General features: G+C 33.2%; 1 protein-coding gene across 2 annotated transcripts; it reads right to left on the bottom strand.

The window, feature by feature from the left end:
- Positions 1-30,615: 30,615 nt before the first annotated feature.
- Positions 30,616-36,083, bottom strand: LOC103499274 (uncharacterized). Of its 2 annotated transcripts, none has more exons than XM_008462247.2 (5): positions 34,493-36,083; positions 33,616-34,358; positions 33,445-33,534; positions 31,203-31,976; positions 30,616-31,096 (listed from the first exon to the last, which is right to left on the bottom strand). In XM_008462247.2, exons 1-5 carry the CDS (start codon positions 34,599-34,601, stop codon positions 30,962-30,964), a joined length of 1,851 nt encoding a protein of 616 aa, XP_008460469.1. In that variant the 5' UTR covers positions 34,602-36,083; the 3' UTR covers positions 30,616-30,961. The 2 variants fall into 2 exon arrangements, with proteins under 2 accessions (XP_008460469.1, XP_008460470.1); XM_008462248.2 differs by having other exon boundaries at positions 33,625-34,358; positions 34,493-36,082.
- Positions 36,084-72,089: the final 36,006 nt, after the last annotated feature.

Here is a 72,089-nt window from a genome sequence, read left to right as displayed (position 1 = left end):
AATAAGTCATCAAGAACAACTTTATTAAATAGAATAATTTTAAACTACAAAGTACAAGTTTTAGGACATAAATTTCAACAATTTCATATAATTTTTAGTCACTCTTGTCATTCCATCAATCTAAGCCTCACTTTCCAAGACCTCGATTGGTTGCTCTACCTCAGTATATGTGTCATTATGATTCTTCTTTGGAATTTTCAACCAAGAGGGTGTTCTAGTTGTGTCAAACTTTTGGTCTGGGCATTTTATTCTTCCTTTTGCATGTTATCTTCCACCAAACTGTCTAACCATTTGTGATTTACTTCGTTGCCCGATGCATGTTCAACAAAACTTAGTAAACATAATAATAAAAACAAACATAGACGTGAAGTATAGATCCCTAACATATTTTTAGAGTTTAGTTTGTTTTAAAATGATGGATACCATGTCTTTAATTGTGCAATATCGAATTTGAGAACTATGAGTTAATTCCCACAAATGTGACTCGATCCTCAATATTCCTAATAGCTTCTTTCATCTTGGACTTCGACTTAGGTTTCGACTTGTGTTTCCTATATATTTTGAGGCCATCTTTATCCTTATTAACTTCTATTGGTAAGTTTGCTACAACATTCGCGTTGTGATCTGTAGTTGATCTACCATTATTTACCTCAATAGCCTTTGATGGGTGGGGTTCATAATTTTTTTTTGTCGAAATTAGTGTTCATGAGTACCTTCTCTTAATCCAAAAAAAGAAGAAGTAAATTTATATAACAAACATAATGAATTAAGCCATGATGTTTGAAAAGTTAATTACTAGTGTTTGCTTACCATTAGGGAGTCAAACACCTAGCTACGTATAATATGAGACTTAGGTGATTGTTCACACACCCACCAAACGTGCGTGGTATGGTGCCATTATTTGCTTTCTCTACACCATATTCAATTATGATTGATATAGACCCATATGCCTAAACCTATTCTGCATTTGAGAAATAAAATTAAAGTTCATTTATTTGGAAATTCACATAAAATCAAGTTATAGTAGATATTAGCATTCTAGTGCATGCGAAAATCCCACAATATTATATTTGCTTTTAGTGGACTTGCTCTTTTCTTTGGCATGTTGGATGTCCAATGCTATTTTTACTCCAATAGTCGTACGTCGAAACACAATCTTGCTTTCATTATAACCTTTGAAGGTGTCCCTAAGGCCCTGATCCAGAAAAGACATCCTGTCAGGGAAAGCGTTGTTGGGAAGTTGGTTGGGTAAGTTTTGAGACATCTTGTAAGGAAGGATGCGAAAGAAATCAGGTGACGCAAAGAGAAATGCATTAGCCAAAGGACTCTATCGCATGAAGATGAGTAACGCGATATGAATAGATGACGAGAAAGGCAATGCGTTGAGCAAGGCATTGGCATGATACTGCAAGAAGTATCGGTACCCAAGGGATTGAAGTGAGAAAGTAAACGTCTTGTCAAGGACATGAAAACTCACTGTGGGAAGAAACTACGATAGCTTCTTCGGGAAGAGAACAGGAACAATAGGGCAATTAATAGTTTGGCTTCCCAATGAGATAAGGTTTGCGTCTCAAACGAAAAGTAAAATCGCCGTTGATGAGTAGACTTCGTGTCAAGTTTGGATTGGTAGCATAACGCGGTGTGTGCTAAGATGACACGTGTAAAGCACCAAAGTGACCCTAGGATGTGAAAGGTCTCTATAAATAGGACGAAAAAACAAAGGAAATGACAGTTTTTCTTTAAAGAAAAGTGTAAATTTTCTTGATGAGGGAAAAAGGAGAAAGTTTCAAATGCAGAACAGGCGGATCCTCCAACCTCAAACAAAAAGAGAAACTTGAAAGCCGAGAAGGGAGAAGTCAAGGCTAAATATTTTATGTGAGTGGCACCTTGTTTTAAAAGCTGTTATTTGAGCATAGTTTCCAGTTATTCAAGAAATAGTTTGTGAGTGACAAAAATGATTTACATATGTATTGCGAGTAATGTTACAATGTTTTATTTTACGACCATTGTTCGAAAGAAATCAATGTGGTTTTATTACCCTTCTTTGAATGATCAAGTATGTTTTATGAATCCTATTTTTGCAATTGTTAAGATTCATTTTGTGAACATTTTCTTAAAGTAAGGTGAAAGGGGTAAATGTTTCCACAAACCCGAGTATTCTTTGAAAGATGGAAAAGCGTGTCTTATAAGTAGTGGTAAAGGTTTCGAATTTTATTTCTAAACCACTGGTTGATCCCTGTTCTAAGAAGTAGTGTTTATGCATGATGCATGTTGAGTATTCTCTCTGTGTGTTGATGATTACGAAATGTATTATTGACTGTATTGATCTATGCTATTAGTAAGCAGTGATATTGTATTGTATAGTTATGGCTTTATCTATCGAAAATTGTTGGACAGAATCCCATGTAACTTGTGTGATATTGGTGAAAGCGAATCCCAGGTTAGCAAGTGGAAAATTCCTAAGTTGGGGCGAGTTGTGGAAAAGATGTGGCGAGTCGCTGTTAGATATTTCAGGTAACTCACGCGATACTGGTGAGAGCTAATCTCAGGTCAATGAGGGGAGATTCCTAAGTCGCAAGACGAACTTATTGTAAAAAGATTCCAACATATGGAGTTGTAGTGCTCGCTGTAACAAATATGCTAATGAGCCGCTGGTGGAGTGTAAATCCCAGGTCTAAGAATGTGAATGTGACGAGATGTTATTGGATATCCTAGATAACCTGTATGATAGTTGTGAGAGCAAATCCCATGTCAGTGAGGGGAGATTCTTAGGTCTTAGAATGGACTTGTTGTGAAATGATTCCAACGTATGGCATTGTAGCGCTCTTTGTGAGAGTGATGCTGATGAGATGCTAGTGGAGTGTAACTTTCAAGTCTAAGAATGTAAATATGGTGAGATGTTGTTGGATATCACAGGTAACTTGCATGACTCTGGCGAGAGCGAATCCTAGGTCAACTAGGGGAGATTCTCAGGTCTCAAAATAACCTTGCAATTGTAATAATTGTATAGTTTTGTAACTCGTTGTGTGGTTATTGAATTGTGGTGTTTGCAATATGTGTTAATTGTCCCCGGCGACAAACTTCATGTGTTATGACTTATTGGTTATTTTATTGTGGATTCCTTATGACTTCCCTAAAAGGTTTTTTAAAATTCTGTCACTCACTAAGCCTGTTTGACTTATGTTTTAAATGTTTTCCCTCTAGAGGTTGTTAGGCGTTGAGGCCATTCAGAGGTTAGTTCTGAGGCTGTGTAGCCAAGCTAAGGAGAGAAGGCAGAGCATTTCTGTAGTCTTACATGACGTGCTAACCATGACATCTCATCATGTGTTCATGGAGTTGGTTGGTAAGGTTGCTGCTTCTTAACGCCCAAACCTCAACTATGTAAGGAAGAGAGGCATGAGAATCCCGAATAGTTAAGGCACGGTAAGGAAGCCCTAACGATTGTCATCAAGTCTGAGGTTTTAGGAGGAACGGGGTAAGGAAGAGAAAGAGAAGCTTCACACCTCTAAGCGCCTGCCTCAGGGAGGAAATTGAATAGGGAAAGAAGGAAAAAATGGATAGTAATTAAAGCAAAAGCCAAGTATCAGTGCCAAGAGAGTTCCACCATGTCTCTTCCACCGTAGCACGAAAGACTGCACCTTAGTGGAAGAAGGACAAAAGAAGACCAGAGGGTTTAGTTTGTACAAAGCAAAGTGTAATATGTAATCTGTAATTTGTAAGCCTTAAGTTAATAAAGGAAGGAGTTCAAGTTTTTCGCTATAAAAGAAGTGAAAGTCTTAAGGCTCAATTGGAAGAGCTTCGTTAAGAGACAAGAGAAAAGAGTTGTTTCGCTTACTAGGCGTTTAGCGCGCTATCTCGTGAGAAGTGCGTGATGAATTAGGCGGCACACCTTCCATTTGGTCGCAGGGCACGACATTCGAGCGGGGCGTTACAGTCCCAATCATCAACAATTTTAAGAATATTTCCATCTATTTTGGTTCTCGTTTTTTTTCCTAATCAAGATAGCTCAATAAGGTACACAAAAGCTAATTTTACCACATCTTCATCGTCACTCTCATGTTCCTTTTCTAGTTGGCTTACGTAAATAGTATCTTTATCATATGAACCGATCAAAACATTAAATTATTAATTAGATTTTATTTAACAATTGAGAGGAAATTTTAAGATTTTCCAGTTTTATCCATTTTAATAACATTTGAATAAAGTTAATTTAGTCTTTTTACAATGCATTAGGGTTTTATTGGGGGCTTATTTAAGTCTTGCCTTTAGGTTGTTTAGGGAGTTTTGTATAATTGACGTTTTAGAGTTTTCTCTATCAATAGAAATTCTTTGATAAACGAAAGAGCCTTATCACCACCTTTTGCACTTCTTTATTCAGGGTTGGATTCAAAGAACATTCAGGTAAGTTTGATCATCTTACTTGTGGAGTTCTTGAACTTGGAGTGAGGAATTGAGTAATCCAAATTTAACCCTTTCCCTTGAGTTGTTGTGAAATTATTTTGGGGGTTTTAGAATTTGATACCAGGGATTCATCAATTGGGTTCCTAATATTCAAATCCTAGGGTTTTCATATCATTTTGTATTCGAGCATAGACTCTAGATTGGTTATATTTTTAATTTCTTTATTGATTTATTCTAGATGAATTAGGGTTGTTGTTTTATTCTTGTTTGAAAAAGAAAATTGTTTGGAGGTTGAACTGAAATCCTAGTTTCAACTGGAATAAAAATTAAATTAAATTAGATTGCAAAAAAGGGGAATTGATTGTCAATTGAATAAAAAATAGAAGAATCGCCGAGTTACCATGGAATGTTAAAAAAAAAAAAATCACTCGCCAAGGGTGATCTGGAGAAGTTTTTAAAAATTGGAAGTAGGTTGGTCAAGTAAGCATGTCAAGCAGCATGTCAATTAATAAGTTGAACTTTCATAGTTTTGAACGGCTAAAATTTCATAAGAAAATTAATAGTATAAAGTCCATTTGTTTTATGATCTAAATTGGGTTTTCGATAAAAGTAGTGCCATATTAGTTTTTATTCTTCATTTTTTTTCTTTTTGTCATTGTTTTGTCTAGTAGTTCGCCTTTCTTTGGTCATCTTGCATAAATCTTGGATATTGAATATTTGATTCTTAATTCTAGATATCATAGTTCTTGTTGTTTCTTGTCTAGTTTATTTCTTGAACTTTAGGTTCTTAATTTCTAGTTTTCGTTTCTTTGCTGCGTTCAATTGATTCTTTGCTTGAATTTGGTACTTGACATTTTTTCTTGCTTGGTTTGTTATTGGCTTGCTTAATTTTCTGAACTTGGTTGCAAAATCCTGGCTAACACCTTAGTGAAAGAGTTCATATTTATGAGGGAGAGTTATAAATTGAGTATAAACACGAGTGGACTTCACCTATTGAGAGAAACACGTGAGAGAGTGATTTGCGAGGTCCACTTTTCTTTCAGTTGCTCTTGTTTTGCAACCATGGCGGACAATGGGGGTGCTTCACAAGGGTAGTTACAAAGATTCAATGAGGAAGTCATGTGATGTTTGGATACGTTAATCAATGTGAGGTTAAATAGATTCAAACAAAGGTTATAAGCTAGAGAAAGATCTGAAATAAGGAGACGGGTTATGGGAGTCCTGAAAGGGAAGAAGATTCAGGGCAAAATGAATCTAACTTATCCCTGTTATAAATGGCCTAGAAGAGTGGAGTTGTCATGCCCCATCCCAGAGAACCTCCTCACTAGGCTTGAGATGTGGGGCGAAGCCAACCGACATCGTTCTTCTTCTCATGACATCTGTCGATCCTATTCTACTTGTAATTCCTTCCTGCTTCTTTTAAAGTACTTAACTTAGACATAAAGTACGGAAAGAAAGGTCTAAACTTGGAAACGCTAAATTTAAATCTTTACAAAATATCTTTAGATGTACCCCACTAATGGTCAACCTGTTGAACAGTCTTATATAGACAGAACTAAGTTCAGGGTCTTGACCAGACAACACTATTACAACACTCAAATCAAAAGCCTTTTTCAAATCTATTACAAACAACATAGCTAAGCCTATTCTAATTTAAACACAACTCAATATGCATGAATGGAATGAGCCACACAAAACTCTATTCAACTTCTAGCAGACTAGGTCGAGCTCTAGCAGGCACCAGAACTGTGATCTCTACCTATAAGAAAAATAAAACAATGAAGGGTGAGCTATAAAGCCGTGTGGGTGAAAACTTTTAAAACAAAACATGTTAATAAAACCTTAAGCAAATAAATACATAAACTTAGTAAAGAAACTTTATCTTCTTAAACTTAGCTTTCAACTTTCTCTTTTCTTTCTTGCATACCTTGGATTTCGTGTATCTACGGGACAAAACTCTAGGCATGGAACTATATCTTGTGATGAAACTCTAGGTGCAGTAGCTATCATGAGATGAAACTCTATGTGCAGTAGCACCCTATTTCGCTATAGCTATCATGAGATGGAAAATCTAGGCATCCATAAATGCCCTCATCTCTTATCTAGTCTATGTAATAGAAACTATAGGCATCTACTGGATACCCTCATCACACAACCTCTGTGCACAAGATAATCTATCTCCCCCATAGGGTTGCTATTAGATCAAGACATCTCGGTATAGATTGGAACATATTTAGAAATCTCAAACTAAAACTTTAACTTTAATTAGCATGCTTATGACAAGCTCTTGCATTATGTAAGACTCAAATTTAGCTTTGCTTAAATAAATTCTTTTCTTAAATACTTTCAAAATTTAGTATTCAAACACATTTTCAAAAATCCCATGGTTAAAGAGATATTTCTTAGTTGGAATGCTAAAATTCAGCTCAACATGCTTTCTAATAAATTCATTTCTAAACTCGAAATTCATACTTTGTAAATAAATCATAAATCTAGTTATTCAAATGCTTAGACTCAAGCATGCTTAGAAATAAAAATCTGTAAATCAAGCTTAGAAATTTTTTAAAATTCATTTTTGTCACCAACAACTTTTAGCTAGGTTCTTGGTTTATAGATTTGCACTATTTCCTCTTGTCTGAAAAATAATAAGAAAATATCAAGTTACTTTGGTTCCATCAAAGGGAAACTTCTTCAACTTCTTTACCTTTTCCTTTTTCTACCTCACAAGAACTATTTTCTTTACTAACCTTCATTTCTTCAAACTCTTTTAGGTATTCTTAGCATGCTCAAGATCGGTTCTACAAGTTTGCCCTAGCTCAACATGAGCTGCCAACATATTTAGAGCCTAAAACAAAAAGCCTCAACTTAGCAAACTCGCTTTTAAGCTTCTTAAACAAGGATGAATAAACTTGGACTTACTTGGATCTACACCTTAGGCTTTAACTCTTCCTCCTTAGCTTAAACTTGTCAAAATGCCCAACTTCTTGAAATCCTCTTGACAGGAAACTCAATTGGAGCTTGATCAGACGACACCCTCGCTTGGCTCCAACACTTGCAAGAAAATGTCAACTCTTCTCTACTTCTTCTCTTTACCTTGCTCTTAAGGTGAGAAATAATGAGAAATGAGAGAAATGAGGGTCTTTTGTACATAAAAGAAACTTTGCATCCGAAACAATAAACCTTTATGCGATAGAAATTTTCGGAGATCTATCTATCATGCGTCCCTTTAATGATCTTGGTCAAGATCGACCTGAGATCCTCTGAGATCTGCACTTTTCTTGTCCATACACACTTGAAACCATGCCCGAGAATCCTAATATTTTTCTTTTCTCATTCCTGGCCAAACATGGGTACGAAATGGCCTAAGACACAACTCTAAAACCTTTTTGTCTTTCAACTCAATCGATAAGGGCTGATATGTTGTTGCCTTAGCATCGGGATTTGCTTCATGTTTTCCATCTCGCTTAGGATTACTCAAGACTACTTGAGATTTCTTACTTCAAAGCTCTTTTTCTTTCCTTTCGATCGAGTAGGATCGAGTTTGGACATCCTTGCCCCGAGACTTTTGACTTAGCCCGAGACTCTTGAGTAACTCTTAATTTATCTTTAAACCTTTAGTAAGCCGATGGGATAGAAGATACAAGTATTACAAGAGCGACATGACTCAAGAGGAATGAGAGGTTTTCATAATAGAAGACTGCAAGGTAGAAGAGAAAACAACCATGGAGATCAAGGTTTTGAAAACAATGAAGTTAAGTTTCCAAAATTTCATGGTACCTAATCCTAAGGACTTTTTCCAATGGGAACATGAGACAGAACATATCCTTCGTGGTAATGATCTCTATGAAGAGAAGAATGTAACTGTCTCCATAATACATTTTAAGGGGTATGCACAAACATATTGGGATAAGGTGTGTTCTAAGAGGAGAAGGCAACAGGAGGGTCCAGTGGAGACATGACTAGAATTGAGAAAGCTCATGAAGAGTTGGTTTGTGCCAACATTACTTGAAAGATTGTGCACAACAACTTCAAGCGTTACACCAAGGGAGCGAAAGTGTGAACACTTACTATGAAGAGTAGTTTTTACTACTTGAGGAGGTTAACATATGTGAGGAAGAGGAAACTGCCATGGATCGGTTCTACAATGGGCTTAATGAGAAAATTATTGATAAGCTTGCTGCTAGAGAAGAAATTTAACCTTGTGAGGACTTCGAAAAAATGGTGCACGTTGTCATCAAGATAAAAAGACTACTCTAAAGGAAATTGATAACTTGTAGAAATAAAAGTTATCATGGACTTTTATGTAAAATAATGAAGTCTTAGTGCATAAGAATATGAGACAATAAAAGGAAAAAGTAAGCGATTTGATTAACTTGTGGATCGCGTCTTGTAAAAAAATATAATCTTTGTTTTATTGCATTTTTAGTGTTTTATCACAAGATAATATGAAAAATGTGATAACGATCCTTTCACAAGAAGATGCGTATAACCAACACGGTGATAAGCAATCATGCTAGGCGATCTGATGCACTAGCACACAAAGGGTGTATGTGCAGCGTTGATGTAGCTTTTCAGAGGCATTAGTGACGCATGGAATGTCCTGTCAACATCAATCATCTCCTATAAATACAAGCCTCTACTACAGGCTTGCGTGTGGATTCTTGGCCGGAGAGAAAGCTCATATTGTCCATCCTTTTTTCCCTTGAGTTTTAGGTGAGAGCTTAGAACGAAAAGAGAGAGAGAGTTCCTTCCCCACCTTCTTCCCTCTCACAGATAGGCAAAATCCAGGGCTAAGTAGTATGAAAAATCATACTATAAGGCTTGATACATCTCTCTGTATTCCATTTTGTCTTTTTATTGTATTACTTTGTAATTTGTACACTATGGCCGAGAGGCCTAAAGTTATATTTATAATAGTAATGCATTTCTTCTATCATTCTTCCATTTTTCTTTTACTATTCATGTTCAATCAATTTGATTAGTTTGCGAGTAATGAAATGTGTTTTTAATATTAGAGAATCCTAGTGTATGCATTATGAGTTTTGTTGAGTTAAATGCGGATGTCAAAACATTGGGTATTAGAGAGAAAGACAATTATATTGATCGCAATTACCTGACAAGTGAAAACGCGCATTTAACTAAGCAAGTGGCGAGGAGATTGTAGCTATACAATCTTGTCGTCAAATTTATCCTTTGCATAAGTTGCAGAAATGCTTACATGTGTGGCAAAAAAGCCGAGAGGTTGTTCGCCTTAATCAAGGATAAATTACGAATAATGTAAACAAGATGATTAGATATAAATCATAGCTTAATTTTGAGTATTTGAATTTCGAAAGGCGAGCAAGTATGGCAAAGGCATCGAGAGGTCGCTCGCCCTAATTCGAAGTTAATATATGCTTTGTATCGCCTTGAACTATTAAAGCACAATTCATTGCGATCAGAAAATTAGACTTTCCTTCCTCACCTTGCCTAGAAATGAGTTTGCTTCTCATTACACTTCATCGCCATGCTTACCTTGCACCGTTAAAGCACCATAGGGTAAATAACTAGGATAAATAATACTATTCATACTTATACTTACAGATTATACCACATGATTTTAGTTGCGCGATAAGACATTTAGAAGCATTAGATTTTCTGTGTTCAACTTTGGACTTACTAGGAAATCTCTCTTCTCTTGCACTTGGGAGATAAAGAGGCAAACTTGTACTACATACATATCTTTAGAAGTTTTGCAACGCATGAGTAGGTTTGCTCCTTTTATCACATAACCTATTTCAGTTGCTTAATAGTCACTCAAGTAGAGCCTAAACAAGATATATCCTTGAGCAATTGCATATGCATATAAATTTAACAAGCAAAAATCTTCAAGGTACACTAAATCTAAGCTCATTTTTAATGTCACCACTAGTAAAAAGAAGTGTAATAATGTTGTATCAATGCATGAATATGATGCTTTGTCTAGTAAGTCATTAGATTGCAAGGACTCACATGTTTGTAATCTTCATACTGTTGTTAAACCACTTATTACTAGAGATGCATGTGTTAATGGCAGTGAGGAAGTAGCTGGTAGTGAACTTGAAACTGACGTACTTTCTAGTCTATTAGAGCCCAAAGTAATATTTGATCCTACTATTATACAATTGTTTCCAAGAGAATAAAAACTTGTTATGTGGAGTTGAAAGACAAAAGACATGAGTTTGAGACAAAAAAAAAATAGAAATATATGAAGAAGAAAAGTGCAAACATTGATGAGAGAAAAGCCAATAATGTGAGTTTGAAAATTTGTGAGGATGACAAAGAAGTTTGTTTTCTAACAAGTGAACCTCCACCAAGTTTGCCTAGTTTTTCCTTTGAATTATATTTTTGCAAGAAGTAAAAGTATTAAAGCGAAACTCCATGAGTGGCCTAAGTTCTTTTGATGGTCACAAACTGATTAGAGGCTTAAAGGACCAATATTCTTTCAAAACTAGGAGGAATACTAGATGGTATCTACCTTTGACATCTCATGACTTTAAAATTGCTTTACAAGATTTTGATTTGGATTCAAGAATGAATCCTTCAAAAGGAGAGGATGATATGAATCGGCCAAGCCCCAAATTTTTAATTAGATTTTATTTAATAATTGTGATGTAATTTTAATATTTTTCAGTTTTATCCTTTTTAATAACATTTAAGTCTAGCCTTTAGGTTGTTTAAAGAAGTTTTTTGATAATTGATGTTTTATGGTTCTTTTTCTATCAATAAAAATGCTCTGGTAGATGACAAAACCTCATCAACACCTTTTGCAATTATTTATTCAAAGTTTCTAAGAAGAACATTCAGGTAAGTTTTATCACCTTGCTAGTGCAGTTTTCGAACTTGAAGTCTTACCTTTCCTTGGGTTGTTGTCAAATTGTTTTGGGTTTTTAGAATTTGATATTAGGGGTTCACCAATTGGGTTCCTAATTTTCAATTACTAAAATTTTCATATAATTCTTTCTTGTTAGGATGCCCTAGGATTACCCTTTGATCGAAGAACATTATACAAATAACTAATTTCTCATTCCAAGTTCATGCACTCCACAAGTACGGTGATCAAAGTTACCTGGCTATTCTTCGCATGAAGCCTGAATCAAGAATTGCAAAAGGTGGCGATGAGTTTTTGTCATCTACAAGAGAATTTCTATTGATAGAAAAAGACGCTAAAACATCAATTATAAAAAACTCGCTTTAAACAACCTAAAGGCTAGGCTTAAATAACCTCCCAATAAAACCCTAATGCATTTTAAAAAGACTAAACTAACCATATTTAGATGATATTAAAAAAGATAACTGAAAAATATTAAAATTACATCACATTCATTAAATAAAATAATCTAACTAATAATTTGATGCTTGGTCGATTCATATCATTTATGCTTGAAAAACTTGTCTTGCAATCTATTATTTGCAACAAACCCGTTAAAAGCCCTTTTGAGACACCATAGACCAATTAAAATGATGGGATTACTTAATCATGTACATTAGTGAATTCGTCGATGTCATAACGTAAGCTTGAATTTTTTTTTTTGATAGGCATGATTTAATTAGAAAGAATAAAGAGACCAGTATGGCAAATTTGAGAAAATGAAGTTTACTGCATAAATATGGTATGACATCCTAAACATGTGTAGAAGCACTCCAAAGGATTTAAAAGAAATATAGAATTGATTTCACATAATTAGAGTTTGGTAGTTCTGAGATGTTTGTGAGATACAAATGAAAAACATAAAAAAGTCTCTAAGCCATGTGTGAAACTGCTCTAAATCACCCTACACAAATGTATAAGTCATATGGAATTGGGCAACTGAAGTTTGAAATGTGAGAGATATTTGTGAGATGTCTGCGAGATGTTTTTGAGATAATATAAAAATAGTTAAAAGACTTTCTCAACATTTGTAGAAGCACTCCAATGTACTTAAAAGAAGTATAGAATTGATTATGGATCACAGAATTAACATTTGGAAGGTATAAGATGTTTGCGAGATACAAATGAAAAACCTAAAAAAATCTCTTAGCCATGCGAGAAAGCACTTTAAGTCACCATAAACAAGTGATAGACTGATATACAATTGGGCATGTGAAGTTAGGAATGTGCCCGATGATTGTAAGATGTTTGCGAGATAATAAATAGATACAGAAAGATTAGTAAAAAACTATCTAAAATATGTGTAAAGCCTCCTAAAACTCTAATTTGGTGTTCCAAGTTTCAAGATTGGAAGTTTCGAGATGTTACAAGATATATTTGCAAAACTTCAAAACAATATAGAATCTACAAATCCAAAGTATTTGATTAGAATATTCTAAAGAGAGAGAAAAACAAAATATTCAAGATCAATCTAATAGTACATAATATTCTAGATCCAAATTTCAAACAGTACATGATAGGCAAAATCCAAAGTTTTCTCAAATTCACGACCAATTCTCCGATCCAAATCTAAAGAACACTCTAAAAGAAAAAAAAAAACATATTCCTCTGAATAATGAAACCAAAAAAAGAAAAAAAAACTCAACTATTCTATATTTAAGATAAAAAAAAAGTAAACAATAGAAATAATAAAAAAACACAAAAATCCAATATAGTAAACAACAAAACTAAACAATTGATTTGAACAAACAAAGGAAAAAATAGAGATAACTGTGTAAATAGCAAAATAGTAAATAATAAACTGAAAAATAGCAAATCCTGGAAATCTTTTAATTTATAGCATAATCGTCGGCGGCAGACTTTTTTGACTTTTATAGACCCAATTATACCCCTTTATATAGGACAATTTATTTCTTACGGATACAGTGTATTTGAATAGGTAAAAAAAGGTCGAATATCACATATCACGAATATAATGTATTTGTAAATAACATTCAGTTTTGGTAAATCTCAACTAAAATATTTTCTTGTTGAAGAAGATTGCACCAACATCCCCTAAAAATATAGCGGTAATTTCTACTAGATTTTCAGATTCTTACGATTTAAATCAATTAATTAACCATTTATTTCTAAATTCATAATAGATACGTTTAATAACTATTAGAATTCAAATTTGAGATAATACCCATAAAATAATAGCAAATATAAATTCAATAGATTTAGGTTGTTTATATTTCATAATATTTATCAAAAATTTATTAAATAATACATAATACATACTTTTAATAACAATTTGAATTTAGATTTTATATCATCCTCTAAAATCATCAATTTGAATTCGCATCTTATATAATATCACTAAAATAATGGCAAAGATAAATTTTAAATATCAATTTGAATTTAAATTTAAAATTCAAAATTGTTATTATTTAAAATTTCACAACTTTTATTCCAAAATATCTATCAAAATTTATTAAATAATATAGTACGCTAATTTTTAGTAACAATTTGAATTTAAAATTAATTAATTAATTTTTTTAACAAACTTGAGAGAAATGTGCGAATTTGAAATTGAAATTTTATTAGTTTTGATATTTTTTCATAACAACCATTTAGTTTGATATACGAAAATATTTTATTAGTTTTAATTTGTTTTGATAATTTCCAAATTTATTTATTTATTAACAAAAATATTAATAAATTCGATTTAATTCAACATATTTCATTAAGCTCCTAAATAAAAAAATATATTTTATTAACCCACTTGAAAAGATTTGTTTGAAAATATAAGAAAAGTATATATTTGAATATATTTAATTTGTTCCATTTGTTTTATTGTTTTTATTTGTTTTCTTTCTAAATTTAACAATATCGATTTATTTGTTAAATTGGTCAGGTTTGATTGCATTGATTTTCTATAGAGTTACAATGTATTTGTACATACTACACGACAATATTATTCTTTCCATATTAGTTCCACAATATTTAACAATTACATTGTAATTTATGCTTTTAAATAATGTGATAAACTATTCGTTCTATATCATGATCACATATTCAAATATTAGTATTTATTTGCTCATATAATCATACACTTTTCCAATCCAAAAAACTTAACATTAAGATGAATTTGTTACAAAACCAATAATAAGCCCGATTTCCTAAATAATAAGAATGATTTCCTAAATAGTGATTTAACTAATCAAACTTTATAATAACCAATAGAGTTAAGATTTTCCAGACATAGTGTATGTCAAGTATGAACAATGTTATAAACAACAGATTTGGGATACACACAAAAAGGTAAAAAATTTGGTCATCAAGATATAGTATCATTCCCCTAGGTAAAGGATAATCCATATATTCCAAATACAGTATATTTGAATAGCTCAAAAAATGAGATAGGATATTGGAAATAGCACGAAGATATTGTATTTTGCAAACAACATTCAAATTTGGTAAATCTTAAATAAATCTGCTATTTTATTGCTGGACAAGATTGCAACAACCTCCCCTTCAATAATGACAAATATATATACAAGATTTTCACCTTTGTTATATTTTAAACAATTTATTAAATAATACATAATATATATTTTTATTAACAAATTGAATTTAAATTTTAGATCCACCCCTAAAATATGTCAAATATAAATTCAAAATTTTTTGTTTTTTTATATTTTAAAAAATTTATTAAATAATACATAATATATATTTTTAATAACAATTTGAATTTAAATTTTAGAATTGTAATTATGCCTCAATAAAATTTTTGCAAATATTTGAATCTTCTTCTTTTAGGTTTTATTTGAGAAAAGAAAAGAAGGAGATTGAGATAGAGGGGGCAGCCAACGCAAAAGACAAACACAGTGAGAGGGAGAAAGTTTTTCTTGCAAACAAGAGAGGAGAAAAGCGTGGCCGATAGAGAGGAAGATGTCTGAGTTTTGACGTAATCGACGACGGGCTTTTTCTAGTAGCATTAGACGGCGTCAGACGTTGGTCATGGGTTTGCAGTGGGTTTCTCGATTCTGACATTTGTTGGAATTGAATTTCGTCGATTTTCATGGGTTTAGCCACAACCAAGAGGATAGAAGGATCGAGCGGCATTTCCGGTGAGTTTCACGGTGAGTTTTATCGTGGGTGTTCTGTCTTTCAGTCATAGTTCTTCTTGGGGTTTGCAGTGGGTTGTTTGATACATGAGTCTCCGGTTAGAGGAGCTGACAAGAAGAAAAATTCTTGATTTGCACCAAATGTATGAAGCCTTTGAAGGGTTTGAAGGGGATGAAGTTGGAAGTTAACTTCATTCGTTTTTGCCTGAACGCACACGATTTGAAGAAGATATAAAACGATTGCAGAAATTATGTGGAGCTTTGATGGTGATAGGTATTAATTATGTGTTGGGAGTTTGATTTTAATTATAAGGTATTTGTGGTGTCTTGAATAATTGTATTTTGGATTCAAAATTTTCACTTAGTAGGACATTTAAGACATTGTTCCAGCAAATTTTTTTCCATATTTTTCAATTTTTCTATTTTATCGACTTAAATAAAAAATTATCATTTATCCAAAATAAACCTTCATTTTGCTATTCTTCTTATCGCCCAAAAAACTTTTACAGAACCCAAACATAGAATGTTTTCTAAGTCATGAAGGACCAAGTTCCTTTCAAAGGTTGAAGTTTGAGTATGATGTAGTCTTTGAGGAAGTTTGAGTATGATGTAGTCTTTGAGTTTTAGTTGTCGTCTTAGTCTTCCAAATACACTTGTAATTTACCATGTGGGTTGCGTTTTCATTGTTGTTATCTCCACTTGGTTTATTGCTTAATCATCGCTGCCTCATCCTTCGAGGTTCATAGTTCGGAGCTTCGATGTTTACATTTTGTTCTCCCTGTTAAGATCTTTCACTTTGTTAGTAAAGAAAAGCTAATGAAGGTTCACCTTTTGTCCGATGGAGAGGAGGAGAAGTTTGCAGGCGGGAGAGTATTCTATTCAATTTTATGATTTTAGGGTTTTTACCTTAAAGCCAAATTGGACTTTCACCCATATTTTGTCCTAAAAGTCTATTCCAACCCGTCTTAAACCCCCATAACCCTTTCAAAATTGGATTATTTTTTGCAATTTCCTAAAAAAGAAGAGGTGAAGAGAGAAGATGACCTTAATTTCAGTAACAAATTAGGGGATGAGAAATGAGTTTTTGCAAAGCTTCAATTTTAGGTGATGCACGATTTGTCTAAATTTTGATCGCTCAATTAAGTTTTTTGGCTTTAAATTAGTCCTCTTTTTTCACTTTATATTTTATAGTCAATTTTCTAAAAGTGATATTGAGGAGCTATAAAAAGATATAATGGTTCTAGTTAAATTAAACTCTAATTATCTAATTATAAACGATAGAGACTAAATTCTGACTTTTTAAAATCATGAAAACTAAATTTTTAATTTAACGTATGTAGATTCTAGGCGGTGAAACTATTCCATTGACTTTTTGCACCTTTTTCACTCAGTAAACAACAAAAAAAAATAATCAGAATCATGACAAAATAAATGGATGGTATCGTTCGCTGGATCCATTGAATCCACTGATTTATGCAACATCTGTTGTCCCACAACCTCCTTTAAGGATACTCCCCTACTTCTGTGTCACGGTTCAGTTGCCAAGGCAAGCCTGGAAAGGCTCCCCCTTGGTTTCCTTTTCAAAGGCTTTTACTTCCATTAAAACTAGGTAATCGTGTATGACCTTCATGTCTTCCTATTCTTTGCTTTCCATGTCAATGTCAATTACTAAAAATCTTTCTTGTGTGCTGCTTTTTTTCGCCTCTTTCTCTTCTTAGAAGGATTGGCGAGATGGCCCACTTGGGTAGCTATGCTTTTCCTTCAGCCCTTTGGAAAGGTATAACAATGTGAAGATTGTGCGTCCAATATATTTCCTTATCCTCTCCCACATATGTCGAAATGGGTACCACGACGAATTCAAGCAAGTTCATTTTCATTTTCTTTAATACGGAGAATGGGATGCTGATAATTTGGATTGAGGCTTCCTTCTTTCCCGTCAGCCTGAGAATAAGGAATGGGCTTTCTTCAAAGCCTTTGATGTAAATTAAGGATTCAACTCTTTGAGAGCAAACCGATTTCTCCACTACTCTGAGAGTTATACTGGAGTAGGGGGTCGAGCTTTTCCTGTTGAGCATAAAATATGGACCTCAAGCACATGCAGAAAAAGAGGGTCGTGACGATTTTATCATCATCAAGGTCCTTGTGATAGAAGTCAAATTCAAGAGGAATTATCCTTTGATTCTAACCCCTACTCAAACTGGAAAAGTCACTTCTTTCGATCCATCAATTCAGAAATCAACCTTTCGTGTTGAGGAAGACGGAGCAGTGCTGATCGAAGAAGACTAATGATTACAGAAACAAGAACCTTAATGAAAAATGCCAGCCTTTCTCCTTTACCTCTCGATTGAGACCGACTTTATATAATTATTATTTTCAATATTATATAATTTCTTTGTATTACATTATATATATTAAAACATGAATTGAGTTTATAGCATCACATATTGTATTTCTAAATATTGTATATGCATTCAATATAATCCTGCTTTTAAAATGTAAAATTCAAATTCTTTATATAACTAAAACATAAAAATATTGTTTTTAGAATTTTCACAGTTTTGGATCACATAATTTGATAAAAACTTTCAGAAATTATAATTCGAATCGTTTACCATATGCATATCTGTTGAATCTAAAAACATAAAACAAATTATGAATTCTCTACAAAATGTCTTTCATTTCCTTTGTTTTGAAGGCTATCCATGTAAGACCAGCACCTAAGTTGAGGTCATTGTTAGTAATAAGAGTTTTGGAGAATGTTTTGAAGGAGTATTTTGTTAAACAATTGTATAGGAAGTTAAAATGATCGTTTCAAAGCTAAACGATCATGTAAAAAGCTAAACGATTGTGTAAGAGGTTGTAGGCAGAAAATGAAATTTAAAGAAGACTTCAGGGTTATGTCAGCCAAAAGCTTTGTAATTATCAAATCAGTGGAGTTGGGTTTTGGGTGTTATGTCATGTGAAGACTTGAAATTTAATTAAGCAGTAGCTGGTATTCACATGAGATTTTCGAAGAAATTTAATTCATGGAGTTGAACTTGTGTTAATGTTGTGCTTGAGTTGATTTGATGCGATGTGGTTCGATCTTTAGAATTTGATCCTCTGATTCTCTCTAGATTTGATGCTTACGCTTGATTTGAGGAAGAAGAGCATGTGATGTTCTTGAAATTGGAGCCTTGGAAGAAAGCTTGTATCTTCAAAGGAGCTTTATTCTTCAAGGGTAGTCGACTTTCGGAGTTAGGGAGTCTTCTGATTCTTCGGAGAATTCTCTCTAGACCTTCTAGAGTAAAAAATTTCCAACCCACACAAATGAAGAGAACTCCTCTATTTATAAAGTTCCCTGGTGGCTTTTATGGACTTGGGCCTAGTTGGTCCATGGACCAGACCCGTGAGCTTAATCACATGGATTTGGGTCATATTTAACTTTGGCCTAAATTAAACTTATTTTTGGGCTCAATTGAATTTTAGCCCAAGTAAATAATATTTAATGGAACTAAAATAACTAATTTTATCCAACTGTCATAACAAAAACATTTGATATCATTAGAATGGACCAATTTGTCTTTAAATTTAATTTGGGACACATGTCAATTTTTAGTTAATCCCAAATGTAATTATTTTAGTTAATGACGTGGCAATTTGTGATTGGTTCCAAAATTTCTTATTCAATAAATGCCCAATTTTGAGATTTATGTATGTGTATGGATGGGTAAATCTCGAAAAAGATAAATTTAAAGTCCAAATATAAGCATTTTTTTGCTTAATTTTACATATCAAATTAATCAAACTATGAATTTAGTACATGAGTTTGATTTAAATTTTAAATAAGGGTTGGAATATGGTCAATCCTTAATTTGAGAAAACTTTAAGGTTTTATCCTCATCTACTTTGATTTGAGGATAAAAATTTAAATTTGATGATGATTTTATTTTAATAACATTTGAAATCGTATTTCAATTTGAGATAAGGATGAGGTTTCTACCATATCCTAATTTGTCTTGAGGATGCACAAGAATTTGGAATGACCAATTTTAATTTTGGGATAAAATAGCTAAATTTAATTTTGACATAAATACAAGAGATCAATCTTGGAATAAAGTTAGATTTATGGTTTAAATTTAAATTTGAGATAAGAATGGATGTAAAATCTAAATTTTAATTTTAATTTTGGGGTAAAATCTAAATTTTTAAATTTTTAAATATGCTTAATTATCTTAAAAAGTGGAATTTGAGATTTTATTCCAAAATAAAATAACATAAGATAATTGAATTTTAATTTTATTTAAAAAATTAAAAAATTAAAAAATGTTTAAATATCTCAAAAGTGAAATAAATATCTCAAAAGTGCCTCTCTTTTCTTCCAAATGCGTCTTCAAAAGGTGATGATTTTTTCTTCTTTCTTTTTTTTTTTTTTGCTCTTCTTTTTTTTTTCGCAAGCGTTTGTGGAGGTGACTCCGCCGTCAGCGATCCAACTTCTACTACGGGACAATTGGGCATTTGTCGTTAGATCCACTGCCCTAGTATAACAATCAAACATCTTTGTCGTGCTTCGCCTTCAGCAATCCAACTTCTACTGGGAGACGATCAGACATTTGTCGTCAGATCCATCGCCCTAGTAGGAGCGATAGGACATCTTAGTTGTGCTTCACCGTCAGTGATCCAACTTCTACTTGGGAACGATCAAGATTTACCGTTAGATCCATCGTCCTGGTAGGAGTGATTAGGTATCTTCGTCGTGCTTCGTCTTTAGCGATCCAACTTCTACTAAAAACCGATCAGGCATTTGTTGTTAGATCCACTGCTCTGGTAGAAGCAATCGGGCATCTTTGTCATGCTTCGCCGTTACCAATCCAACTTTTACTGGGGGACGATTTGGCATTTACCGTCAGATCCACCGCCCTGGTAGGAGAGAGCAGACATCATCGTCATGTTTTATCGTTAGCGATCTAACTTCTACTGGAAGATGATCAGACATTTGTCGTCAAATCCACCGCCTTAGAATGGACCAATCGGGCATCTTCATCGTGCTTCATTGTCAGCGATCCAACTTCTACTGGGGGACGATCAGGCATTTGCCGTCAGATCCACCTCTCTAGTAAGAGCGATTAGACATCTTCGTCGTGCTTCGTCGTTAACGATCGAACTTTTACTAACAAACGATTGGGCATTTGTCGTCAGATCCACCGCCTAGTAGGAGCGATCAGACATCTTTGTTGTGCTTCGCCGTTAGCGATGCAACTTCTACTGGGAGTCGATCGGGCATTTGCCGTTGGATCTAAATCCCTAGTAAAAATGATCAGGCATCTTGGAGAGACAAAGGCGAAGCTGCACCATCATCATCATTTGAAGAGATGGAGGAAAAGTTGTATCGTAGACATCTTAGAAAGAGGGAGACGAAACTACACCATCATCGTCATCTTGGAGAGAGGGAGGCAAAGTTGCATCTACATCGATGAAAGCCTAAAGTCTTCAAACTTTTTTGAAGAAGCAATGATGAATGTTTTTTTTTTCTTTTGGCTTGAAGAAGACAAAACTTTTGAATTTAAATATGAGAAAGCGTTGATGAAGCCTTTGAGCTTGAATGTGAGGAAGTGTTGATGAAGCTTTCGAGCTTGAATGTGAGGAAGTGTTGATGAAGCTTTCGAGCTTGAATATGAGGATGCATTAATGAAACTTTGAACTTGGACATGGAAAAGTAACAGTGCAATCCTCGAAGTCGGTGGAGCATTGGTGAAGTCTCCAGTCTTGCATGTAAATGAGCGTATGCATTTTTTGAACTCGAATTTGAAGAAACATCAACAAATTCTCAAAATTTGATTTCAGGGAACTCCTAAACTTGTGTGATCTTAAATTTCAAGAAACATTAACAAAGCCATAGAATTTAGTTTTGAGGAACTTCTAAACTTAACGGTAGAGTGTTGAACTTCAAAGGAGTGATGCCACCTTATAAGCATCTAACTTTGCAACATCTTGCTCCTAGTATGCAACACCTTTTAAATTTTGTTATATTGCCTTCAACAGGACATCTTCAACTTTAAGTTAATATTATTTAATGAGAATGAAAACCATTTGTTAGTGTCATGCTTTATGTGATCATGACACTACTCTTATTTTCCATTATTCTCAACTTAGTTTTTATTTTTACTGGATTGAACTTAAAGTTTCCTTTAAGCTACCTACGTACCCTTTATAATATTTGGATCAAGACATAACGTAGTTCAATTGATTATTCTTTTACTCATTTTAAAGTTTCCTTTAAGTTGCCTATGTACCCTTTGTAATATAGGGATCAAGTCATAACGTAGTTCAATTGATTTTTTCTTTTTTAACTGAACTTAAAGCTTTCCGTTAGGCTGCCTACATACCTTTTATAATATAGGTATCAAGTCATAACGTAGTTCAATTGGTTTTTTCTTTTTTGACTGAATTTAAAGTTTCCCTTAAGTTGCCTACGTACCTTTTATAATATAGGGATCAAGTCATAACGTAGTTCAATTGATTTTTTTTTAACTGAACTTAAAGTTTCCTTAGGCTGCCTACGTACCTTTTATAATATAGGGATCAAGTCATAACGTAGTTCGATTTTTTTTTATTGAACTTAAAGTTTCCCTTATGCTGTCTACGTACCCTTTATAATATAGGAATTAAGTCATAATGTAGTTCAATTGATTCTTTTTTTGTCTGAACTTAAAGTTTTCCTTAAGTTGCCTACGTACCCTTTATAATATAGGGATCAAGTCACAACATAATTCAATTGATTTTTTTTACTGGACTTCAAGTTTTCCTTAAGTTGCCTACATACCCTTTATAATATAGGGATCAAGTCACAACGTAGTTCAATTGATTTTTTTTTTTACTGAACTTAAAGTTTTCCTTGAGCTGCCTACGTGCAATTTATAATATAGGGATCAAGTCATAACGTAGTTCAATTGATTTTTTTTTACTGCATAATGACGTTAAGCATAAAATTTCTTAAGAAACTTGTCGTTGATTGGGCCAATTTTTAATCCATCTGGATCAACAATCTTGTATGCGTCATTTCTATAAACTTCTTTGACAATGTAGGGTCTATCCCATTTAGGTGTGAACTTATTTCCTGTATGCCTTGTTATGATGATTGGTCTTCTTACAGTCAGTACTATATCACAAACTTAAAAGGAGCGAGGTTTGGCGTGTTTATCAAAAGCTTTAGATATTCTCACTTGGTCATTCTAATGCTTGCTGAGCTTCTAATCACTTTTCATCAAGTGCTTCTAACTCTTGAAGACGTAACTTGACATTGTCTTCAGTAGTCAACCCCTCTTGCACTGTCATTCTTAATGATGGGATTTCTCTTTCGAGGGGAAGGATAGCCTCTACACCGTAAACAAGGGAATATGGTGTAACCCCTGTAAGAGTGCAATAAGTGGTTCGATAAGCCCACAATACTTCACCGATTCTTTCTTGTCAATCCCTCTTCGACTTGAAATTTTCTTCAGAAAATTGCACAATATTTTATTGAATGCTTCTGCTAGGCCATTCGTAGCTGCATTGTATATGAATGACTTGTATTGCTTGAACTTGAATTTTTCACATTATTTGCCTATCATGCTATTGTAGATTTGTCTTCCATTATTTGTCACGATTCGGTGAGAAATACTATATCGATAGATGATGTGGGTACGAATAAAGTCTGCCACGTTCTCTTTCTTGGCCTCTCTCAAGGAAATGACCTCAGCCCGCTTTGAGAAATAATCTATTGCTGCAAGGATATAAGAATGTCCTGATGATGATTTTGGTGTAATAAGACCAACCATATCAAGTCGCCAAGCCTCGAACGTCAAGGAAGCTACAGTTGGATGTAGAGGCTCTGGAGGTTGATATATAAGGTTTGCATGGTATTGATGTTGGAATTTATGTCCTAAAACTCGTACTTTGTTATTTGATTCAATAAGTTTATTATTGAATGCTATAATCTTAAAACCAATAAATTAAGGTCCCGAGGCTATGTTACTAAGTTTGTCGATACACTTGAACTTTATGTAAAGACATAAACATGGATTAAGTTTGAGTTAATAGCCCAAATAGTATATGGTGTATGAATAAGGTTGGGTCGTCTTATTATGGAAAAACACTATGGATGCGGCCTGCTCCATAGTTAGTACAGATGATGTAATTCTGAATCGTTCATGTGGAGACATGGAAGTGAGGACGTCCTATGTAAATAGTTTGCATAAGACTGGAACCACGAAATAATCACTTTTAGTTATAACGTTGTAAATAATAAACTGACTATTTTAATTATAATGACCTATGTAACTTGATCTTAATCCTGAGCTAACTATGAACTTCTGTTCAAATGGTAATATCCTTAGATCTGCATAGGTGAGGGCAGCTCATCATCGCTGGCCTAATAAGCCTCCCATTTCAAGGATAAGACCGAGAGGATAGCTAGAACATAGGGTGCAAGATGGAATTCACTCCTACCCACTTTTGGGATAATAGATAGGTTGTTCCCTTAAAGACTGAATCAAAGTCTTAAACAAGGGGCCTCACCTTCTCATTGGCCTGAGAATGATTCAGGTTTATAGGTTAGACCTTAAACTAATTGTTCAGTAGTGAATCAGTGGGTCTTAAGGAGCAAGATGTAATCTTGAGGGTAAAATGGTATTTTGACCCAGCCAAGATTACGAACAACCTGTGAAGGATCAACTTACTCATCATGGTTATATCAGGTGGATAGAAATATATCTATAGTGAGGGGAGTGCAACTAAGAGTCTTTAGTGGAATGACTCATTAGTTAACGAATGTTGATTAAGCTTGGTCTAAAAGAGTTTAACCAGTTAATCTCGAATCGTTGGAGCCCATGATCTATAGATCCATTTGGTTACCCTACTAGCTCATATGGATTCAACTAAAAATAATATGTTGGAATAACTCGAATTGTTCGAATTAGGTAAAGAGAGAGAAACCGACAAGTAATATATGATATAAGTCGGTAAATATAAACTTCAAGCTATATGTTTAAATATGATTTAAATAATAAAAATATAAATATGAATATGAATTCATATTTAGAAGCTTGGAAAGTTTTGAAACGGTCAAAGTTGTAAAAGTCAACATGTTGACTTTTCACTTTGAAAGACAAAACTTTGATCGGATTTATATTCAAGTATGATTTGAATTTTAGAAAAATGAATGCAGATTCATACTCAGGAGGTTGAAATTAGTCAAGACGGATAAAATACCAAAAAGTCAAAAAGTTGACTTTTAACTAAGAAAAGTCAAAGTTTGACTTTGACTTAATTGGTCAAATGCCCAAATTGTCCTTTAACTAATATATTTGTTACTAAATGTTAGTGGGAAATGTGGTAGCTTGTAATGAACTTATAAGCCACTAATTCCATTAAGGGTTAATGGATTAATTAGGTGTTGAGATTTCATAAAAGAAAATTGCATGTATTTTGCATGTAATTTTCTATATAAACTTCAATTTATAGAATGAGAAAAGGACGATGAAAAATCTCATGAAAAACCTCTAAAACGATACACCTTCCTCCTTCCATCTCTCTAAGATTTCCTTCGTAAAAATGAGTCCCACAACTCGATTCTTAGTCCTGATATTAGTAGGTCAACATAGTGGTTGTCCTTTGCTCGTGATCTTCAAGGGAGAAGAAGTTTTGGAACAAAGAATAAGTTAAGAACTACAAAGGTAAGCTCATCGTTTACCTTCTCTATTCTTCGTTTAGGTCTATCGTTTAGTTATAGCATGTTAATTTCTAAATCGTTTAGATACATATAGAGTAAAGCATGATCAAAGTCTTCCGCTGCATGTTTCTCTGATGTTTTTTTTTTTCATCAATTGACAAGTCTCAAACTTCTTTGCATAGTCTATTGAATATTGAACAATCTTAGGCCAATAATAGCCCATTCTTCTCAACTGAAATTGAAGCTTTGGTCCTGATTGATGTGCTCTATAGACGCCTACATGCGCTTCCTTTAGAGCTTTTAACAACTCTTCCTTTCCAAGACATCGAAGGAAGAGCTCAAGAGAACGATGATATAAGGTTCCCTTGTAATAAATGAAGTGTGCAATCCTTCTTCGTACATTAGTTTTATGACAAGAATCCTTTGGAAGCATTCCATGTTCAAGATACTTTATGATAGGTTGACACCAATCTTCTTCATCAATTTTATGGGATGTCGTCACGTTCACTTCTTGACATTCAGACAAAATTGGAAGCATAATCCATCTTGACAAAGTGGTATATTCAAAGTTATACCCTCCAGTGTTGCCAAGGCAGTGGCCCAATTTGCTAATGCATCCGCTCTTTAGTTTTCTATTCTAAGGACATGCTCCAGCATCACACTGTCAAACCTTTCCATCAATTGTCGAGCATAAGTGAAATATGGCTTCAAGTCTTCATGTTTCACATCATACTAAAGCTAGAGTTAATTGATTATCAACTTTGAATCACCGTAAATTTTTATGAATGATACTCTGATCTTCAATGTCATTTGAAGGCCAATTATCAATGCCTGATATTCAGCCACATTGGTCGAGCACAGTTCAGCAAGCGCAAAGCTATAACGCAACATATGTTTCTCAAAAGAAATGAGGATGATGCCTGCTCCCGCACCACTTATTCACACTGCACCATCAAAATACATAGTCCAAGGTTCCATAACTTCTGTGAAGGAAACTTCATCGTCTGGTAAGTCTTCACATAACTTCCAATCCGACGAAATTGGGTGGTCTGCTAGAAAGTCTACTAGTGCTTGTCCTTTTATCGCCTTTTGGGGAATATAGACAATGTCATATTGCCGGAGTAGAACCACTCATTTGGTTAAGCGTCCAGAGATAATCGGCCTGGACAGAACATACTTTATAGGGTCCGCCTTTGCTACTAGATGAATGTGAAAGCCTGCATATAATGGCTCAACTTATCGATGGCAAAGAAAAGTGCAAGGCACATTTTCTCAATGGGAGAATAGTTAACTTCGGGCCCTACTAAGGTTCTGCTTAGATAGTAGAGAGCACGTTCTTTTTCCTTCTCCTCCTCTTGTGCCAATAATATGCCTAGAGACCTTTCTTGTGCATCAATGTACAATATTAATGGCTTGCCAGGTATTGGAGCTCTGAATACTAGGGGATTAAGTAAGTATTTCTTTATGCTATCAAAAGCATTTTGACAAGACTCATCCTACACAAAATTTTCTTCTTTTCTCATCAACTTTTGAAAAGGTTGGCACCGATCGACCAGGTTGAAGATGAACCTTCGAATGTAAGCCAATCGTCCCTCAAAACTTCTTAGGTCATGCAAACTCTTTGGCCTTGGCATCTTCTGAATGGCATCAATCTTGGACTGGTCTATCTCAATCTCTCGGTGTCTTACAATGAAGCTAAGAAACTTTTCTGAAGTCACACCAAATGCGCACTTGAGAGGGTTCATCCTCAGCTGATATTTTCGCAAGCGGTCGAACACAACTTTTAGATCCTTCAAATGGTCTTGTCATCTCTTGGATTTGACCATAAGGTCATCAGCATAGCACTCGACATACTTAGGTAGCATATCGTCAAACACTTTTTGCATGGCACGTTGATAAGTGGCACCAACATTGTTCAATCCAAAGGGCATCACCTTGTAACAATATATTTCCTTTGGAGTCCTGAAAGTTGTCATTTCTTCATTTGAAAGGTTCATTCGTATTTGGTTATATCTAGACGACCCATCCATAAAGGACATCGCCTCGTGTCCAGTAGTTGCATCAACCATGATTTCTGTGATAGGCAAAGGAAAATCATCTTCAGGGCATACATTATTTAGGTCATGAAGGTCTACACAAACGCGAAGTTGCCCGTTCTTTTTTCTGACAAGGACAATGTTTGCTATCCATGTTGGATATTTGACCTCGCGAATGAATCCTGCTTCAATCAACTTGTCGGCTTCAACCTCGATCTTGGGAATAAGCTTTGATTGAAAACGTCGTTGTGCTTGCTTAATCGACCGATATCCTGGTTTGATTGCTAGATGATGGATTGCTACTTTTGAATCAAATCCTAGCATCTCCTTGTACGACAAGAAAAAATGTCTCTGTGCTCTATGAGCAAACTCATGTACTTACCCTCCTCTTCACTAAAGAGAGATGCACTAATGAAAGTTGTGTGTGGTTCCTCTATTGTACCAAGGTTTACTTCTTTTAGCTCATCTATGGTAGATTGGCCACCATCCTTTAAACTCTGTGGGGCATCTTCCACATCTTCTTTAGGAGTTTCAATCTCTGGTTCTTCAATAATGGTGATATGATGACATGAGGTTTCACCTTCTCCTTGTTTTGAACCTTCCTTTTCAAGATTAGTTAGTATAACCTCATGTCTTTTCACCTTCAATGAACCTTAACTTGTATTAAGGGTAACAAAGGTTTTTCTTTTCATTCGAGAAGGAACATTGCTACGATTTTCTCTCTTTCCCTTTGCCTCACAAGGAAACTCCTTACTATGACAATTCTTGACGTCTGTATGCTTAATTCGGCGACAAATTGACGCGCGAGATGTTGATTCCTTCTTCTTTGTATCTATGCTAAAACCATCCTTGACATGTGGGCCTTCATCCCTAAGATGATTAAAAATTAGAGCACAGTGTGTTCGTACATTTTTCTTTTTAGCCACGTTTAGTCTTTCAAAGGTTGATGGTCTTGTAGTCGTCGAGGCCTGACATGAGCTTTTCTCTTTTCTAAAGGTCGTAGTTAGCCTTTGAAAGGCCGATCGTCGGTCAACGCTAGATGTTGACTGGTGACCTTTTCTTTCTATCTCTGTCATGCTTAGTCTTTTAAATACTGGGGCGCGTGAAACATGCAGTCTAATTCGCTCTAATTCGCTCAAATGTTGAGGTTCTCTGATTGTCAGCTTCTTTTTCTTCCATACTATCATCCTCCTCTATAGTTATATGATTGTTGTCAACCACTTTTTCCTTTCCCTTTCTAGTTATACGGATTGGCTCTGACAACTTGTATCTGAGTCCTTTTCTTGACACAGGTATAGCATGTCCTTCTTGTAACAGCTTCTTTAGGGTTGAAGAGAGCTCAGGTTATTCGTGAATTTTCAAGCTTTTAAACTCGATGTGAGTTGTGAAGTCATAACCTACTTTTGACGTCAATTTGTAAGCCTTAGGGTCGAATCCATCTTTCGTCCGCCTTTGGGGCAAGTTTGCTTCCGTTAGGTCTATCTTTATTTCTTACTTTGTTATTTTGGTAAGTGGTGTAGTGAAACTTTCTTTTAGAACTTCGATGGCACCAACCTTCAAGCTATTTAAGGACTCTACGAATGGCGACTCACCTTTCTTGCATCTTGACAGAGGGACATAGCGCAAAATTGGTGGGTTTGGGGTCTTCTCATCCATCAAGATCATACTTTTTGTGGTGCCCTTAAAGTATCTACATTTTTAAAACAATTGAATTAGTGATTTTACTAAGGCCATTATTTTCTTTCCTTTGTTGTTTAATAATTTAATAGTTTGATTTTACTTAGTTGAAATAGAATTTTATAGACCTAAGATCACCGGAAGAAAAACATGAGATAAAGAAAACATTGGGTACAGATATGACACCTAAGAAAAACATAAGATAAATTTTAAAAAAAAATGATTGTAAATTACGAAATTCAGGTATGATTAAGAAAGAAAATCAGGAATTTAGGACTAAGTTAAATTTGATAGCAGCCACTAAAAATGACTCCACTAATGTGTATATAAATAGTGATGTGGGCAGAGCAATAGCATTTCTTTGAAAGGTTAGGAAAAATACCCCCCAACATATTAGAATTACTTTAATTATTAATTTTTAGATTACAATAATACTCCAATCTACAAATAAAATTAATTTAATTACTAATCTGATTTTGAACTTACAATCACGGTTTCAAACTCATTTTCTAACTTTAAAAAATCACATATTCTTTTAATGGTAACAAAATTAGAAAAAAAAAATTCAAAACATAAGGTTGCCCCATCTTTAAAATACAACTTAATTGACAATGTATTTATTGTAAAAAAAACATTTATCAAGTGAAAACGTTGTTCATAATGTACTGTTTAAAAAAGAAGTTCCAACCTACAAGTGTAGTTTGAGCCATAGTCAACAAAGAGATGTTCATTATAATCGATCAGAACACAAGCTTCTTCCTCTTCTTCCTCCACCATTGGAGAGCATTTGCAACAATTTTGGAGACAAATCAAACAATAATTTTGGTGAAAAATAAGCCCCCGTCACCTCATACTGTTCCACTAGTTGCTACGCATTTTGAAGTTTTCATACGCAACAAAATAAGATCGGTAGAAAACGATGAAAATTTTTAGAATAGAAAATTAGGTTCATAATTTATATTTGTAAATAGGTTCACGTTTATCAATTTCAAAATAATGGGAAGATGAACAGAAAAAAATTAGTCAAGAAATCTTTAAAACAGAAATTAATTGCAATCAACTTAATATTTCTTTTTTGGGGCATTGTTGAGTTAAAAAAGAACAAAATCACGTGCGGCACACGCTTCGACATAATCCAGAGAAGAAACTCTTCCCATATACCCAAATATAATACTTAAAAAGTTGATATATACCCCAGGAACCATATAAAAGAATTTCAGTCTTTACTATCTATCCAATTGCAACCTTAAAAGTTGCTATGTACTAGAGTTCCACATTTTAAATATCAATAAAATTGGTCCACACTTGTTAACTTTCGAACAAGAACAACAAAATCAGGCTTGATTTTTCTTTTTTTTTTCCTCATTCACAAAACATTGTTTTTGCATGGAGAAAATGGATAAAAGATTTAGATTACTAAACCTACAATTTAAAAAACACAAACGTAGTTGAAAATAGTTGCACACCACAGCGTACAATATTAAAAAGTTATTGAGATACAAAATAGTGCCAAATAGGTTCGTCAAACGTTGAGGATTAAAAATTAGGGCGACTCCATGGCACTAAGCAGTTAATCTCAAAGTTAAATCCTCGTATTTAATGTGTAGTAAGTGCAATTCAATGTCAAAACAAGTCTAACACTACCCCAACTCTAAAAAGGTAACGTTTCAAACAATAAGTCAATATACGCCGAATGAAGTTAGAAACCTTTTTCAATTTTCCACAACTTCCCAATTTCCTTGAAAGGAGTAACTTTTTTTTCCTAGTAACTTCCAGAATTAAAAAAAGAAAGAAAGAAAGAAAGAAATGCAAAAATAAACCAAAAGATGCAAATTTGCATACACATCTTTAAGGCCTGCCAAACCTCAGCAACTGCCCTTTTTCAAAAACCGGAAAAACTCCTCTGCTGTAAAGGTAGGCAGCAAGGATGATTTGGGCAACTGTAACTTATTTCACTATTTGCACTGTTCAGTGTTCAATTAACATCCACCTCTCTTCTTCCAACCCAACCAACTCTCATCAGCATTTCTTTTAAACCATCAAAAACAAAAAAGAAGGGGAAAAAATTTAAAAAGGGGGAAAAAAAGAAAAAAGAACTAACCCCACTGCCATTAAAAAATGTGAACTAGAACTTCTCATGGGTGAAAAAGAAAAATGTAATTCAGGCTTCTGAGTCAGATGAGCTCAATTCAGAACCGGCTCCATCATCCTTGCTGTCCTCGCGAGATTCAGATGGAACAAATATCTTTGGCTGAATGCATCGACCAATTTTTAGAGATGGCTTCAAGTTCATGTACTGCAAAATTAATAATTAAATTTATAATTTCATCAGCTAACAGAGAAAAAAGAACAGTACACTTTGAAAACCCAAGGCAAGAGCAATAGAAATTTTATAAATTTACCTCCCGATAGAAAGAATTGATTTCTTCTTCAGTAAGGCCTTCGTCCTCACCACAGCTTTCATCCCATCCAAGAGAACGAAGAAAAGCAGCCTCCTCTTCATCTAGAGATTCTGCAGCAACGTGGCTCTCAGTTTTTTCACCACTGTCACGAGATATTTGAACCTCTTCAGAACTATTGCCATTTCTATTCTCCACGGCACCATTTTCAATAACACGAGGACTTGCGGGAATGCCCATTTCTTCGCTTGTTAGTTCATTAGATTGGCCGATTGAGGGAGACTTCACAGAAGAGCATGAATCTGAGAGAACAGCAGAAGAACTCATTGAAGTTTTCTTCTTAATGAGGTTAAAGAAATCATTCCGGCTCTGGACTTGGGATAAGGACGGTCTTTTTTCCAATGTTGTTCCAGTTTTGAGATCTAAGCTAGCAATTTTGCGCTCCACAGAAGAAACATTTGTATTATTTGGGCTTCTCAAAGGAGCATGTGGAACTGAAGGTGCAAGAGCGAACTGGCTGTTTGCTGCCATACTGTTTGCATTACTAGTTGGACTTGAGACATCCTTTGCTGCAAGGGAGACACCATTTTCTCGTACAGGTTTCAAAACAAGAAACTTCCCGTGAGAACTCTTTTGAGCATCGGGCTTGACATGTCCTACACGAGATTGGTTGGCATGAACTGACGATGGTTGTGGCTGTCCACCCTTGATGGTTGCATTAAGTTCTCCAGTTCTTGATGCCAATTTGGGCTTTGATTTATCCGAAGAACTAAGCACCTGTCAAACAAAAAACAGTAACGATTATCTAAAGGGAGGAAACAGAAGATTTGCAGATAGATATAATAATGAGAAATAAGTATTCCTAGATATGTTTAGTGCTGAGATGGAGGTTAAAATCAATACGCTGTTGTAGAAATTTACCATTTCATATTGAAAAGGCGAACTTGGATGCATTATGTCAAAATTGTCTTCACAACCAAGTCTACTAAAGATTATCAGCAAAGATATGGTCTGCTTTTTAACTTCTTTATTTCTTCAGAATGTAAATATAAGAATAACATATTCAAATCTATTTAAAATTTTAGAAGACTCAGATATGTATAAATTAGTTTTGAAATCATCAAAATAAAACACAACAAAATAGTATAAGACTTTTTTTGTTCCAAGACTATTTTAAGAACTATACCGCAAAGCAAGTCTACTAAATCACTATACTGAAACTTAACAATAATTTACATCAGCTTCAAAAGACAAAACAGAAGACAATGAACCTTTACAAGAGAACCAATCAGTCAAGTTACAACTATTAATACTGAATAGGGATTGACATTCAGTTAATAGAAAACTTGCCTGCCAAATATAACACGTTAACAAACAAAGAAAACCAGCCATCAGTGACATATTGACTACAGCACAACAATCTTAAATCAACTTTACACCTCCTTTAAAGCATATTTAATCTAACATTGGCCTTTTCCATCCTTGAGAGAAATATGCATACTATGGAATGTGTTAAAAGTAGCAAAGCACAAATAGGCATACTATGGAATGCATCCCAAATCAAATCTGGTTATCTCCTTCCTATCATCTAGTTCTTACAAATTTCCAAAAGGAGCCAGGAAAGAAAACACTTGTCTTTGTTCTCCCAAACGTTCTCAAATTGAGTTTCTCATCAAATTTGGGGGGAAAGTAGTCTAGTTATCTAGCACAATGCAAATGGCTTCGAAATTTTTAACAAATGTTTTGACTTCTGCAATCTAACACACACTGTTCTTTAGTCAATGAGAGTAAGTTGAAGCTGAATAACAAACTACCACAAAAGAATTTACATTTCGTAAAATGAAGAAGCCAGAGTTTATTTAACAAGCTAAATCCAAAAATTTATAACACCAGTCACCAGCCACCAACAGCAGGTGCAGAAAAAATGTCAAAACATATAGCAACTTTGTCGCATAGTTTTCACTATAATTTGCCCAGAAATAACTTTTGTTATATATACATGATACATCTTATCTGCCCTAATACTAAAACACAAAAGTAGCTTTGAAGAGAGTATTAGTCCCAGCTGAAATCGAAGATTGGCACAAGTTGTTTAGGTACCGTGCAGATTGTTCTAAGTTTTCTTATATATTTTATGTACGATCCTTCACATTTTTTTAATCAACAAACACCAAATAATTAAAATATAAGTAGGTAGGAAAAGATCTAACAACAAAGATTCAACAATTGCATTGGCTCCAATTACCATAGCTTTTGGCATAGAAGGCGTCACTGGTATTAATTGCCTGGACTGTTTAATAGCTAATTCCTCAAGCCTCTGGGTCTTGACAGATAACTACCAAAGAGGGGATAAAAGATGAGACTGTTAGATCAAAAGGAGAACATAATATACAGCACAAGAAGGTTGGTATGGTACCTCAGATACCTGGGGAGCAGTACGAGTTCGAGATGGAGACTGCACCAAAGCTTCAGCCATATTAAGTCCGGCTGTCACACTCAGAGGCCCTGCCCCTGACGTAGCAGGAACAGTTTGTTGAAATGACGATGACCCTGGGGTGCTTCCAATCATACTGGGCACCTCCGCAAGAGCAGAGGTCCATCCCTCTCCACCAACAATTAAGGCTGAATTGCCAATAGGTAAGCTTTGAACTGGTGAGCTCAAACCAGGAGATGAAACTCTTCCAATTTCTGATGCTCCCTGCTTTTCTTCAGATCCCAGTGACGGAAAATCCTTTTCAAATACAGCTTTCTGAATGCTACTGCCGACACTAGTTCCAGAAAGAATTCCATTGCTGCTGTTGTGACTTTTTAGTTCTGTTCCAACCCTTCTGTGAAACAACTCACCTTGCTTCCTGGATACCATTGAATGAGACCTTCGCAAAGCATCTTTATCAATTCTGTTGGAAAGAATCTTTCCTAGAGGATCATGAGCATCACGGTCCCAATTATCTCCAAAGTTCAACCGATCCTTTTCTTTCTCACGATCCTTATCACGATGACCCCTGTTAAAGCTACTATATGCATGTTTAGAAGAACCATTGCTCGAACTTCTCCTTGAATTTGATGAAGATGTCCGATCCAGAAAAGAAGAACGCGAAGTGTCAAAATCGCCAGTGGTCTTGGAAATTCTATTTCTCGATTGAGATAGAGAGGGCACATCTACACAACATAGTATACACATTAACAACGCTCACAATATCAAAATAGAGGCAAGTCAGCAGTAAGAGAGCGCATCTTTTATTAGAAGCAAGGAACAATAAAAAAGAAAAAGAAAAGAAGAATGAAAGCACTACCTGAGTGGGAAGAAGACGACGGAAAGTGGTGGTTTGAATTGCCGCCACCAGTAACGCTTCCAGTACTTCTCAACCATTCTGGGACTAATGTGGGTTCACTTCTTTCCATAAGGAATACTGAACATGATCAAAATATCAGAAGAAAAGAGCACGTCTTGCCTTCTTTACCACCTCAAATTTCCAAAAACTGTACTCCTTGTGCAGAGGAATTTATAAAACTCTAGCCCGTACTTTATTATTTCAAATGCCTAACCACTATTTTAAGCTGGGTGAACTTTAACGACCATCCCTGACTATGCAAGTCACGGCAACAGACCATATGTATCATCAACTTTATGGCATATCCAGGGTTCCACCAGAAAAGACAGGTGTGCAGTGAATTGCTTCAGAATTGCAAACTCGCACACGGTAGAAGAACGCAGGGGATGGTTCTCAAATTTATGTCCTGAATGCCACTAAAGAAGTCTATCTTCTACAACTATCCTACTTCACAACAACTGGTATTCAAGCAAGTAGCTACCAATTTGGCTACAAGCTGGAACGCATTATGAAGGGGATTTATCTTATCTTATGCGCAAAATCAATATACCCTATTTCTCATACGGGAGTGAAATACCAGAGGATGAAAAACAGAGGAAATATCAGGGAGAAAATGAAGGTGTTCAATTAAAAAGAATGTTAAAACTTAAAAGGAAAGGTCTCACTCTCGTCTTCCTGCCTCCGTGTTCGATTAACTGTAGATTCGGCCAGCAAAATACGCTTGGAAAACCCTCATCTTTGAGGGAATCGGTTGAGATGCAGAAAGATAAAGAAGGTATACCTCAAGAATAAAGAGGTGGTGAAGCAATTCCAGAACAGAAGATTATCCCCGTCAAAACAGTTCGATCAGAGAACAAAAAGAAACCCTAGCTAAATAAGAAATTGGAATAACCAGAATCCCAAGTCCGATTGAATGTGCCCAAAAAAACAAAATTATCAGAAACCCTAAACCAAATTATGCACCCTCCGTTAAAAGAAAAAAAAACTTCCGTAGAGGTCCAAACCCGCAAGAGAAATACAGAAGAGATAGATAATAAAACCTGTGAGATATCCGATGAAGACGAAGAACTAACCCTACCCGGAAGACTGATTGAGAGAAACCCCAGAAGGCGTAACTGCTTTCAATAACTGCCTCCCAGTGGTTGCTGTATGTCCCCAAAACAAAAAGAAATGCGAGCTTAAGAGGGGGACAACAAAATAGATAGGTAAAGAGAGAGTTTGAGAGTGTGGAGAACGAAAGCGGCGGCGGAGAGAGAGAGGGAAAGGGATTGTGAATGGGAGAAAATGAGGCTTGGGTTGTTCGGAACAGAGAATAGGGTTTTTGTCTGTTTGTTGGGTTGGATGAGTTTCAGCTGCCGTGCGGTGGCAGAGAGAAGGGAGAACGGCAGAGAGAAACGGAACGGCGGAGAGAGAGAAAAATAGAGAAATAGAGAAATAGAGAGATAGAGAGAAGATGAAGCGAGCGAGAGAGCGAGCGAAGGAGCGTATAGAGAAGAAGAGTCTTGGAAGGGAGAGACGGCGATTGTGAAAAATAAATAAATAAGTAAATAAATTTAGACTTTGGTTTCTCTCTTTGATACTCCGAAAAACAAAACAAACGTCTCTACAATTGAAATTTCCCCTTCTCTTCTTTCAGACCTGTTGCTAAATCTATTTATTATTATTGTTGTTGTTAATTGTTAATTATTAATTATTATTATTATTATTATTGTTGTTGTTGTTGTTTTTATAATAAATATAAATAGTGATAGTAATTTTTGAATAATACTTTGATGATCTTTGGAGTCTCAGAAAATATAAGAATAAATAAGAAAGTTCCGCCAATGTTGGTTGTGAACTAATTTTTCATGGTGTTGAGGGGGTGATTTGCTGTGACTCGGTGTATGGTACAGTGTAGGTAGGCCACATACTTCATATAGCCTTTACCTGACCTTCTTTTTTTTTTAATTTATAAATAATTCGTTTCAAAATATAATGACACACAATTTACACATATTTTCTAGGAAATTACCGCTTTATTGCTCCAACCAAATTAAATAAATAATGTATTAATAATCTTTTGGTTACAAAATTGTCATTAGATCAGTGTTATTTTTTTTCTTTCAATTGTTTTAACCTAATGATGGTTTAAAAATTACTTTTAATAGGTATTGTCGTCATTCATATATGTATAATGAAAATGAAGGATAATTTAGATAAGTACAACAAAAAACAGGTTCATGTAATAAAAACAAAATCTCATAAAATTAATAAAATATTTTCTTAATTTTCATATTTGACTTTGAATATTGTGGACTATTCGTCCCTCATCTCATCTTTCCAATTTTTTTTTATTTTAAACGATTTATATTTTGTTAATTTTGATTTTACCATTTTTAGCAAATTCTTTGAAACTACTCATCTTTCTCATATTCGATAATATCAAGGTCATTTAAATATCATTTTGACATATTTAAATGATTGTTTATCATTGTCAACACAATCGTTCAAATTTGAAGTATTTTTTCCATTGTTTAAAACGAACTATACGATCATGTTAGCATGATATAAACGATCATTTACCATAGTTAACATGATCATTTAGCGTAGTCAATACTATCATTTGATTTGAACTTTTTAACGATCATTTACATTAAATTACATGATCGCTTACCATATTCAACATGATCACTTACCAAAATCAACACAATCGTTTTTCATGATTAACATAATCGTTTAGCGTGGTCAATACGATCGTTTAAATTTGAAGCATTTTTCTCATCATCAAAAATAACTACACGATCGTGTATCATGGCCTAAACGATAGTAGATCATTCATTTAGACTGTAGTACAAAATCATTTAGAAGAAGACTACTCGTGCGCGCATGTGACTGATTAATCGTGTTTGGTTGTGACAATTTTGGTATTTTCCGTTGTGGATCTATGAACTTTTTCTATTTTCATAATTGTGTTTATACAATGTAAATATTTTATCGATTTGTTATATTTCAAAAAAATCTCTATAATGAATTATTTATAAAGTGATGTGTGGTTTTTCGAATAAGAATTTTTACATTCAATTCCTTTTTGTATTCTATTCCTTCTATGTTTGTCAATTTAATAAACGGATTTAATTTCTGACATTTGTTGATAAATTTTATTTAAAAGTCTACTAAACTTTTGTAATTAATTATCAATGATAATTAAAGTTAAAATCAAATATTTTAAAAGAATAGTTGGAAAATGGTAATTAGATTAAAAATAATTAAGTATATAATAACATTTTAAAAAAATATAAGTATAGCAAATCTATAAAAAAAATCTATCACTGATAGATCGTGTTGCAAATATTGGTCTATCATTAACAAACCATAAGAGTCTATCAGCTATAAAATCTCACTCGTAGACTTTGATATATTTGTAATTTTTTAAAAAGATGTTGCTATATACTTAATTATTATTCCTAAAATTGCTACTCATTATAATTATCCTATTTTAAAATAATTTGACTAAAGTGTGGTCTTCATTAAAACATTAAAACTTTTCTTGTTTTTAGTGATTTGTTTATTTATCAAGTGTATTTAAATCAATATTCTTATATTATTCATAGGTTAATTTATATAAATGTAACAAAATCAAAAAAATATTTACAGCTCGTGTAACAAAAAACAAAAGTTCATGATGTCGATAAGATATTTTCATAAATTTCAAGTTTGTCCTTGCGTCATTTCTCTCTCTTCTTCTTCCTTCTTTCTTCATCTCCTCTTCCAATAGATTGTTTTTTCTATTTTTAAACGATTTATTCTTCTGTTTAAATCTCCTATTTCAACTTCACCATTTTAGCAAGATTTAAATACTTCATTTTCTTCGTATTCAAGAATATTAAGATCATTTAAATATCATTTTGATATAATATCTAAACGATCATTTACCATGGTCAACACGATCGTTTAAGTTTGAAGCCCTTTTACCATCATTTAAAAAAACTACACTGTCGTGTTAATATGATCTAAACGATCACTCACCATAGTCAGCACGATTGTTTAGGATGGTCAATACAATTGTTTAGATTTGAAGCCATTTTTCCATCGTTTTAAAAGAACTACATGATCATGTAGACATGATCTAAACGATCGCTTATTATAGTTATCATGATCGTTTAGCATGATCAACACGATCGTTTACATTTGAAGCTTTTTTTCATCGTTAAAAAGAATTACACGATCGTGTATCATGACCTAAACCATCATAGATTAATCGTTTAGACTGTAGTACACGATCATTTAGAAGAAAATTACTCATCTGGGCGTGTGGCCGACGTCTATTGATTATGAAATTTTTGGCATTTCCCATTGTCAATCTGTGGGCTTTTTGGCTTTCGAAATTATTTACAAAGTGTAAATATTTTACCGATCAATTTGTTATATCTTTTAAAAAACCTCTTATTTTTATCTATATTATATATTATACTTAAAAGGTTATGAGAAAGAAATATTTATATTTATCTTCTATCCTTTTAGTGATTGATTATAGGATTAGATATTGCAAATTTACATTAAATCATAGAAATTTGTCAAAAATGACAATTTTGATAAAATATAGTAAAATTTCATATTCTATCAAAGATAGACATTCATAGACACTGATATGCTTCTATCAGTCATATTAATACACACTAATAGAAGTCTATCAGTGTATATCATTGATAGAATTCAAAATTTTGCTATATGTTGTAAATATTTTATTTTATTTCACTATATTTAAAAATATCTCTTAAATCATTAGCTAAAGTTTTAAAACTATTTATTGGTGTTCAAGGAAGTTTCCAAAAAAAAAAATTCTTATTTATTTTGGTTTTTCATGTTAAATTAGTACAAATTTGAAAAAACAAATATCTATTTCACTTAAAATGATAGTTTAAAATTTTAAGGGACAAGAAATTTGATTATCATGGTTATAGACTATCATATTTGGGATATAATAGTTTGTGTTTGAGATGTAAACTATTTTTGTTTGGGAATAGTATGAATATGAGGTATAAACTATCTTAGTTTGAGAAAAAAATAGTAAATATTAGTAACAAATAAGAAAATGATGAATGTGAATTAGTAAATATTTTAGCAAATGGGGAATTAAAATAATGTTGACTATGGTTCATTAAGGACTACAAATTAGTATTTAATAGGTAATTATTATAGTTTTAGATGGTACTTGCCCAAACAGCCTTTAGAAAACAAATCTCAAGTTAATAATAGAGATAATATTTTAATTATATATACAAACACATACCTTCTCTATTTAAAATTTATCTAAAATCTAAGGAGCGTTTGGGGCAAGAAGTGACTTATAACAGTCTAGTTATTATAATAGTATGTGGATTATAATAGTCTAAGGATTATAATAGTATACGTTTGGGGTACAGACTATTATAGTCTGTGTCATTATAGTCTGCTTTTTGGGTGCAAACTTGAAGTGAGTGGGGTAAGCTACTTTAGCCCAACTTCACGTTTGGGGCATGGATTAAGTAAAAGAGGGATTAGTCTTATTTTACTCCCCTTATTTTACGTTAAAATCTCTACCACACACTATTCCACTCCCTGACACACATTATTTCGTTCTTTGGGCCAGGTACATCTCGGGACAACTAGAAAAATTGTTTTCTCGAGGTCAATCTTGGTAGAGATCGACCTCGATATTCTTCCCAAATTTAAAAGATTCTTTGAAGAAAAATTTTCTGTCTCTCTTAGAGAAATCTCGGGGCAACCAATTTTTCTGTCTCTCTTAGAGAAATCTCGGAGCAACCTTAGTCCGAGATCATACTACATATTATGTCAATGATCCCAGGCCAAAGTTGCCTCGAGATAGCTCCGACCTAAAGAACATAAGCATTATATAGTATGATCTTGGGCCAAAGTTGTCCCAAGATAGCCTCGAGCTAAAGACTTGATGCTTATATTATTTGTCATAATGTATATATCTGATCCCGGACCAAAGTTGGTCCAAGATATCCTCGAGCTAAAGACTTGATGCTTATGTTCTTTGACATAATGCTTATGTAATGATCTCGAGCCAAAGTGCTCCGAGGTAGTCTCGAGTTAAAGACTTGACGCTTATTGATGGAAATTACACACATGCAGCGAAAAATGGATCTAAAAAATTACTCTAATTACTTAAGATTAACATGCAAGTTCTAAACCCTAAATTAATTAGAAATTAGGGTTTAGGGTAAATCTATTTTTGTAGCTTCTGTTAATTTACAGTACTCCATCTGATCACGAATTGAACAACCACTAGAGTTGACCTACTATCCTCCTGACTCAGAACCGGATTGTGAGACCCAATGGATAAAGTAACCGTGAGAGAGAGAGATGAAAATTTTGGAATATGGTTGGGTTAAAATATATATTTTTTTATTTTATAAAAGAAATACAATAGCCTAATTTTTCCTTGGGGTTTTAACTAGAATAGCCTAAATTGCTACATGATATTATACAATGGGCATTTCTTTATAATATATTACATAAAAGTCCTAAATGAGCCAACATTTTTCACACCGGGCGAATCTACCTTATTACCCAAAATTTATTAATCTTGAATAATATTTTCCTTAATTATCAACAACCATATTTATTATATCAATTGTAACTTCCTTAATTATTAATACATATATATTTGAATTTATTAATGTAGTAGTTATTACCTTTAGAATGATTTAAATATGGTATAAATTGTTATGTTATATGGTAATAATAATTTTAATTATCCTACAAAATAAATATTTTCAATTTCATGTCCAACCAAAAGTTATTTTCTCACAATCATCAATTCCGGCGTCGACATTCTTCTCCAATTTCTATTACAAAAAAATAATTTGTTCTTTCTTCTTCCCTTCCGATTTGCTTCTTGTGACACGGTTAGTCTTTTTTTTCTTCGTATATTATTTATTCTTCCGTTTCGTAGCATTTTTTTCCTTAAAAAATTTGTTATTTCTTCTTCCATTTCGTAGCATATATTTTTTTCTTAAAAAATTTGTTCTGTCTTCCTCCGTTTTGTAACATATATTCTGGTAATGTTCCTCTTATTTTTATTTTTCACATATGCTACTGAATAATACATTTATGTTTTGTGATTTGTTACATATATACTACTGCATATATTCAATAATACATATACAGATTTTTTCTCATGTTCTGTAATTTTTTCTTACTCAATTTATATACTACTGCATATACTCAATAATTTCCGTATGTTCAGATCATCTTCTTCATGTTTTTGTTTAGTAAATTTTCGTGAACAATATATACATTTATATACCACTGTTTAGTCTATTTCTATTATGTGTTTTATCATATATATATATATATATATATACATCTTATTCATATTTATGTTTTATGATTTGTTACATATATATTACTGCATATATTCAATAATACATAAATTGTAGTTGAACTTCATTATATATCACTACATACACAGATGATGTTATCAGTATATACATCTGTATATATATAATAACAGTTATTTAGTGACACATATAGTTCAGTTCTTTTTTCTTCATGTTTCGTATTGTTTTCTTTATTTTTTTCTCGATTCAATTAGTATTTTCTTTGATTTCGTACATATATTCTACTGCATAATACGTTAATGTTCTATGATTTGTGACAAATATACTACTGCATATATTCAATAATTTAGAAATTTAAGTTGTCATCCTCCTATCGAATTTAAAACGTTCAGTTGGTCGACCAAAGAAGATTAGAATTCCTTCTAAAATAGAGTTCAAGGGATGCGTTAAATGTGGCCGTTGTGGACGTATTGGCCATAACCGAAAGAGATACAAATTTTTCTTATTGAATTAGTTTTCCTTCTTATTATTAGACTTTTAGTATGTTGTTTCAAAATTTTATTTGAAATATTCATATTCCAATTTTTAGTTCAATTATTTTATTTCCATATTTTTCCATAAATTTTCATCGTATTAATCAAATTTTCCATGTTTTTCCAACTACATTTCATACATAATCACTGTTGTTTCAAACATAACTTATTATTTTTTACATATAATATGAATATATGAAATAAAATATTATATACTATTCATAAATCAATTTAACATATCCTATTTTTCAATTTATATGTATTATTGTATATATGAAGGGGCATATATACACTAAATAATCCTTTAAAAATATATGTATATATATATATATACACACTAAATAACAGAACCGATATATATATATGTATTGGAAACTGTATGTCAACATATATTTATATAAATTTTATATATCAAGTGGTATATATCTAAATGCAATATTACGGAATCAAAGTTTAAAACGTTCTTGGAAATCTGCGATGTTATATATGCATTGTTATATATATGAAGTGGTATATGTCTTAAACAATTCTTTGTAAATAAAACATTAAACATTCTAAGAATACAATGATTTAATGGAGTACAGAAAAATATAACAAATTGAGGAAGACAACTAACCGAATGTATCAGGCGGACGAAAGGACGAAAAAAATTGAGATAATGTGCAGGTGGATGGATTTGGTGAGGAAATTCAATTGATTTCCGGCGGATGGAATTGGTGAAAATGTTGAAATAATGTACAGGCGAACGAATGAAATAACAAAACTAAATGGAATTGGTGGAGAAATTCAATTGATTTCTAGTAGAGGATGTAACGGAATTGGTGGAGAAATTGGATAATGTGCAGACGGCGGATGCAGGCGGTGGATGAAGGAGATGAGAAATTAAGTGGAGATGATTTGATTAAGAAATAGATTTTTAAAAAATATTTCCATATTCAAAGATATATTATAAAATAATTAAATATATGATTTGATTATAATTTAAAATCAATTATATAAGGTAACGTTTTTTGTGGAATAATAAATATTTTACATTAATTAAAAACATAAGTTAGGAAGTTATATCTTAAACAATAGTACGAAATATAATGTAAATAAGGTAAAAAGTACTTATTATTTACGAATTACCTATATAATTAATGTTAATCATAAGAATAAAATTGTTCTAAAAATATGTGAATCCTAATTAAGTAAAAAAAGATTATTTTAAGATATTTGTGTAATTTCATAATCAAATTAGGTCTTTTGTCTAAATATTTCTTTTTTCTTTAAGGAATCCAACCATTTCCAAGGACCCAAGAGCCCAAATTTATAATAAATTTACATGCAAGCTCATGGGTCGACGACACATAACCCACTAACAATTAGTGGGCTTAGTGTCTTCATAGTGTGACAACACCTAGTCCATTAGAGTGAGTGAGATTATCCAACAAAATATTGAATTTTTCCACTAACTTTGGTAAAAGGCAAAATGGTCATTTGGTCAAAGTCAAACTTTGACTTTTCAAGCCAAAAGTCAACATTTTGACTTTTTACAATTTTGTCCGTCTTGACTAATTTTGACCTCCTGAACATGAAACCGTATTTATTTTCTCAAGATTCAAATCACATTTGAATATATTGACGGTCAAAGTTTGACTTATCAAAGTCAAATGTCAACTTTTTGACTTTTTACAACTTTGACTATTTCCATCATTTTTTAGCTTATAAGTATGAATTTGCATTTATATTTTTAATATTTAAATCTCATTTAAATAAAAAACTCTATCTTTAATCTAATAACCAACGACTGTATCACATATATTTGTCAGTTTCTCCTTCCTTACCTAAATCGAACAATTCGACTCATTCCATCATTTTGTTCTAAGTTTATTTCATATGATTAGCTAGCAAAGGAATCTAATGGACTTATAGATCGTGGGTTTCAACGATCTGAGATTAACTAGCTAAACTCTTTTAAACTGAGCTAATCAACATTCGTTAACTAACGAGTCATTCTACTAAAGTCTAGTAGTTGCACTCCCTTCACTATAGATATATTTCTAACTATTTGATATAACCATGATCAATAAGTTAATCATTCACATATTGTTTGTAACCTCGGTTGGGTCAAAATACCATTTTACCCCCGAGACTACATCTTACTCATCAAGTCCCACTGATCCACTATTGAATAATTGGTTTAAGGTCAAACTTATAAACTAAATCTCTCTAGGCCATAAGAGGGTGAGGTCCCTTATTTAAGACTTGGATTCAATCCTTAAGAGAACAACCTATCTATCAATCCTAAAGCGGGTAGGAGTAAATTTCGTTTTGCACCCTATGTCCCCAGCTATTCACCCGGTCTTACCCCTAAAATGGGAGGCTTACTGGACTAACGTTGATGAAATGTCCTCACCTATGCAGATCTAAGGATAATCTCGTGTGAACATGAGTTCATAGTTAACTCAAGATTAAGATTAAGTTACCTAGGTCATCAATAATTAAAATAGTCAGTTTTAAACAGTAAACGACATTATAACGTAAAAATGACTATTTCATGGTTTAGGGTTATGTGAACTCTTTACATAGGAGGCCTCCACTTTAATGTCTCTACATGAATGATTCAAGATCGCATCTTTTGTACTAACTACAAAGCGGGTCACATCCATAGTGTCCCTAAAATAAGGTGTCCAACCTTATTTGTATACTAGACTACCTAGGCTATATGCTCAAATTTGATCAACGTTTATGTTTCTACATAAATTTCAAGTTTACTCAAAATAGCCTTAAGACCTTAGTTTATTGAATTTAAGATTATAATATTCAACTTTGCTGATAATTTCTCAATTACAACTTTATTGAATAAACTATGATTATAAATTATGAGTTTTTAGGACATAAATTCCAACACTTATGTAGTATGACCTTGGGCTAAGGTTGCCCCAAGATGTCCCCGAGAGAGATCAAAAAATTTCCTTCAAAGAGTTTTTTAAATTTGGAAAGACCAAGATTGACCCTGAGAAAAGCAAAATTTTCAGTGGTCTCATGATGCATCTGATCGAGAGAATGAAGCAGTGTGTGGTAGGGAGTGGAATAGCGTGTGACTGGTGTAGATACCATATTTTGTCTTTTATTTTGTGTATTTATTTATTTTCTTTACTTTTTTATTTTTATAAAAGAAAATTGGATTGAATTTATTTAAAGATCCCCCAATTTCTCTCAACTATTTCCTCCCACTCTAGCTCCACTTTCTCTCCCACGGTTTTTTCTTCCCCTTTCTCCATTCTTCCACTTTCTCAAGTACACTTTCAGAACGATCCTCTGTCTTTTCTCCACTCTAAAAAAGATGACCAACTCATTGCCCGATAAAAAGATCCCAAGAGGAATTATTAGTGGGGTAAATTTCTTTTAAGGTGAAGGTACGTTAGATTTTCTTTTCTTTACTATACAAAGAGGGGATTTTCTTGAAGGGTGGAAGTATCTTGAGATTTTTTTTTAGAAAAGGATACGTTGAGATTTTTGACTGTAAAAACATCTTCTCATTTGCTTAATTTGATGTCAATTAGGAGGGTTGGAAAAGAAGCAAGAAAACTTTTCTCGTTTAGAGGTATTTGTTCTCTTTTTTTATGAACTATTTTTCATTTTCCAATTGAATGTTGATTCTGATTAATTTCAATAAATTTGGTGATTACCGTGTATTTTTCAGATTTGTTTTGTTTGAATTTCGTTGAGTGACTTCAAATTTATTAGATTTAGGGTTTACTGTGACTTTAAATTTTTCTGCTTTATTTTGGTTGATTTTTTTCCGTTGATTTTAGTTTAATTTGACTTTTATTAAATTTGTTGTTTTCTATTTATTAATTTGTTGTGAATGGCAGAGTTTATTGATTTTCATGTGATGTTAATAAGCATGTGTGAATAATTTGATATTAATTGATTAGACTTAATTGGTCATCATCACCCATATTTATTTCACACCATGTATTTATTTCACACTCTGTATATTTCACAATTTGCATATTTTACACTATAAATTTATTTCACACTTAGTATATTTCACACTGTGTATCTATTTCACACTCGCCAAACACTACTGTTTTGCTAATTTTACAAAAAAAATCCCCCTTTAAAATCAAAACAAACTCCTTTTTTCAATGGCTCTTATATCACCCATAATATCAATTCAAATTAAAATATTGTTTTGTGAACTTTATAGTTTAGTTTAAAAGATAAAATTTAGTAACCATTTTTATGAGTGTTTTTGGGTGCTAGTACATTCCCTACACATAACTGACTCTCGAACCTAAATCTAAATTTACGTAGACCATTTTTTATTTTTGGGTGATCAATCACACCTTAATATGGTTGGTGGCAACTTCGATCCTATTTATTTATTAAGATTAAATAAACGAGGACGTCGGTCGCTCCGCATCACAATCACTTTGCGACAGCTTGCAACTCCGTTAGGAATTTAAAAAATGTGTAGAGAGGTAAGCCTGTTACATTTTTATCTTTTATTCTTATTCTATTATAATTTGCTGGTCCACTTAATTATTTATTTTTTGATTTGATTTATATGGATTATTTGTACTATGATTGTTCACATGAGATTTCAGAAGAAATGTAATTCGTGGAATTAAACTTTGTATTGATTTATATGGTGTTGTGGATACAATCTCTAGTATTTACTTATTTGATGTTTTCTCTCAAATATAATTTAAACTTAGAACTTTTTATCTTCAAGAAGTTGGAGTTGCAAGTCAATTTAAGCTTCAATCTTCTGAAATCTAAGGAAAGTTTAATCTTCCAAGCCTTTGATCTTTTAGAAGATGATGATCTCGAGGTTGATAAGAACTTGCACATCTTGAGAGCTTTTTTAAGTTTGAATTTTCAATTCTTCAGAGCTTCAGTTCTTTAGAGCTTTAATTCTTCCTTCAACCAAATATCCTCAAAATGAGTGGGAATATCTCTATTTATAAAGAAGTTCCATGGGCTCTAGTGGGTTTGGGCCCATTTGACTGTTGGGCTTGAGCTTGGGCTTGAACCTATGTGCCTAGTGGGCTTGGGCTTAGGCCCATTTGTTTGGCCGGTTCGGGTCCATTATTTTCTTGGTCCTATTTTTTAATCAGGGGCTTGAACTGGGTTGGATATGAAAAAATTTGGCTACCCGAATCCAATCAAACTAATCATTATAATTTTGTTGTGATGACGTGGAATTTAATTGGCCAAAATTTATTGTTCAACAAATGCCCCCTTTTTGAGATTCGTACACGTGGATGGATGGGTGAACCTCGAAAACGATAAGCTGAAATAAAAAATACAAGTGATTTGTTTTGACTTTGGCTCCAACACTAATATGCCAAATTAATCATACTACATTTGGAGTGTGATGAAAATGTTATATGAAGAAGTTTGGAATATGACCCAATGCCAATTTTGTAGAGAATTTTTAATTCAATTTTTGTTTTATTTAAATCACTTGGAATATAGCCAAGAAATAAATTTGAATGAAATTGTATTTTTTTTTTACCAATGAATTTAATGGGAGAATTGAGACTTAACATTGATAAAATTGTAAATATCGCCAACTCATTAAAGTATGAATTTAAGTCAAAGTATTGATTTTTTTTTTTTTTTGTGCAAAACTTGTGTTAATCTAAAGTTAAATTTCCCTCAAATTAAAATTTGAAAGGTTTGCTATTTTTTTTTACTTAATTTGAAATGAGTTTATAATTTAGGATAAAATTTAAAATTTTTACAACACGATGAAAATAAAATGATTTGAGGGTTTTCTTTTTATTTTTAAATCTTCCATTTTTTTTTCTCAAGAGTTAGTTATGGGAAGGATGTGGCCTTGTATATGGCTTGAATTTTATTTAAAATCCTCAACACTATATGCCATTTTTTTATTAATTAATGTTTTTAAAATAAAGAAACAGAAAAGGAGGAGGGTTAAGAATTCTCCCCTAGAATCTCACCCAATCTAATTGAGATGACAAATTTGAAGATGGAGTATTGCTTGAACAAACTTGAAGATGGAGCACCGCTTGAACAAACTTGCCGCTTTGAAGATGACGATGATTGTCTGTGTCGCATTTTGAAGATGACGATGATCGTCTGTGCCGCATTGCTAAAGATGATGATGATCGTCTGCGCCACATTTTTGAAAATGATGATGATCGTCTGCACCGCATTGTTGAAGATGACGATGATTGTCTGTATTGCATTGTTGAATATGACGATGATCGTTTGCACCACATATTTGAGATGACGATATTTTCAGCTACAACATATTTGAGATGATGACATTCTCGACTACAACATATTTGAGACAACGACCTTCTCGGCTGCAACATATTTGAAATGACGACCTTCTCGATCGCAACATATTTGAGATGACAACCTTCTTAACTGCAACATATTTGAGATGATAACCTTTTTGGCTGTAACATATTTGAGATGATGACCTTCTCAGCTGCAACACATATGAGAAGATGAAAATATAGATCCTCTCGACTGCAACACGTGTGAGAAGATGAATATGAAGATCTTCTCGACTACAACGCATGTGAGAAGATGAAGATGAAGATCCTCCCAGCTGCAATACATGTAAGAAGATAAAGATGAAGATGATGATCCTCTCGGTTGAAATACATGTGAGAATATGAAGATAAAGATCCTCCCAACTGCAACGCATGTAAGAAGATAAAGATGAAAGATGATGATCCTCTCGCAGCAAAACATGAGAGAAGATGAAGATCCTAACTTGCAACATATCAGATAGGAGTAGAGTTAGTTGGTCGACATTATGGAGAGGAGGCGAAGCCGCACCTGCAACGATGAAGTTTAAAGCCTTTTAACTTGAACTTGAAGAAGCAACGACAAAGTTTCTTGAGGAAGACGAAGTTAGCTATCTTAAGAAGGTAGATAATTAAACATCTTTGTTGTCACCGAAGAAGCCATCGAGGCCCTAGCTACGATTCATAAGAGTCTGGAGGTTGCACACGAAGAATTTAAGAACTTCAAGGAGAAACTTTGACTTTGCCCCCTTGGCCCCATTCCTTTTTTTCTTTCATCGTATTCTTATAAACGCAAGATTTTTGTTGAATGGTAATGAAAATGTTCTTATTCTGGTGTGACTACTCCTAAATTTCATTTTGTGTTGTTTACACATCATTTACTATGAGATTACATCATCACAATGAAGAATAATACTTTTTTTTTGCATGCGATTGAACTTAAAGTAAACTTTAAAATGATCGTGTACCAAAAGGATTTTAAAAAATCGTTTAGCCAAATCTAAACGATCGTGTACCAAAGAATTTTGAAAAAATAAATGATCTTGTAAACAAATCTAAACGATCGTATACCAAAAGAATCTTGAAAATTTTCGTTTAGCCAAATCTAAATGATCGTGTACCAAATTTTGAAAAAAAATCGTTTAGCCAAATCTAAATGATCTTGTAACCAAAATAAACAATAGAATTGAAAAAATAAATTGTTTAGATTTGGAGCCAAATCTAAACAACCAAATCTAAATGATTGTGTACCAAATATATTACGCGCTTTGTTGACATTGAGGTTAACAAAGTATTTTTGGTATTTTTTATTGTGGGTCTGTGAGCTTTTTCCGTTTTTAGAATTGTTCTATACATTATAAAGATTTTGCCGCTTTGTTATATTCTTTAAAAGACCCCATAATACTAATTGTTATACCAGCAGTCAAATCAAAGAAACATTTGTAGTATTAAACAACCACAACCTTAAATGTAAAATCGATTATGAAAACAAGAAAATTAAAGTCAATAATTTAAGAAAATGTTGGAAAAAAAGAAACATCTTCAAGAAATCTCTAGCAGATGAAATTAAACCAGTAAAGGCAAGGCTAATTTAAAAAGAAATATTAACGTGAGCAAAATTGTGAGTGAGAGAGGTCAAGGAAAAACTTCAACCAAAAAAATTGAACACATAACAGTCAAAAACAAAGAAATCATCTTCGGACTAACAAAACTAAAAACAATAAAAACTGGGGTCTTTCCAAAAGTATAACAAAGCGGCAAAATATTTACACTATATAGAACAATTCCGAAAACGAAAAAAGCCCACAAACCCACAATAGAAAAGATAAAAAATGTCCCGTCAACCATGCTGTCAACAACGCACGTAATATATTTGGTACACGATCATTTATATTTTGCTATTCTTTGGTACACAATCGTTTAGATTTGGATAGCCAAATCTAAACGATTTATTTTTTCAATTCTATCGTTTAATTTGGTTACACAATCGTTTAGATTTGGTCATTTAGATTTGGTTTAGGTTTGGCTACCCCAAATCTAAACAATTTTTTTTTTCAAAATTTGGTACACAATCGTTTAGATTTGGCTAAATGAATTTTTTTTAAGATTCTTTTGGTACACGATCGTTTATTTTTCAAGATTCTTTGGTACACGATCATTTAGATTTGGCCAAACAATTTTTTTTAAATTCTTTTGGTACATGATCGTTTATTTTTGTACACGATCGTTTGTTTTTTTACACGATCATTTAGATTTGCCTAATTCAATCTAAACGATATTTTTCAAGATTCTTTATACACGATCTTTTAGATTTGGTTACCCTAATCTAAACGACATAAAAAAAGAGGAGTAAAAGAAGAAAGACAATGAAAAGAAATCGCAGGAAAAAAAGAAGAGAGAAAAGAAGAAATACGATAAAAGAAATCAGATTTGGTTATCCAAATCTAAACGATGTAAAAAAAAAAAAGAAGAGAAAAAGAGAAAGACGATGAAAAGAAATCAGAAAAAAAGAAAGAGGAAAGGAAGAAAGACGATAGAATAAATCGCAACAAAGAGGAGAAGAAAGACAGAAGGGTAAATCTGAAATATTTCAAAGATGGCTAATTTTATGGGTTTTGTTACATGGGCCGTAAATATTTTAGTAGTTTGTTATATTTGTGAAAATATCCCTTAAAAATTCTAGTATAGAAAATAAAATCTTTAACGTGAGCACAATAGTGAATAAAAGAAGGCCAGAACAAAATTCAAAGAAAAAACATCAAGCACAAGCTCGGGCTTCAAAAAAAATCTTCAATAACCAAATGGAAACTAGTAAAAGCAGGTTAAAAGAAACAAGTCTTGAACTTCAAATCTTGCACGTGCTTTTAGGACTGTTGTTGCGGAATATATCTTCGAGAATATTGAAGGAGAAACATGCGTAGTTGAATAAGGATGGAGAATTTTAAACTATTTTACTAGTTTTCACGTTTGAAGAGATGAAAGTAGTTTTGGATTAGGGAAAAAAATCAAATAACTTGAATTTTAGCCATCTATAATGTAGAACTTTGATGGAGCTACGCTATGTAAAACCTTTACTACTAGCCTAGCCTTATACTTATCTAGTGATCCATTAGGTTTGAGTTTCTTCCTCAAAACCCATTTGCAACCTATTGCTTTGCAGTCAGGGATAGGTCAAATAGGTGCCAAGTCCTATTTTTCAAGAGAGTCACATTTCATCATTGATAGCTTTCTTGCCATAAGTTAGCATCTACTGAGGATAAGGCTTTTATCTTTAGGAACTTCTTCTCCATTGTGCATTTCGAAATCTTCAAAGTTTTTTTGCTTCTTCTAGGTTCAAGATCTACTTTCTTATCTTGGGTTTGGATCCTAACTGAAGGTAAGCTACTGGAACTTGAGCCCACACTACACTACAACAAGTCGGGGTATTTCCAACGCATAAAAATGTCGAAATAGGCTCCAAATATGATTTTTTAATGTAGAACGCAACGTCGGGAAGAGAGTAAGAAGAAATGCATCAAAAGACATATTCTCAATGCTCTACCAACACGACGTCGGGAGTGTATGTCTCATGATGTCTATATTGCCGACGTTATGAGGACGTTGAAAAACTACGTTCCCCGACATCGTCCCAACACTTTTTAGAGTGCGTTGGGAGAGGTTCCCAATTCCTGACATCTCTAGTGCGTCAGGAAATTGTTTATATATATATATATATTCTTTCTTTTTTAATTGTTTTTTATTCAATAGTATTATTCGTTTTTTATTCTAATATGATTTAAATTGAAGTAAATTATAGAAAATAAAAAATAAATTAGTAAATAATTATATAAAATATCAAATTCAAAATCAATTTTATATGTTTATGGTTCCAAAAGGTACATAATATAGTAAATGTTAAAAAAAATACATAGAAAAAAAAAAAAACTATGTATGTCTCCTAATAAGCCGTGTACGCCATTCTACATCAACGAGACCTATCAAGATGCAAAAGTAAGTTTAATACATATGCATATTATCATTGAATAATGCAATTTAAAAAACTTAAAAATGGAAACATATATACGTACTGCAAGGGATCATGGTCCTCTCTATGCCTGACTCATTTCTTCTATAAGCTTCTGCATTTGTTCCACTTATATAGCCAACATCTTTGATGTCTTTCTCTATTCTTCAATCGCTTGTTTAGCTTCATTAAGCTCGACCCTTTGCTGCTCAATCAAGATTTATTGTCGTAATTCGTACTCCCTGACTTACGAATACGTGGTCAAGGAACTGCTAGCACTAGCCGTCTTACATGACTTGGGATTGGATCCTCAACCAAGACCTTTCGAATAGCCCGGTTGTCTACCCAAAATGGTCTTACATATCTCATCCCCAGAGAGTGGCTAAAAACCCTATAGGGTAGCCTAGGACTAGAGTTCCAGCATTTGATTCTGCAATAATTTGGTAGTTAAGTTAGTAAGACACAAATAAAAAGGACATAATAGGACAGAAGTATTGTCTGAACTTACATGTGCATCCTCAGCGGCCTGTGATACAAACGTGTCATCTCGAACGTGTGTTTGCTTGAATAACTTTACATGGTCGGCTAGCTCACCTCGTTGCTTAGCGAGCTCGTGCTACCGTTGTAGAAACGACTTGGACCCGCTGCTATGATTGTAAGGTTGCTTTTATCTAGCAGTCTTGTTCGTCCGTGATTGCTCCTGCATGAAAACAATTGTTTATTTCTTATACATATAAAAAGCTGAATGAAATAACCATTACAATATTGAAGCCTCATCTGAAATGCACAACTCATGGAGTGATCGCAGAGGAAGTGCCTATCTTCCATACGTCCCACCAATATGTGCGGTGGGTTGGCATGTGCCTATTCAGGATTGCTGTATTTTTTAAAATGTTTGTGATAATTGCCCTCGAACTCCTTGAAACAAGTGAGCATTTGATACTCAACAAATCTATTCATTGCTCGATCGTTGAAATCAAGCACAAAATAGTGCTACACATTACAAAACACCACACATCAGCTTGGATAACTTAAGTATGTTTCAAATGAAAAATAGAACTGTGTATTGCATGTACGTGTATATCGTCCTTGACGACCTCGATGTATTCTCTTCCAACATCAGTCTACCTAAGGCAGCGGGCTGGAAATGTACACCTTACACACACACTAATGGCCTAGCTATGGACATGGGAATCCTACCATTGGCATGGACTCCAACTCTAAGAGTTGAGATTGCGCACGTCTCCTAGGATTGGAGATGGTTGAGTAGTTTCTATTGAATAAAACAACAAATTCATATGAAAAACAAGTTAAAATAATTATGAGTTAACGTAACGAGAGACTCACTCGAATTGTCGCCGACCAAGGACTACCCTCCCATAGTGCTTAGATCCTCACTGAACTTAAGGACCATCTGATTTGTCTCCTCGAAACTGCTCGGGAATGATGACATAGTACCTGTAGACATAGAGAAACAAACATTCATCAAGCACTACTTAGATTGGAAATATAAACTAATTATATATATGGGTACGTGGTTCGTCACTATCATTCGTCGTCGCTTGAGCCGCTTTGACAATTGTTCATCCTCATCGTCTATGAAGTCATCAACGACATAACGTACAATCGGTCTTTCAACGATTGTAGGATCAACATCAGGCTTGCACAGAGTGTCATCCTCAATGTGTTCATCCACTCAATGGCCAACAACGATTTCGAGTACATTTAGTTGCTCATTCTCAACATCGTCCACTTCAGGCTTATCCCATATACGCTTATTTTGGACCAATTGGAAAACTTTCCAATTACTTCTATTTTTTGGGTCCTCTAGGGAAAATACTTGATGTGTCTGCGTCATAAGAATGATTGGTTCCTCGACGAACAAAAAATGGGACATGTTGATTGCTTGTAACCTAATTCCACATGTGTCATTTGATTTTTGTTGCTGTCGGTGTCATACCACCGACACTTAAATAGCCAAACACTTTTTTCCATCAAATATTGAACGTGCAACACTTTATCCAGAATATCGTAGAAATTGTTGTCGCCACTTCCACTCGCATTGCTTTCACCGATTATAACACCAAACGTCATGTGATTGTCCCATCGTAAGTGAGAAGAAATCGTGAGATAGATTTTCTATCTCACGCAATTCTATAACCTAAAATCCATGTTATAATGATTATATACATTCACGTTCAAATAGGTTAGTGCGTATATGTTAGTTATCAAATGTGTGCATGCTATATACTTGATTTCGATACCATTCAGAAAATACCCGTTGATGTCTTTTGTACAAATCAGTAGCATTTTACGCCTACTGATGTATTAACCTCAAAATGTTTTCTAACGACAATGATTATGAATTTAATTTGTGTAACAACAATGCATAGAAAATAATCAAGAGCTATACCTAAGAAATACGAAGGTAAGAAATGCTTGTTTGTGATACTCCGATATTTCGTCTATATTGTTGAGGATGCACCAATGAAAGAGGCGTTTCTCTTCCTGTGATAGAGTTCGAAGACTTTACGCACCTAAAGGTCATACTTTGTACTTGAAAATTTTAAACTCACCAATCACCTGGTCATCTGAAATGGTATCATCATTTCGCTCATCTTTAGTGAATCGAGTCTCAATACTACTTAGGTAACACAAACTAAAAGTGCCCGATTCATTCATCACATTTACTTCTACAATAGAGCTTATAGGACGTGCTTTGTTTCAAACATATTATTTCAAAGTGCGTAGACTTCTTTCAATGGGATACATCCAACTGTAAGAAACCGAACAAGTAACCTTGGTTTCATATGATAAGCGAACAACAAGGTGTACCATAATGCTGAATAAGACAGATGGAAATTTCTTTCCAACTTGGAAAGTATGATTATGATATCTGTTTGCAATCTATCCAAATCACTTACTCTTATCGTTCTGGTGCATAGGTTACGAAAAAACTATATAGTTCGATAATAGCAGTGTACATGTTTTTCGGTAAGAATGCTCCAATACCAGTAGGTAACAGTCGACGTAGTAAAACATGACAGTTTTGAGACCTGATATTTTCCTCTCTTTCATTCACACATCATGAAATATTAGAAACAAATCCATCTAGAAACTTAATTGATTACAGAAACTTGCACAACTCAACTCGCTCGCTGCTAGCCAACGTGTAGCTCGCATGTGGCTTGACCAATTGGTTACTAACTTCTATAAGGTGTAAATCCTTTCATATCTTCAAATCTTGTAGGTCCAACCAAGCATTTGTGATATCCTTGGTTTTTCCTTCGATATTCAATAAGGTACCAACCAAGTTGTCACAAACATTCTTCTCAATATGCACTACATCAAGTTTATGATGTAACCGTAGTCTCGACTAGTAAGGAAGTTCGAAAAAAATACTTCTCTTTGTCTAATTAAGAGCTCTCTTTCTTTTCTTATCTCTTACTGAAGGATGTTTACTCATAACTGGAAACTCCAAATGATATAGTTGTTCCAATATTTCATGCTCATTCATTACCACCAGAGGAGCCTTACGCTCTACCTCTTCTCATTCTTTTCGTTTTCGCACTGAAGTTCTCTCTTTCTCTTCGTTTCGGTTCTATGAATTATAGAACTAAAGCATGTTTTTATAGGAAAACTCCCAATGCACCACGAAAACTTTGGAAGATCCCCTTGTTCCCAACGCCATCAGTGATTCATTGGGAATAGCCTAACACATTTCTGATAAATTACTAATGGCGTCGAGAAACCATAAATCCATTCCCGATGCTATGCAGAGGACGTTGAGAATAGTGATGTGACGTAATTAATTTTTCACCATTATCGACGTCGGGAATAGGGGTGCCAATTCTTGATACAATGCATGGGGCGTCATGAGAAGAGCTATATATTATTTAATTGTTAACCATTTCTCACGCACTACATCAAGACATCGACAATGGGTTCTTTATTCCCGACGACTCATTCACGGAAAATGTTAATAATTAAATATTATGTTTATCTTTCCTCAAAGTGGATAAAACGACGTTGAGGAAAGGCATCTTTCTTGACGTATTTTCTTCTAATGCCTTTTTATGCATCGGAAAATCCCTAATTTCTTATAGTGCTAGTTTGACTATTTAGGCCCCCACTATTTCTAGATTTAAAAGTAAATCTATCTTTGAACAAATCTACATCGTTTGATTCTATGATTATCTTATTTTCGAAGTCATAAAACCTATAGGCTTTACTATTTTCAGTGTATCCTATAAAGACACACTCATAGGTTCTATTGGCTAGTTTTCTTCTTTTAGGATAAGGTATTCTCACATAGGCTAAGCAACCTCAAGTTCTGAGATAAGACATGTTTAGTGTTTTATTCTTAATGACTTCGTAACGTGAGGTTGTTTTGTTTGATTTAGGAATCCTATTAAGGACATAATTAATTGTTTTAATTATTCCATCTCACCAAGATGATGCTACTCCTGAATCAAGCAAGATAGCAACTACTAACTTAGTTAGAGTTCTATTATTCCTTTCAGCTTATCCATTCATTTAAGGAGATTAAGGTGCAGTTTTTTCGTACATTATTCCTTTTGAGTTATAAAACTCATTAAAAGCGGCTAAATCACATTTAGTTCCTCTATCACTACGAAGTCACTTAATTCTTTTATTATATTGATTTTCTATTTCAGTTACAAACACCTTAAACATGTCAAAAGAATCACTTTTATTTTTAAGTAAATAAATAAAAGTAAAATCAGAACAATCATCTATAAAAGTTATAAAGTACCTTTTACTATTCCTAGTTAACATGTCATCAAATTCACATAAATTAGAATGGATTAATTATAGAGGCTCAGTTAACCTAGTTACATTTTTATGCAAAGTTTTAGTTATCTTAGCTTGACTACAACATGCACATTTTTCAAATTCATGCAAAGATAACTTAGGAATCAGATTTAATCTACTCATGTTGCTAATTAATCTTTTATTTGTGTGACAAAGCCTAGCGTGCCAAATATTAAAAGAAGACAACCTGTAAGTAGAATAATTTCTTATTCATTTCAAAGTTTAGATTAAACATGCCATCAGTTGCATGTCATTTTCCCACAAATACATTATTTTTAGTTAAGGTAAAGAGACTTGATCCTATTGTCTAAGTGAAGCTCACTTTGTTGAGGAGATAGTCCGAGACCAAGTTCTTCTAAATTTCAGGAGTGTGCAGAACTTCCTTCAGGATGAGTGTCTTACCAGATATGAACTTCAGTTCCACTTCTCCAATGCCAGCTACTTGTGATGATCCTCTAGAAGGATATTCTTATCCTTAGTTTCGTTATATTTTTTTTAAAAAAATAAACTAAGGTCATGACAGACATTGCATGATGCACCAGTATCTAGCCACTAACCTTCAGACCCCTTATCACATTTATATTTGTGATTATAGCTACTAAGTCCTCTTCTATCAAGTTCGCCTACGCAGCAGGACGATTCCTATTTCTACAGTTTCTAGCTAAGTGTCCAGGTTTATTACATTATAGCAGTACTGGGGTTTCTGAGAGTTCTTCTGGTTGTTGGGATCTATGTTCTGAACCTTCATTATGTTCCCTTTAAGTTTCAAGTCTGGTTTCAGAACAGCAATAGACTTCTTCCTGAGGACAACGTTCACGACCTCCTCCTTTTGGTCATACTTCCAGGCCTCCTCCTCAATCCTCAGTCGGGCGATCAGAGTTTCCAATGAGAACTCCTTTATCTTGTTCCTTAAAGTATTCTTAAAGTCCTTCCTTATCGATAATAATAGCAACATGAAACTACTCATTAAGTGGCATACCTTCACTAATAATTTCATGAGCAATTTTTTGTAGTTCGTGTGATTGGGCCTCCATGTCTATTGTTGATCATTTGGTATCGTAAATATCGACTCACTGCATACTTCTTGGATCCGACCTCTTTGGTGTCATACTTCTTTTATAATGCATCCGGACTTCTTACGTGGTCAACATAGTGTTGTAGTAATCATAAAGCTCATCAGTAAGTCCATTAAGAATAAAGATTCTTACATCTGAAGTTGGACTCTGTCCATGCATCATGGTTCTGTATTCCCTCCTCAGTTGGATTTTGGGCTGGTATTGTCAGCTCTTCAGTAGTGCAAGCGGTGGAAACCTTTTTCAATGTTAAAAAAATAGCATCTTTTGGTTCCAACACTTGAAATGTGCTCCTTTGAAGTGGAATGGTCAGTTGAGATCGGAGGTCATAATGTTGCCTTGAATTACACCGGCCATCGCAGCATAATGAACTTCTTAAAATTGTTGTAGCACGTTTTGATGGAACTACGCTTTGTATTAAGAAAACCTACATAATAAAAGCACATTATTAACACGCTGAGTCATGGATCTCGCTCTCTTTAAAACGTTTTGCGGCTTTGTTAAAACGTGCAATAGATTTCACATGTCCTGTCGTTCCCATGATAAAACAACCTATAATTTCGTTGGTATGAACTACACTGGAACTATACCAAAATCCCAATACTCGATAGATACTTCTTTGCTCGGTAAACAAAAATAAATATAAAGAGAAAAATAAAATAAATTGATAGGCCAAAAGAGATAGAAGACCGAGAGAGATGGAAGAGATTTGGAGAGTGTGAGCAAATTTTTGTTCTATAGCAAATGAGAGGTGGGATGGTGATTTTATAGTGAATGAGGGAGGCTCCAAGGGACAAGTATTATTAACGTAACCCTCCGTTATTATGACAATCAATGAAAAAATCATCGAACGACTAATATAATCCAACAATTTATGTCAGTAACAACCACGATCGCTTACACCTTATCAACATCACGCAACCACGATTGCTCGCAGCCCATCAGCAATTAGAAGCTACGATCGCACAACTACAAACGCGCATACCGAAAGTCTTTCTCATTTTTATTTAATAATGTACTTTTGCTTTCTCAAAATTTTCATTTAACAATCCCCCATTTGAAATTTTTTTACTAACAATTTGTATTACTTTCAACATATTTTATATTCTGCAAAGATCATTAGGCATCACATGAAAAACAAATTTTATTACTTTCGGTAACATTAGCGAAACTAACCAAACAATACAAAAAACATATATATAGTTGGTAGTAGCTTTACAAGTTGAAGCTCAAACCAAAGTTCACCCAATCAATACTAGAAGAAACAAAAACTAATGCCTGATGTCATATACTAATTAATGGATATGGTTGTTGATTATGAACTCGAAGCAGTGACACTCACAACTCCTTTTAATTAATTTTGTTCTTTGAAAACATAATAATAAGCCAACAAAAATCGTAAATTGATTTAGCAAGTCAAGGTTGAAAAACTCACAAATTCTTTGAGGAGCATAATCGTGATTGGGAATTTTAATTTTAATGCTTACCTAGGGCTCGTTTGGTAACGTTCTCGTTTCCTATTTCATGTTTTTGTTTCTAATTTTTTAAGAAACGAATGTATTTGTTGACGTTCCCTGTTTCTCATTCTCAAAATAATTAGAAATGTTTCCCATTTTATAAGTAATTAGTGGAAACAAAAAAAAAAAAAAAAAAAAAAAAGAAGTTTCAATATGTTCTGTTCCTCATTTATTTCTCTCATTTTCTCTTTTCCTCTCTACATCGTCTTCTCTCTTTATCGGCTTTTGTCTTCTCTCTTCCTCCTTCTCTTCGACATGTCATCTCCCAGTGCTTATCGACTTTCATCTTCTCTCTTCTTCTTCGCAACTGTCTTCTATCTTCGTCGGTTACAAAGGTATGTGCTTCTTTATTCCTCTATTTCTCTCTTCTCCGGCTCTATCTCTTTATTTCTCTCATCTCGATTCTCTTTCTCTTAACTTTTCTTCAACTAAATCCTGTTAGATCTCCATCTGCCTTAACTTTAGGGTTTTCAGATTCAGTGTTTGGATTATTTGATCCTACTAAATTAATTGAATTTGAACAGTTTAAGTATCTATCTAAAATTATTTATTTAGAGTTGGATTAATTTGGTCATTGTTCTCACTTACAGACAAAAAAAAAAAAAAACTCAAAATAAAATACTATGAAGGTTGTTCTCACTGATTTGATATAATATTATGTGTTTTGCCTAAAAAAAAAAGTAACAAATGTGGTTTTTATGTGGAAGTCAATTAACTCTATCACTCTGGTAGTCAACTATGCCTAATTATCCCATCAAAGAAGAACAAACAAAGTTTTTTCTCTTCTTCTCCCTCATATCTTATTATCTCGAGGTACATTGAAAAAAACCAAGCACACAAATATTTAGCTCCATGGATGACCTTGAATATAAGTTCTATAGCCAACAAAGTCTACTTCCTTTTGTTCTATTTCTTCTCCCTCATATGTATGTTTATTACAAAGACACCTCTAAACCTAAAAATCATTTGGAAATAATGACAAACACTTAAGAAATCAAGAAAAAAGAAACAGGAAACAAGAAATAGTTATCAAACACGTCTTCTCTTTTTGTTTCTATTTTTCATGAAATAAGAAACATAAACATTTATCAAACAATTCATGTTTCTTGTTCTAAAAAAAAAGAAACAAGAAATAGGGAACGTAAAAGTTACCAAATGAGCACCTAGGTAACACTAACGTGTAGGTTCTTACCAAATTTGATTTTATCAAATGAAAACTTGCGAAAGATGCATAAACATTCAATATCATAAATCTATATGAAAAATTTTTTTAAAAAAATCACTATCTTTTTTAACTATAAATTATAGATACCTTAAAGAATGTATGTATATATATATGTATGTATGTATAACTATGGTAGGTCACTAGCGTTCGTGATATTCTAGTGAACTTGACTCCAATTTCTATAAAAATATCCAAAGTGGTAGATACTCGTATTGATAACCTATTATAAAGCTAGAGAATAATAACAAAGTGGAGAGAAAAAGAAAGTAAAGCACTACAAGAAATTCGAGATATCCTAATGTTAGTTTAAGTCGTCAGGAGAATAGGCATCGAAAGATAGGGTATCTCCGACGCACTCCAGTTTTGGCATCAGGAGATACCACATCTTCCGATGCATAAAACATGCATCGGCCGTTAGTTATCATCTCTCGACGCTATGTTGTGTAAGTGTTAAGAGATAGGACAAACTCGTGATGGGCCTATTTAGGCGTTGCAAGCTGAGGTGATTTTTCTTTCATTGGATTTTTTGGGTTATGGGTAAAGGATTTTAGAAACTTGTAGCAAAATAATATCTCGAATATGGGGTACAATCAATTGCACACAAAGGCTAAGGTCGATATTTCACATTGTTTAGTAGAGCACCCATTCCATGGTAATGCATTGTGAAATTTTCTTAAACAATATTCTACTCAAAGAAATGATCACATTATGAAGTAGTGTACGTTTGCTTAATTTTTTACTTTTACTTGTTGAATCTAACATTCTTTCATGTGCTTGTAGGCTAAGAAAATATAAAGCATTACTTAATATATATTGTAATCTGACACTTCAATATTAATATTAAAATACAAAAATCGATAATGTGAGGGGAGCACAGGCACCCACTGACTCCTTAATAAATCTGCCCATGCCTACATAACCCTTTCCCCAAACACATCTTTATCATAACACTATCATAACCTTACCTACATAACCCTTCTCCCAAACACATCTTATCATAAAACCACCTTTTTAAACCCTTCCCCCAAACACATGTTATGATAAAACTAGGTTTATTATAACATTAGTTTTATCATAACACTAACCCTCCATAACCCAACCCTTCCTCCAAGCGGACCCTAAGTATTTGGTGGTGTTTTGCGAGTATGAAATAGATAGAGAGTGTGAAATAAGTGTGAAATATACAAATTGTGAAATATATACAGAGTGAAACATATACTAAGTGTGAAATATAGACAGAGTGTGAAATATACCGAGTGTGAAATATATACAACATGTGAAATATATATAGGGTGTCAAATAAATACAGGGTGTGAAATAAATACAGGGTGATGATGACCAGATAAGCTAATCGATTAATAAAAAACCATTCGCACACCTTAATTAACATCACACAACCAGTTAATATCAAATCAACAAACTCTGCCATTCACAACAAATTAATAAACAGTAAACAAAAAATTTAATAAAAGCCAAATTAAACTAAAATGAACAAAAAAATTCAACTAAAATAAAGCAGATAAATTTAAAGCCACAATATGAAGGGATTAAAGCCCTTGCATAGCAGAAGTATTACAGAACCATAACTCAATTTAATTAGAAACCTAAAAATACCAGTACATTGGTAAAACCTTATTTATGGCTAAGCATGCTTTCAAGAAATAAATAAGAGAGAAATACAGAGAACAGTAAACTCGTACGTTGACGTCTCTGAATCTACACAACTCCAAATTGGGACACCACCACTTTGAAACCTTCCTATTATCTAGGTTGAGATTTGATTTGTGGGAACCAATTGGGAGAGAAATTGTTTATAGAGAGAATTTCTTCTCAAAAAGAATTTGAGTGTATTCAGAATCACAGAATAGTTCTTCTGTTTTGTTACGCAAAAATTTTCCTCTTCTTCAAACGGAAGAAGTGGGAAGTTGAGAGAATAAATGAGAACATGGGAAAACCACCCACATTCCCTATTAATTTAATAAATCAATGTTAAATTAATATATATTAAAATAATTTATTAATTAAGTTAATAATTGATTAAATCATATTTAATTAATATTTCATTTAAATCATATTTAAGTGAATATCTCTCACATATCCTATAGTTTTAATTTAATTAATTTAATTAAATCAAATTAAACTAAACTATTAATTACTTCTCCAATTAATTAATTGCTAAATTAAATATTATATATTTAATTTAATCCAAATTTGAATCATATTCAAATATAAATTTCTCTCATAACCTATAGTTTTAATATGTATCATATACACATTAAATTTTAACCTATAGTTTTAATATGAATCTAATTCACATTAAATTAATATTTGAACTTATTCAAATATTTTATTTTCTCATGAGATTAGGTTCTTTTTTTATTTTGTTTTATTTTCTTATTTTGTTTTGGTTTTTTTAAAAGGTTAAATTCAAATCTTAAATAAACTCAAATGCAATTTTCTTTCATAAAAATAAAAGTAAAATAAAAAATAAAAGTAAATAAATAAATAAATATAAAAAATAAAGGACAAAATACGATATCTACATTTTGCCCCTCCTTGTCCATTCTAAAAATATTTAAAGGTGGACAAAAAAAATAGATAAAGTATTTGGGCCAAATTTTTTTAGAGAGAGAAAGAGAAAAAAAACTATAAAATGAGCAAGGATATAAACCTTAACTCCAGGGCTAGGTTTGATAATCAAAGGACATGATAGACAGGCTTCGGCCTCAGCTTTAGATATGGGCTCGATTTAACCAATTTTGAAAAAACATCAAACTTAGCTTCAGGGCTAAGTTTGATAAACAAAGTGGACTCATCCTACTCTTAGACTGGGTTGAAATGTAATTTGAAAATAAAATATTATGTTTTTCAAAGAAATAAATAACTCATTACTCCATTTTACCAATCCTATTAACAATTGATCAGCATGGTCACAAGATAGAATAAGACACATGTATCATGAAAGCTTTTTAAGCTGCCAAATTCGTCACCCTTTAAATCAAACAAACTAATCAAACTTTGAAAGACTATACTATGTTGTAAAGACCAAAAGTTGTTTTAGTCTTAGACTTCACAAAACGTGAATCCTTTTATGATGTAGACTTCCAATTGCGATAACTCATAATCATAGCAAAATTTGTCTGGACTTGAAGGCACCTATATTTTCTTAGCCTTAACAAAATAAAATCATAGCTTTTACTTGGTTTGCAAATAAAAGAAGTTGTAATGGATCCTTGTTAATTAACAACATATAGAATAATAGACTGATAGATTAGATGTTTACTATAATTTGATAACCTTTTAGAAAGGATAAAATAAAGAATTGACAAATAAACATATGTTTGATAAATATAATAAGAAACGAGAGAAAAGAATAACAACGATGCTTGCAATATGGGTACAAAGAGAGGAGGTGAGAGAAAGTCTACACATATGGAAATAACATTCTAAGAACTAAGTGTAAGTTTCCTAGAAATGCTCTTAACCTGTTTCAACACTATGAAACCTTCTAAGAAAAGGCATTATGCATAATATCTTCAAACATAATCAGAATTCATAGGATTCTTTAACTCAACGTCATCCATATTGGTTAAAAGAAAAGCTCCTCCTGAAAAAGATTTTTCACTATGAATGGACCTTCAAAATTAGGAGTCCATTTTCCTCGAGGATCCTTTTGAAATGGAAGTATCATTTTTAACACCAAATCTCCTTCTCGAAAGCTTTTGGGGGTGCGCCTTCTTATCGTATGCTCGCATTAGTCTTCTTTGGTAAAGTTGTCCATGACTTAATGCTGCCAACCTTTTTTCTTCAACAAAATTCAACTGTTCATAACGACCTCGTATCCATTCAACTTCATTTAAGTTAGCTTTCGTGAGAACTCTAAATAAAGGTATCTCAAGTTCTAAAGGTAGGACAACTTTCATACCATAGATCAAAGAATATGGTATTTTACCTGTTGAAGTACGAACTGACGTGCGATATCCATGCAGCGCATATGGTAGAATTTCATGCCAATCTTTGTATGTTGTTGTCATTTTCTCAATGAATTTTTTAATATTTTTGTTGGCTGACTTAACTGTCCTATTCATCTTAGGGTGATATGGATTCAAATTTCGATGATTGATCTTAAAATGTCCACAAAGTTTGTCCACCATTTTGTTATTAAGGTTCTTGGCATTATCCGTAAGAATACCCTTTGGGAGACCATAATGATAAATCAACTCTTTCTTGATAAACTCGAGCACTACTCCTTTTGTAACCTTACAATAATTAAGATGGCACTTCTATCCATTTAATGAAGTAATCAATGGCCACAAGAATAAAATGATGACCATTTAAGGCTTTAGGATCAATGGGTCCAAATAATATCCATTTCTGATAAAGAAAAAGGTCAGGGTGCTGACAAGACATGCAATGGAGATGTTGTTACATGGATTTTATCCATATAAAAATTTGACATTTTTTACACTCCCTTGCATATTTTATGCAGTCTGATTCCATCATTGTCCGATAATAACTAGATCTAAGTATTTATCTAGCCATCATATGTCCATTAGTATGTGTTCCACATTTTCCTTCATAAATTTTTGTCATAATTTGTTTTGCTTCTTCCTCATCAACACACTGAAGGAGAATCATATTGTGGTTTCTTTTATAGAGAACTTTGCTACTCAAGAAAAAGTTCGTGGCCGACCTTCTTATTGTGCATTTGTCATTCTCTAAAGCTTCATATGGATATTATCTACACTTTATGTACTGCTTGATGTCAAAATACCATGACTTGTTATCATTCATAATATTCATGGAATGTGTCGGTGCATCTTGCTTTGTAATTTGGATCGAATAAAGTTCACATTCAAGATTAAGATCAAATATCACTGCCAAGGTGGCTAAAGCATCTGGCATTCGATTGTTTTTCCTATGGACATGGTCAAATGAAATTTTCTCAATTTTTTGAGATAATTTTGTAACATCTTGGCTGTAAGGCACCAATTTAGCATCTCTTATTTTCCATTCTTCCTTGACTTGATGTATTACTAGCATTGAGTCATCGGCCAAAACTTTTAATTTTTTAATACTCATGTTGCATGCTGTTTGAAGTCCTATAATGCAGGCTTCATATTCAATGATATTGTCAGTGCATTCAAAACATAACTTAGCAGTTAGAGGGAAGATTTTTCCTTCTTGAGAAATTAGTACAACTCTAATCCCATTTCCCAACTCATTTGAGGTACCATCGAAATGCATAGTACATGTCTCGTCATCCGTAGCATGCTTTTCAACTAGAAATATGTTTTCATTTGGAAAATCAACTCTTATAGACCCGTAATCTGCTTTTGGTTGGGCAACTAAATGATTGGCAAGTACACTTACCTTTTTGCTTTTTTAGTAACATAAACAAAATCATACTATGACAACAAAATTTGCCATTTTGCAATCCTCTCAGATAATGACGATTTCTCAAAAAATATATTTTATTAGATCCATTTTTGAAATAAGCCATGTTATTTGGTATAACATTCATTGTGTAACGCCTTAAAAATAAGGTAATTTTAAATTTAATTATCTTAGTTTGATTTAGTTATGATGGAATTTTTTGGTGTTATTTGAGATATTTGTTGAAAATTGTTTGATTTGTGAAAATTAGAATTAATTGAATATTTTTGGATGAATATATTAATTAAATTTGAAAATTGGGAATTTGGTGTTGTTAAAGATTTGATATTGGTTGATTAAATTGGTGAAATTACGAGTAATTATATATGTGTGTATATAATTAATTAAGTTATGGAAGTTTAAGAATAATTATATTATTGGTGATAATATAATTAAAGAAATTATATTATATTTTGGGAAGAGAGAAAGGTTGATGTGATGGGAAATTAAATAAGAAAGAGAATGATTTGTTATTTTGAAAAGGGAAAAGGGAAAGTTTTAGAAAGAAAAGGAAAGAATGAAAATAATGTTAATAACAATAATATTATAATAATAATTATTATTAATATTATTACTTTTTATAATTACCCATCGTTTCACATGCCCACTCCATCTTCCTCATTCTTCCTCTTCCCCGTGCCCTCGTCGCCGTCCATCCCTTTACCTCTTCGTCAGCCGAGAGTTGCCTTCAACTCCTTTACCATCGTCTCCGTCTTTCCTTGTCAGTCGAAGCCGATCGTTCGACTCCGTCGTTCTCCGTCAAGCGCCTGCGTCTTCTCTAAGTTGGATTATTTTGCTTGAAGGTTTGACTAAATTTAATTGAAAGATTTGTGTTGTAGAATTTTTCCAATAAAAGTTGAATTGGAATTCAACCTCAACTTTGGGTATGTTGAATTAAGATGGTTTTTTGGTCATTAATCAACCATTAAATTTATTAATTTAGTTATTGGTCTCCCTTACTGTTTAGGACCTATTCATTGGAAAGCTTTGATTGTGACTGTTAGAAAAGATTTGTTAGCTAATATCGAGGTAAGTTTCTACTATTAGAGCCTAAAAATAGAAAAGAGTTTGCATGTATTTATCATTATGCGTTGATGTAGCTAAAATGCGTAATGTGTTGATGTTGAGGATTGATAGGAATTATTGATGTTGATGACGAATATTGATTACTGATATGTTATGATGCATGATATGTTAATCACATAATAAGAACATTATGATTGATATTCATATCATATTTATGATATTTATGATTGATGTATTAAAATCATTGACAAGCTCAAGAAAATATTTCTTCCCACTTTCTAAATTTTTAATATATTCATCTTGCGACTCACTGTTGCCTGTAATGTTGTCTTTTCATTTATCAAGCTTCTATTTGCTTTATTCAATTACCTCATCTCTTTATCTAGAACTTTAAGATTCTTTTCTAACTTATCTTAATTTCTTAAGAAACTTTTGGTCTTTTCGAGTTTTTTTCAAATAAGTTGCATGATCCATCCATTGACTTGTCTCTTTATGAAGTCTCTTGTTCTCTTGCTCTAACAGTCGATTTTTCTTTTCTAATTTTATGCTCTTCTCAACCCAATAATTTGGTTGTTCAAAGCTTGTCTCTTCTACTCTTTCAACTACTACCCTTAAGGTATCGATTACATTCTTCCTTCTATTTGTCTGTCATGCCTTGTACCAAATGGTAACTCCATAATGCCTTTGTCTTTTATCTTTCTCACATATTTCCATGCATATACTGCTTGACATTTTTTCCTTGACAATCTTCAAGATCGTATGAAAAGTCAGACTCTTGTAGATTATGAGTTGAAGGTATAAATTGTTTGACCCACATCTGACGCAGAACTGACAATGGTGTATAGTTAACACCTCCCTATGGTCCCAACAAAAGCACACTATGAAATCTCCACATCTATATATCACCGCCTTTAAAGGCATCCATAGCCTTCCATATGACATTTTCAGAATTCATTGTAACAAAGAAAGACACCTAAGCCTCCTTTCTTGGATATGTTGGATCCCAAACTGTCATACAAAACTCACTAACTGTGTTTCACATTAAATTCCATGGGCTACTGAAATCTACCCTTGGACACCTAAACTCTACCAGAAATTTGATATGGTTGTATTTCCAAATATATAATAAAGGAACACAAAAATTCAATTTTCCTTCCCCTTTATTTCTACAATAATTAAGGGATCAAAACGTTTCAGCCAATATATGTATAATAGAATTGACTCCTCATTCTATTTTAAAAAACAATCTGTTCATTTTTTCATCAACATAACCCTTTGCCTTAGAAAAAATCACCGCTCCATAAATGCACGATGCCAAGAGAGTGAGACCTTTGTCTTTATCAATGTAAGTTTGTGTCATCTTTATTAGATAATCAAATGGCACATTCTCTTCCCCACCCTTAACTTTTATATGCTTTTGAATTTATGTATCATGGACAGTTTTTAAAAACTTTGACAAAATCCTTTTTGTTGTTTGCTTAGGGTTGAAGAAATAAATAATTTCCCTTTCTTTTATAGGCATGCTAAACATAACTTGATATTCTTCTATGGTTGGCAGTAAACCATACGACCTAAATGTGAAACAACCATATCCTGGATCCCAAAAATTAATTATGGCTCTTAAGGCAAAATAATTAACTAGTATGTTCATTAACTCTGCTATATGTCCATACTTCTTCGAGAACATGAATCTCTGCTAAGGTGTCAATGTTTCCCAAATCATCTTTAGTTTCACTAAATCATTTTGTGTAAAAGAGATTTGGCACCTGGATGGTACTGATACTTGAGAAGAACTGTTTATGTTATCCCCAAATTTTTGTTACATCTCTTCAGTCCATTTAAGAACATCACTTGGCTCATCAAACTTAGATTCAAAATATGAATGCATTGACATATTGGACATCTTGGTGTTTCATCACTGTTTCTTTTTTGCACAATTATGACAAAGAGAAAGACAAAAAGAAATAGATATAGTTATTTCACTTTGCACAAAAAAACAAAAAAGAGTGAAAATAAAAATAAAAGTAAAAAGAAAAAAGAAAAAGAAAAAGGAAAAAGTAAATAAGGTTTTTATGCACTTTTACGAGAATCATAACGAAAGTAAACACTACTCTTCCTATTATTTTTTAAAAATATTTATTTAATTTTAGAAAATGTAAAGGATTTCATGTACCTCTACGAGGTAAACACTACTCTCCTCTAAAGTATGTATGATTGAAGCCAAATACCCAATTTCAAGGAACCAAGATAAATAATAACTTAAATCAAACTTTCCTAAAAAAAGTCAGTAATGTAGAAAATATTGTGATTGAACCCTTTTTTAAAAAAAACAAAGGAAATATGTATGATTTCAAATTTTAGAAAAATGTAAAACTTTATTTTTAAAAAAATAATAATAATTTGGATAGTTTGACTTTTAGATAAAATATGCCAAAGAGAAAATGTCGTGATGTTGGTATCATTTAAACTCCTAAAAAGGAAAGATCCTCAAACTTATCCTAATGTTATTTTAAGAAATAACAAAAGATATAATATGAGCAAGGATTTTTCATGTGCTTGCATGAAAGTCAAAACCCCTCGAAGGTCAACACTTACACTTCTTCACCCTCAATTCTAGTCTTATAAGTTGTAGCTCGGGTACAGGGCCTGTGAGTGTATGTAAAATGCATGATGACATATTAAAAAAATGTACCAATATCATTGTTGAACAAGAAATTTTGATCAATTAAATCGCTCAACGTCATCACAGCAAAATTATGATAATTATAGTTTGATTGGATTTGGGTAGCCAAATTTTCTCATATCCAACCCAGTTTAAGCCCTTGATGAAAAAATGGGACCAAAGAAATAATGGATCCGAGCCCACCAAGCACATGGGCCCAAACTCAAGCCCCACAGTCAAATGGGCCCAAGCTCAAATCCACATAAAACCCATGAAAATTCTTTATAAATAGAGATATTCCCATTCATTTTAAGGATCTTTGGTTGAAGGAAGAATTAAAGCTATAAAGAATTGAAGCTCTGAAGAATTGAAAATTCAAACTTAAAAAAGCTCTCAAGACGTGCAAGTTCTTATCAACCTCGAGATCATCATCTTCTGAAAGACTGAAGACTTGGAAGATTAAACTTTCCTTAGATTCCAGAAGATTGAAGCTTAAATTAACTTGCAACTTCAACTTCCTGAAGATCGAAGATCAAAAAGTTGTAAGTTCAAATTATATTTAAGAGAAAGCATCAAAGGAGTAAATACTAGAGATTGTATCTACAACACCATATAAATCAATACAAAGTTCAATTCCACAAATTACATTTCTCCTAAAATCTCGTGTGAACAGTTTGACACGTCTAGTGGAATAGTCTCTACCTTTCATCTCTTTATCTTTTTTGCAAAAAACATCTGAAGAAATCATGACGTCAAAATGCAACACTTCCAAAGCTCTAAGCGACATCAGCAAGCGGCCAAAAACTCGCAGTCGCTCATGGGAAACTCAATCATATGAAATGCCACCTTTTGAGGTCGCCAAAAACATTTGGGAACAACTTTCCAAGCTACCAAAAGGTGGAATTATAATTAAAGACAATCTTGTGATTGACGAACACAGTTCTTCCTTTGAAAGCTCAAATGAGAAGACGCCTTACCAAAAATAATATTATGGTGACTGATGTAGATACAACTGAAGACAGAATGACAAAGCTTGAAAAGAAGATCCACATGCTCATTAAGACTATTGAAGAAAAGGACTATGAGATTGCATCTCTCAAGAATCACATCGAGAGTCGTAATGTTGCTAAATCAAGTCACACACATACTGTCAAGAATGTTGACAAAGGGAAAGCAATTATCAAGAAAGTCAACCACAAAATTCGACCGTAATTGCATCATTGTCTGTTTAGCAGTTGCAAGAGATGATTGCAAACTCCATCAAATTTTAATATGGTGGTCCTGCTCAAACTTTCTTTTTGTACTCCAAGCCATATACGAAGAGGATCGACAATCTCAAAATGCCGAATGGATATTAGGCTCCCAAGTTCCAACAGTTTGATGGAAAAAGAAACCCAAAACAACATGGTTCTCACTTCATAGAAACATGTGAAACTACTGGTACGCGAGGAGATTTATTGGTCAAACAGTTTGTCCGAACCCTCAAAGGAAATGCCTTCAACTGGTACACGAATCTTAAACTCGAATCCATTGATAATTGGGAGCAGCTTGAGAGGGACTTTCTCAATCGCTCTTACAGTCTCGACATATCGTCAGCATGATGGAGCTTACAAACACAAGACAACGAAAGGGAGAGCCAGT

This window comes from Cucumis melo, chromosome 9 (assembly GCF_025177605.1).
Source record: "Cucumis melo cultivar AY chromosome 9, USDA_Cmelo_AY_1.0, whole genome shotgun sequence".
NCBI classification, from domain to species: domain Eukaryota; kingdom Viridiplantae; phylum Streptophyta; class Magnoliopsida; order Cucurbitales; family Cucurbitaceae; genus Cucumis; species Cucumis melo.
Note: the sequence above shows the minus strand (reverse complement) of the source record. Positions and strands in the feature narration are given on the sequence as shown.

Excerpts from the sequence above, each read along its gene's own strand:
- LOC103499274 (XM_008462247.2), bottom strand. The coding sequence starts at position 34,601 with ATGGAAAGAAGTGAACCCACATTAGTCCCAGAATGGTTGAGAAGTACT. Across the intron at positions 33,535-33,615 it reads CTGCTCCCCAGGTATCTGAG|TTATCTGTCAAGACCCAGAG; the intron begins GTACCATACCAA and ends CCTCTTTGGTAG. Across the intron at positions 31,977-33,444 it reads CTTCTATGCCAAAAGCTATG|GTGCTTAGTTCTTCGGATAA; the intron begins GTAATTGGAGCC and ends TTTGTTTGACAG.